The 72,089-nt window shown below is 28.3% G+C and overlaps 6 protein-coding genes across 7 annotated transcripts in view; 3 read left to right on the top strand and 3 right to left on the bottom strand.

Moving 5' to 3' along the window:
• Positions 1 to 18,855: 18,855 nt before the first annotated feature.
• Positions 18,856 to 22,122, bottom strand: LOC127262743 (benzoate carboxyl methyltransferase-like). 2 transcript variants are annotated; one of them, XM_051291549.1, is made up of 5 exons: positions 22,038 to 22,122; positions 20,698 to 20,789; positions 20,242 to 20,619; positions 19,587 to 19,844; positions 18,856 to 19,502 (listed from the first exon to the last, which is right to left on the bottom strand). In XM_051291549.1, exons 2-5 carry the CDS (start codon positions 20,767 to 20,769, stop codon positions 19,131 to 19,133), a joined length of 1,080 nt encoding a protein of 359 aa, XP_051147506.1. In that variant the 5' UTR covers positions 20,770 to 20,789; positions 22,038 to 22,122; the 3' UTR covers positions 18,856 to 19,130. The 2 variants fall into 2 exon arrangements, with proteins under 2 accessions (XP_051147506.1, XP_051147511.1); XM_051291554.1 differs by lacking the exon at positions 22,038 to 22,122 and adding an exon at positions 20,932 to 20,975.
• Positions 22,123 to 26,519: 4,397 nt separating this feature from the next.
• On the bottom strand, positions 26,520 to 32,409 carry LOC127260544 (benzoate carboxyl methyltransferase-like). The gene is made up of 6 exons (XM_051288307.1): positions 32,306 to 32,409; positions 28,892 to 28,982; positions 28,260 to 28,637; positions 27,596 to 27,853; positions 27,228 to 27,454; positions 26,520 to 26,583 (listed from the first exon to the last, which is right to left on the bottom strand). Exons 1-6 carry the CDS (start codon positions 32,407 to 32,409, stop codon positions 26,520 to 26,522), a joined length of 1,122 nt encoding a protein of 373 aa, XP_051144264.1.
• Positions 32,410 to 36,737: 4,328 nt separating this feature from the next.
• Positions 36,738 to 38,267, bottom strand: LOC127262877 (benzoate carboxyl methyltransferase-like). Its single transcript, XM_051291726.1, has 4 exons — positions 38,179 to 38,267; positions 37,697 to 38,074; positions 37,351 to 37,608; positions 36,738 to 37,286 (listed from the first exon to the last, which is right to left on the bottom strand). The coding sequence occupies exons 1-4, from the start codon at positions 38,248 to 38,250 to the stop codon at positions 36,915 to 36,917; spliced, it is 1,080 nt and encodes a 359-aa protein (XP_051147683.1). The 5' UTR covers positions 38,251 to 38,267; the 3' UTR covers positions 36,738 to 36,914.
• Positions 38,268 to 51,689: 13,422 nt separating this feature from the next.
• LOC127262789 (benzoate carboxyl methyltransferase-like) lies at positions 51,690 to 54,128 on the top strand. Its single transcript, XM_051291615.1, has 4 exons — positions 51,690 to 51,869; positions 52,446 to 52,823; positions 53,297 to 53,557; positions 53,652 to 54,128. The coding sequence occupies exons 1-4, from the start codon at positions 51,699 to 51,701 to the stop codon at positions 54,027 to 54,029; spliced, it is 1,188 nt and encodes a 395-aa protein (XP_051147572.1). The 5' UTR covers positions 51,690 to 51,698; the 3' UTR covers positions 54,030 to 54,128.
• Positions 54,129 to 64,689: 10,561 nt separating this feature from the next.
• On the top strand, positions 64,690 to 67,482 carry LOC127262796 (benzoate carboxyl methyltransferase-like). Its single transcript, XM_051291627.1, has 4 exons — positions 64,690 to 64,842; positions 65,762 to 66,139; positions 66,558 to 66,818; positions 66,926 to 67,482. Exons 1-4 carry the CDS (start codon positions 64,765 to 64,767, stop codon positions 67,301 to 67,303), a joined length of 1,095 nt encoding a protein of 364 aa, XP_051147584.1. The 5' UTR covers positions 64,690 to 64,764; the 3' UTR covers positions 67,304 to 67,482.
• Positions 67,483 to 71,832: 4,350 nt separating this feature from the next.
• The window catches only part of LOC127260537 (benzoate carboxyl methyltransferase-like), a 2,220-nt gene continuing 1,963 nt past the window's right edge, over positions 71,833 to 72,089 (top strand). The window contains exon 1 of the mRNA XM_051288296.1: positions 71,833 to 71,907. Coding sequence (XP_051144253.1) covers positions 71,833 to 71,907 — 75 coding nt within the window. The remainder of the gene's footprint in view (positions 71,908 to 72,089) is intronic.

The following is a 72,089-nucleotide window of genomic DNA, read 5'->3' as shown; positions in this document are numbered from 1 at the left end:
TGTGAAAAAAAAATAAAAAATAAAAAATATAGAATTTAAATAGTAGAATTTTAAAAAAGATTAACAAAAGAAAAACACTTTATTTCATTATGCTATTTTCTAGTATCTAATTACAAAGTATAAAATCTAGTATTTATTTACATTAATACTATCAACTTACACTTATGGCATCAAGGCTATTTTAGACTCCAACTTGTTTTTAGTTTTTCACTATAAAATTATATTTTCAATAAATAATAACCCTCCGACTAATTTCTATTGTATTAGAGTATATTTGTACGATTTTTTTAGATAATTGTCTTTTTGTTATGAATTGACAAATTTGCCCTTAATTGTATGGTAGAGATTAAAAGTAATAAATGAATGAAGGGTAAAAATGTAAATTTTGTGTTTAAAAAAAGAAATATGACAATAGTTGTTGAACGTCCCAAGTAGAAAAGTAGGACATTAGTTTGTGGATGGAGGGAGTACTTTATTCGTCCCACTTAAAATATTTATTTTTATTTAATTTTTGTTCATCTTATGTAATTTATTGATTTGTTTTTTTTGAAAAAATGATTATACATTGTAATTACATTTTAAATTTTATAATTTATAATTTTTTTAATCTTAATTAAATTATTTTAATCTTAATTTATAGAAATTATTTGTATTATAAAATAATTATATTTATTGATACATTTTTTAATTATTTAGTAATAATATATATTTTTTAAAATTCTCATATCTATATTAACTTGGACAATTTTACTGAAATGGAATGAATATAAAAATAAAATATAAAGTGGACACGGTTTTAGATTGTATTTGTTTTGCGAAAGAATTTGAAGTGATATTTTTTATATGAGGTACAAAGAATTGTGTAGATAATATAAAAATTATAAATATTTCTAATATATTTAATTTTTTTGAAAAAAACATTTTTTTGAAAAAAGAAAACACGCGTTTTTGCTAAAACAATACCATTAATTATTACTATCTCCGTCCCACATATTTTTCATTTTCGTCCGTCTCACATTTCATATCACTTTCATTTTATGGAAAAAATATTTTACTTTTTAATCATATTTTAATCTTATAATATTTATTTTTTATTTTTATCAGACTAATTAGGTTATCATAATTTATAATTATTTGTATTATATTTTAATTAATATGTTTTTAATTTTTTTTTTTTTTTAGTTGTATCCCTTCTAAATAATATAATGAAAGTTGAGAGAATTGTAAGTTCGACTTAATAAAGTTCCAATAATGGTTGAAATTTATTTTTATTTTTATTTTTATTTTCTTTAATTATGGCATAACCATATAATGTATAATGTGGGTCAACCTCAAACCAATTGATTTTTGAACTTTCCCGAGCAATATCATTAAATTGGTGGCCACCAAATCCTTGAAATAAAACCTAATCATCACAATATATTTTTGAGAGTTCAAAAATTTTTTAAAATAATAAAAAATTAATATTTGATGTAAATTTTTTAAAAAATTATATTAAAAAAAATTAAATAGTACCAAAATCTTTAAAAGTGTTGTGTAAAGTAAAATATATATACTTCGTCTGTCCCATAAATATAGTCTTAATTGGGTTGGATACAGGATTTAAGAAATATTGATATTATATTGGTAGTTGTTAAAAAATATGGATAAAAGACTTTTTTGCCATTGTGAGTGTATTAGTGTAAAAAGTAGTGACAATTATGTAATAAAAATGAAAAAGTATGGGTAGTTTTATGTTGATATGATTATTTATGGAAATAAAACTATTGTTTTGGAACAGACAAAAATGATAAACAAGACTATTGTATTGTGACAGAGGGAATATTTTTCATTTCATAAAAACACTAATTCAACTAGTATTATTTAGATTGAAAATTAAAGTTTAAATACAAAATAACAAATCTTAAATATTTTAATCCCCACTTATTTATTAATGATTTACAAAAGAATTGCTCCCTCCGTCTCATTTACTATATTCATATTGTCGTTTCTGTCCGTCCCACGTATTATGTCACTTTCATTTTTTTTAAAATGATTATTCATTTTAATTTTCTTTTAAATTTTTAAATTTTACTTTTTTTAAAAAATTTTAATTAAACTAATTAGTTATCTTTTATTTTATTATAATAATTTATATTATAAATTAATTATTTTTACTAATACATTTTTTATTTTATTATAATAATTTATATTATAAATTAATTATTTTTACTAATATATTTTTAATTATCTATTAATTATAATTATCGTAAATTTCCTCGTCTACAGTGACCAAGATATCTATTGCGGACCTTTGACCTAATTATTACTTCACCTAGCTAGATCTTGAAAGAGGAAATTAAATGATGACTAACAAGTGGGTTGTTAAATTTATTTATTTATTATTTCTAATCAGAACACACACATATTTCTATCTTTTGATTAATCAGTGGAAGCAAATGACAAAATTATGTTGTCAACCAATAGCAAACAACATTCATCTTCAAGTTGTGATTATTTAAATATTTACTGTGTTTTTTGTTTTATTTGCTAAATTTTTCTAAATTTTATTATTTTGGATTTTGGAATTGTTTATGAATTTTTTTTTTCATAAAATATTTCATTAAATAATATTTTAATATAAAAAATCAAATTAATTTTTTCCAAATTCACCCATAAAAAAAACATATTTTAATTTATTTTTAATAATATATAGCATATTTTTTGTTTTAAAAAAATTCATTATATTATTTTTTATTTAAAAGATTATAGTAAAAATTTATTTTATATAACAATTTGTGTCTGTGAGTAATAGAATTCTCTACAAATATTATAAAAAATATAATATAGATACATATTAACATAATACATACTTCTTTTGTCCCGAATACATATATCAAATTACTTTAGATAAAAAAATTTAGGAGAAGTATAGTTAATAAACAAATAAGAATATATTAGTATATTACTTACAATATAATATAGATTAAAATTAATTTAACTAATTAAAATTATAAATTATAAAATTTAAAGTGTATTATTATTATTTTTTAAAAACAATTACATGAGATATGAGAGGAACTAAAATAAAAACTATGACATAATATATGAGATAGAGTAAAATATTAATTTTTATATTACTGACACAATTCTTTTAAAACTTTCGAACTTTTAAATAGTTTGTTTGGATATATATAAGTTTGAGAGTTAGATCTGCTGTTGAAATATTAAATATTTGAATTAGAATATAATTTTTTTAATGTTTTATTTAAAATAAATAAATATTGATATAATATTTAAATATAAATTAATTTTAAATATAATATAAAAATAAAAAAATAAGTAATCGATTGATATTTTTTAAAAAAACTAATAAGAATATGGTTAAAATTTCAAAAACCAAAATTTTCCTTAGTTCCGTCACAAATATCTTTTTTCTTAGTCTATCCTCCCACGAGGACCCATTTTTTATTTTGGTAAATGTAACAATTTTAAATATGCTTAATAAATATAAATCAACAAGATTCATTCAAAACCATTTTAATTCTATCTCTTCCATAAATAAATATATATTTTTTTTTATCTATATTTAAAACTCATCAGTAATTTATAAAATTAATTTATATTAATTATAGATAAATAAATATATAAAATTTTATTTCTTTGTATTATATAAAAGTATATACTTACAAAATGATATTCATATTGTATATATTATTATTGAGATATGGTGAGCATAAATTTCGATGATGCATATAATATACTCCCTCCGTCCACACATAAACTATACAATTACTTTTGGAGCGGTGTTTAAGAAATAATAGTATTTTAATTATAGTGAATAGTTAAAAGTAGTGTAATGACATTTTTGTCCTTGCTTTTTGGTGTAAAAGTAATGATGTGATGTAAAGTAGGAGTATTTGTGGAAAAAAGTAAGGTATTTAATGAAATGTTTACTTTGTAATTGGACGTCCCAAAATTAGAAAAAAAGTAAGGTATTTAATGAAATGCTGTTTTTTGTACGGAGTTTTAGAAATATTAGTATTATATTGGGGTGTGATATTCATAAAATATAAATGACTAAAATAACCTTATTAGTATTATGTGATATAAAAGTAATGACATTTGTGTAATATATTGTGACATTTGCTTTTTTTGGGACGGATAAAAATATATTTTTGTTATTAAAAATATCACAAATGTCATCCTACTAACATTTGCTTTTTTTGGGACGGACAAATGGGACTTAGTTTGCTTAAATATCACAAATATCACAAAATGATATTACATTTGTTATTAAAAATATCATAAAATATAAATGACTAAAATAACCCTCCGTCCCATTAGAAGGATGATATTTGCTTTTTTTGGGACGGACAAAAATAGAAAATGATAACATTTCAATGGGACAGAGGGAGTATTAGTAGAATGTACCGTTACTAAAAAAAAAATTGAATATTTTGTTATAAGACAGACCAAAATAAAAAAATAGATAGATTGTTAGGAGACGGATGAAAGGAATATAAATGTGCGATGAGTCTAATGGTATGTTTCTTTTGCCCAAAACTCCAAGTTTTTACTATTTAAATTTTTCTTTTATTGAAAAAAATATATTTTTTTATTTTAAAAAATATTTCATTATACATTATTTTAATACCAAACTCAAACTAATTTTTTTTGAACCTATCTAAAAAATCATATCCTAAGTAACCTTGACAGACTCAGAGAGACTACTGAGTGTGAGTGTCCTAAAACCCCCCAAAATTTGCGGGCAGCACTTCACTGCCCAATTGAAAGCTGCTTTTTCGTACGTATCAAAGTTATATATATATATATATATATATTCTTAATTTATAATTATTTATATTTAAAATAATTATTTTTATTAATATATTTTTAATTATCTACTAATTACACACCTTCTAAAATATTGTGTCTACAGTCTATCAGGACACACTTTTCTAAAATACTGTGTCTACAGTGTGTTTGATAGACTGTAGACACAGTATTTTAAGAGGGATGTAATAAGTAGATAATTAAGAATGTATTAGTAAAAATAATTATCCTATAATATAAATAATTATAAATTAAGATTAAGATAACTAATTAGTTTAATTAAAATTAAAAAAAATTAAAAAATTTAAAAAGAGATTAAAGTGTGTAATTATTTTTCAAAAAAGAAAAATAATATGGTATATGAGACGGACAGAAACGACAATATAGACATGATACTTAGGACGGAGGGAGTAATATCTAACATAAAATCACAATTACTGACAAAACCTTACCAAAAACATTTGAATACTGACACTACTCTGCTCTACTCTACTCTACTCTACAACAAGGATTCATGAATCAATCAAACCTATTTATTTAATTTGGTATTTTCTTTTCTAGGATTAATAAAATAAAAGATTATGCATTTATTTAGGATATATTTTTTTTTTGCCTAAAATACCAAATTTTTACTATTTAGATTCTGTATTTTTTGAAAAAAATATTTCATCCATTTCATATAATTTGTCCATATTTTCTATTTTCGTCCGTCTCACATAATTTGTCATTTCTATTTTTGGAAATATAATTATGCACTTTAATCGCATTTTAAATTTTAAAATTTACAATTTTCTTAATTTTAATTAAACTATTTACTTATCTTAATCTTAATTTATAATTATTTTTACTAAATAATAATTATTTTCATTAATACACTTCTTAATTATTTACTAATTATACTTTACTTAAATTTCCGTATCTACAGTAATAGTCCCATATTTTCTGGGACGGAGGAAATATATTTTTTTCTCTCACAAAATATCTCATCATACATTATTTTAATGTCAAATTGAAACCAAATTTTTTTCAAACCCATCTAAAGAAACATAAAATAGAGGGTTTTTATTTTTTATTTTAATTTTATTTTATGTGATCATCGATAATGTGTATATCTGGTTTCACTAAAGAAGATCTATCTACATATATATCACTACAAAAAAATATATATATTTGTAACGAAATTCTGTTTTTAGAGCTAGCATGGTTAAACCTAATTCCATCCTTAATTTTATCTTTAATATCATTACTAACGGAAATAATAAATTTAGGGACGAAAAAATCTCATTATAAAAATATACTCCCTCAGTCCCAAAACTATAGTTTGGATTGTGTTTGACATAAGATTTAAGGAATATTGATATTATATTAGTAGTGGGTAAAAAGTACGGGTAAAAAATATTTTTGCCCTTGTGAATGTATTAGTGTAAAAAGTAGTGACAATTGTGTAATAATAATAAAAAAATAAGAATAGTTTTATAGTGATATGATTATTTATAAAAATGAGACTATTATTTTAAGACGAATAAATACAGTAAATAACACTATTGAGTATTTTTTTCTTATATACATATAGCAGTAGTGGTCATGGTCATGGTCATGGTCATCATCCATCATTTCAATTATCTACATCAGATTTCTCTATCATCACCTGCACCACCTCACTGCCTTACCTTAAATATGTCTATATATATATATATATATATATAGATATACATACTAGCAGTACTTTACAGTACTACATTTAAGGGTGTGTTTGTTTGAGGGATTGGATTTTTTTTTACTATTTATCCAATTTTTTTCTCCCAAAAATATCAAATCAAACACCTATTTTTTATTTTTTATATTATATTAAAAATCAATTTTACATTCAAAAAATCGCATCAACACCTATTTATATCACATCATACAACTATTCAAATTCAATATTTTTACTATTCAAATCCCAACTCAAAATCTAATCCTCCAACCAAACACACCCAATTATTTTATTTTCAATTAGGGTTTTGAGCCAATCCACTCTTTGCTCACTTATTTATTAAGAGAAAGAATTTCTTTTTGATTATGTTATATGCACACATGGAATCGAGATTCAGTGACTATATATGTATATACATATAACTTGTTTTTTTTTTTTTTTTTTATTTTAATGCAACTTTTTATTATTTAGATTTTTTTTTTCTCAAAAAATATTAAATTAAATAATTTTTTTATACTCCATCTGTACTATAACAAGTTATCCATTTTTTTATTTAAATCCGTCCCATAACAAATTATCAATTTCCTTTTTCAGTAACTGTACTATCTGCCTAATATTACAAATACCCTTACAACTTATAATATATTACACGAATGCCATTACCTTTATATCACACAATACTAATAATGTTATTTTAGTCATTTTTACTTTATTCTTACTGCATCCCAATATAATACTAATATTTTTAAAACTACATGTAAAAAACAAATGGATACCTAGTTATGGGACGGAGAGAGTATTATAATATAAACTTATTTTACATTCAAAACATCACATAACACCTATTTATATTACTTCAGAATACTATTCAAATTTAATGTTTTATTATTCATAAATCCAAACCCAAAATCCCAAACCTAGAAACAAACACACACATATTGTCTCCCGTAAAATATGTAGATTTGATTGGATACAAAAATTAAAAAATAATATTTCATTTGTCAATTCACAAAGTATATATATTTTTATTTTTGATTATTTAATTACAAAGTAAATATTTAAAAAATATATTTTTTTATAAATAAATCTATTTTGCCATCACAAAATTAGTTTTACACAAAAAAGGGCAAAATTATCCTTGCACTAATATTAATTACATACTACCACTAAAATACTATAATTTTTTAAATCACGCGTAAAAAATAAATGTATAATTTCAAATCGGATAGAAGTAGTAATATTTTAATATTAAAATGAAGTAAGTTAAAAATAAAATAGAAGTATTATAAAAAAATATATGTTAAATAATAACAAATTACTATAAAAAGTAGCAACAAATTGATTATTATTTATTAAAATTATTAGTGGATAAAATTGTTTATTATAAATGAATTGTGAATAAATTTAACAAATAATAAAGTAATTAGATACATAATTTTAGCGGACCTTGAGAATATTATTTTACTATAAAAATTTCATATTTATAATTTAGGGTGTGTTTGTTTGAAAATTTTGATTTGAATAAGAAAATTTTGAATTTGAATAATTGTGTAATATAAATATTATTAAGAATTGATAAAATATTTTAAATATAAAATTAAATATAATGTAATTTTAAAAATATTACCTCCAAACATAGTTACATAACAATATAGTTTTTTTTTTTTTTTTTTGGGTGGGATGTGTATTTCTATCTTCGTCTCCATTTAAATATATTTGGAAAAAAGAAAAAAAAGTAAATGTATAATATCAACTTGAACTTCAACTGCAAATCAAAGGTAACCAAATTTATAGCAATTGGTTTTAAGTTGGAAGTCCAGATATGATGATATTATGTTAGATGATGTAAATGACTATCTCACCTAAAACTTTAAACGATTAGAATACACATAATTTATTTACAGACGGGAATCAACCAACAAGATAGGCAAACTTGTATATAATTAAAAACATCCGACTCAACGGCCGTGAATTTTTACGTTATAAATAAAAATTTACTCAAATTTAGAATTCATGTCCAAAAATCATATATTATCCAAACTTTGTGGTTATTGTGTCGATTTGGTCAAATCAACAATCAACAAATGTTTATAAAAAAGTAACAAATATTAATATAATATATAACAATACGATATATATTATTTGTCTTATGATGAAATATTAATTGGTTCAAATTAATGTGCTATTAAATAATATACTTTCTGTGTTACGATGAATTGCTAATTATTTTATTTTGATTTACTAATAGGATCAAATCAACACTGTGTTAATTTGATCTGATCAACACTCTAACTGTCGCCTTACATGCCCCCTGCTGTATATTCTTTCTGTTTTAATTCAAAATACACTGTTTACCATTTTTCATTTATCCAATTTCAAAGTATTAATTTTATATTTATAGAAAAAGTAATCATACACTAATACCAAAATGTCATTAACTTTTACTTAAATTATAAACATACTATTTATACAAAAAAGTCAAAGGATAAAAATGTCAAAATCTTTTACTAATAAAATACTATTATTTTTTAATCTATTACAAAATTCGATCGGAATATAATATATACATTGTGTGTGGGATGGGGTTTCTTTTGTTTGTGTGTTTTGGTTTGATTATTTAATTATGGTGGGAATATTATATGTAGTGGTTAGTTAGCTAGTGGGTTTAGTAACTTTAGACTTTGTTCTCGTGGTGTTTTCTTTTTCAACATTTTTAATTTTTGTCCTTTTCTAATATGATTCACAAATAATTAACTTAAAATGAAAGTTTGTAATATTACAAAATTTAAGGGTTTTACACGAAAAATATAGTGTTGATTTGGCTAAATCAGTATTCTAACATAAGGTAGTAAAGTGTTGATTTGGTTAAATCCGTATTCTAAGCTAAAGTATTAAGTGTTCCAATAGACAATATAGTGTTATCACATATAAAAGTATGAAATCAATAATGTATTGTGCAATGCAAAATTATATTGCGTGCTGCCAAAATATGTATTATAATTAGATTATCATATACTGTCAAATATATGCTTGGCCGTTTTAAAAATATATTGACTTGATCAAATAAGCTTATGTTGATGTTGTTTTGACTTACTCAACATGAAAACCGATCAAATGTATATATTTCATGTTATATAATATTAATCTTGTAGGATTAGTATTATATAGACCCGTAACAACAAATGATGGTATATAAGGGGATTTATTCAAAATTTAACGTCATTTTATAAGATTAATATTACATAGATCCGTAAAGGCTGAATGTAGTGTATAAGAGATTTATTCAAACTTTGGCCGCGATTTATAAGATTACTATACGTAGACCCTAAACGGTAGAGGGTGGTATATGTAGGAGATTTATTCGAACTTTGACGATGTTTTATTGATCGAATTTGTCATGTATCACTTATCTAGTATCACATAACTAAATAAATTGTATATATATCTTGTATTTTCTTTTAAATAGAAGAAACAAATCATTTTATTTATTTAATTTTTTCTATAAATATTTCATTCAAACATATTTTATTCAAAAGATTATATTTAATAATTATTTCATTAAAACAATAATAAAGAAAAAAGAAACTTAAGTTATAGTTAGAAAAAATCTTCTCAAGACTTGCCCTAAATTTTCTGGTTAATCAACTCCGCGATAATTAGTCTCGTACAGACTAGTTTTAATAAACAAATGGTAATAATACAAATATCACACATTATATTGATTTCAATACAAAATTATATATTACTAATATTGACAACACGTGATAATATTTTTTTCTGTAAATATTACAATTGATTTCAGCTCATGCTATATATTAATATAACACGATAGTTGAAAGTACACATTTATAATCTATAGAACACATGTTGTTTTCTAGTTGAGGCAATGTATTACCCTTTTCATTCTAATTGTGATTAAATATTTATGGTTCACTTCATTTTCTAATAAATTAACAGAACACGTGTATGTTTCTTTAAGCTTAATTCGGAAAAATTTGATTTAGATTTTATATTAAAATAATATGTGATGAGATTATTTGTAAAACAAAAATATTAATTTTTTAAAAAAATGCATAGTCTAAAAGTTTTGTATTAAAAATATACCTATATGTTAGTTACAAAAGTAAATTAAGCTAGACAGGTGTTTTAAATTGAGGTTATCATTATTATATTTTTAGAGCATGTTTACTACAAAGGATTAAATTATCAAGCCTATAGTAAGCACTCATATCTCAAGTTTTTTATTTTTTTATTTATAAAATAATTGACTTGAACCAATCATTTCAAAATTATTTTATTACTATTCCACCCCAATCACAAGAAAAAATAAATTATAAAATAAAAATAATAATATAACAAGGGGTTACTTTAATATCACTTAATTAAATTCAAGTCAAATATCCAATACACACTTGACTAGTATATCAATAGTAACTTAAAAATAAGTTAAATGTCATCAAGAAGTTGCTAAGTTCAATATTTAATTCAGAAAAATTTCATATAAAAATAAGGAGGTAACTTCACCCAAATTAAATTAATATATTCAGAAGAAAAGATTGAAATAATTAAACTATATATATATATATATATATGAGTGATGTAACATTCCAACAAATTTGAATGATTGCTATACATGATCAATAACAGATATTTATTAGTTGAAAATAGTTTTGTTTATCTTTAAGAAACATAATTGAAAAATTTTACATGATCATTGTAGTTCCAAAGTAGATCAGCTGATGATTATATTAATTAATTTATTAAAGTGATGATTGAATTTAGAATTTTAAAAAATTAGTCATATATAAATATTCAATATGTTGTATATATAACCACATTTAGTATATGGATATATGAATGTTCTAAATAAAAAGTAGTTTACACAATAGTAATATGTTGATATTATGAATATAATACTCCTCCCGTCCCATAAGTAAGTATCCATTTACTTTTTGCACGTAGTTTTAGAAATATTAGTATTATATTAGAATATAGTAGGAATAAAGTAGAAATGATATAAAAATACCTTATTAGTACGCGTGATATAAATGTAATGACATTTGTGTAATATATTATAAGTTGTAAGAGTATTTGTAATGTTAGGTAAATAGTACAATTACTAAAAAAAGAAATGAATATTTTGTTATGAGACGAACTAAAATGAAAAAATGAATACTTTGTTATGAGACGGATGTAGTAATATATGGGGCATCATAAGAATAAGAAGATATGTTTAAAAAGGAGAAACAACACACAAACTAACTTTTATTATTTAACAATATTTGAGAAGTGCTGATTAATTAATAAATTAACTATCTTAATTATATGAATAATATAATTAAATGAGATAAATCAATATAATGTGTATCAAAACACTTGATCCATGGCCTTTTGAATTTGTGTAGTAATAGTTTGTAAAATATTTATCGTCCACTCATAAAATATACATATTTCTATTTTGGTTTGTCTAATTACAAATTAATCAATTCAAAAACACCGTACTTTCTTTTTCTACAAATACCCATACTTGAACATCGTATCATTACATTTATACAAAAGAAAATAAGATAAAATTATCTTTATACTACTTTTAATTGTCCACTGTATTATTATTTATTAAACTTCATGCTATAAGTAAATATATATTTTAGCTGGGCGGATGAAGATAAAAACGGCATTCTAAATTACTGAACAACACATAATATGTATGCTCTCATTATATGTAATAGAATAAAATAATATTCATTTTGTCCGCTAAATTTATTTTTTCTTTCTAATCCGTTCGTCAAATTGAAAACATTATTAATTTTGGCAAAAGTCAAATTTTCAATATTTAACTAGTACCCTCAATTCAATGAGAAAATTGCAAAAAATATCATACATATATAGTCAATTATCCGTTTTGTCATATACAATTTTTATTTGATAAAATATATCTTACCCGTTACAAGTTTCTATTTATATCTATATCTATTTTTTTTATTAAATATGTTATTGTTACATATAATATTTATATTATAATAAAATTAAATTATTATTATTATTTTTTAAAAAAATCTTACTCTAAAATGATCAAATTAAATACTTAATTTTTATTTTTAATATTACACTAAAATTTAATAAATTTCAGTTTTAGTATCATAAATAATTTAATAATTTTTTTACTAGTGAGTTTTGTTGATGAGTCTTTCTTATTTAAAAAATTTACTTTGATTTTTTGTTTGAATAGTAATTTAAATATAATGTTTTATGACATGAAATAAGGACAAACATATTTTCTTAATTCAACTAATTAAAGATAATATGGTTAAGTTAGGTGTGAATCTATGGTTATACTAATTGCCAATTTTTATCAATATTCACACCCACGTAGTAAGAGAATATATATATATATATATATATAAATATATATATATATTTATTTATATTTTAATTAAAGCATATACATGTGTGATGTTGTGTTTTCAAAACAACACTTGTAGCTAAGGTTGTCGTGTTGTGCAATGTTTTTGTCATAATTAAACTAACATTGTTTGTTGATAATCTCAACGCAAAAGTCGCCGTCGGCCAATCAGAATGCGTCCACGGACTCTAATAAAGCTATTAACTTTCACTAATACTGTACTTCAAATCCGAATTAATTGTCCCCACCATGTTTTTTAACCTACTTTATCGCGCGCGGCATCTCAAGGCTACTCGGTAACCTAGATGCACCGTTATTAGGATCGAAAAACTCAAATTTATTATGAAAAATAACAAGTTAATATATATTACTTGCGTTTTAATATAAATAAATATATACTATATGTTAATTTAATTAAATAATACACCCGTGTATTAGTAAAAAATAAAAGATAAACTCTATTTTGTTGATAAAAATGAATTATATAATAGTACTTTATATATGTATGTTAGTAAAGATATATATATATATATATATATAAATCAATATAACTAAATTTTTTTAGATAGTAATAAAAAGGGATATTGCATGACCTAAACGAATCAATTATTATTTCTTAGGGCACTTTTGGAAAATTTGGTTACATGTTTCTTGATTTTTTCTTTTCAAAGATTTGCATTTTGGTAGAAAATAGTTTGATCTGTGTTTTTGATTGTTATTTAAGGTAATATAATATGGTTTATTCACTTAGTATTTTTGAATGACACAATACTTGTATTTTATTTTTTTAAAAATACAATATATATATATATATAAATTAATACAATATATTTATACAATCTATAACAAATTTTCTCAAGTCCTATACAAATGTAATTCAATGAATTATTGTAATAGATTAATAAATAATATTATTTTACTTGTAGTAAAAATGTAAGATAATTTAGACATTTTGGTTGTGCTTTATGTATATTTATAATGATATATTTCTATATTAGTATGCAATTATTTTTATTATAATTGAAAATAAATACTTTTGGACATAAAAAAATTATAAAAAAATACTTTGAATTGAGAAAAATAAATAATATATTAAACAATAAGACCGTGTTTTGTTGGTTTGAGTTTTGAATTTGAATTTTGAAAATTTAAGATTTAATTTAAACACTTGTCTGATATAATCCAAAAAGTATTAATGATATATTTTGAATAAAAAAATTGTTTTTTGTTTAAGTAATATGAAATAAAAAAATAAATATTTAGTTTAATATTTTTAGAGATTTATTTATTTTCAAAAACAAACAGTAAAAAAATATAATTAAAGTTTTTTATGTTTATTTACTTATTATTATTTTTATTATTGTTAGATTATTTAAATAACCGTCTCACTTAAAAATTTAAGCTGTTAAGATACGATATTATTTATTTATTTATCTACAAACCGGAGTCCACTAAACGTGAGACTCGAACTCGAAACCTAAGGCTCTGATACTATTTTAGATAATGTAAATGACTTTTAGGTGCGACGATCATTATACATCATCTAACAATTATTAACTTTTTGTGTGTTTGTGTTTTAACTTTTGATTGAAATGAGAATTAGGGTATAGTCTCGTTGCGAAGCCCTCGATTTTCCAATTCTTAGGTCGGGGATTCGATTTTTATTATTCTAATTTTTTTTATTGAAATAATTGTTAAATATAATATGCTTTTGTAAAATATTAATATTATTTTTATTTCAATTTACTTGCTAATTTTTGTTGCACCATGACTTTTTAAATGATATAATTTTGATAATTTTTTGACAAATAAATCTTTTTTTTTTTTTGCAATAAGAGTAAAAGAGAAAAAGCTGAATATAAATATAGGCTATGGTTATTGTATTGATTAAAAAAAAATTCACTACAATATCCATAATCAGAAGGTATTTCAATACATTCTGAAAATGTCAAAATATATACCACTATCATACAAAAAAAAAAATTCAATATTATATTATGCGGAAATTATCAATATACCAAAATTTTAATATGTTTAATATGATATACATGGTATTTCAATAATTCAATATTTTTTCCCACACTTATGTATACAAAATTTATGAACAACATTTAATTTGTCCTGTAAGGGATGACCAGCTGGTGTGTGGGGAGTAAACTTATGACCGTGAGGTCATGAGTATCCAGACATGATTCGCCTAGTGTGACTTGTCTTGTCGAGCCCCGACGCGTTAAGATTCACCTACCACACCTGATTCGCCTAATGTGATTTGTCTTGTCGAGCCTCCTTTGCAAGGTATTAGGTTCGGCCGAAGGTCAGTCGCTGCAGATTCCCATATTATCAGAAAAAAAAAAAAAAAAGTAAAGTTAATATGAAAAAAAAAAAACATTTTTTTAATTTGTTCATAGCATTTGTTGGTACAAGCTTGGGTGAGATTATCCCAACTCCCACTTTGATTAGGGCATATTTTTAGGTATTGATTCTACCAACTTTTATGCTGATTTTAAGGTTGTGTCTTTTTTAATTATGGCAATATTTATATATATATTATATATATAATTATTACATCAATTAGTTGGCTGTGTCCCTACACACACTATATATATATATATATATATATTTATTTATTTATTTATTCAAATTATTCATCACTAAACCCCATCCACTCAATTATTTATATATTGTCCTTAAAATAATGACCTTTAACTATATTTGCAGCCATTTTTAAATTCTGGTCTCAGATTTTAAACATGAAAGGAGAGGCTGAGAAATTGAGAATGCTTTGCCAATTATTCCTTATTAATTAATAGATTAAATTAGGGAACAGGATAAAAATAATTTATAATAATATTGGGTGTGTTTCTTTTGTAGATTGGAAGAATGATATCCATAAAATAATAAAAAAAATATATTTTATTTATATAAATGAATATAAGTATATATTATGTGGATGTATTATAGAGTATATTTTTTAATAATATTAATTGCAAATGGTGTAAAAAAACTTACTAGATTGTATTTTTTATAAAATAATATATATTTTTCAATAAAATTAAAGGAAAATTGCAAACAAATTTCAAAAGGCCATTTGATGCAGTCGAAATCATAAGATAATAAGCACACTTAAACATTCAAAATAAAAGTTTACAGACAATTTATACTATTTGTAATTTTTTTTGTTGATGCAACAACCTTTGAGACTTTATAAAATTTTCAAATTTATGAGCTTTACACATAATTTTCCGATGTTACAGCATACCATCTTTGACATATATAGTCTTCTTGCTTGTCGATACTTAGAAATATTTAGGGTTTGTTTCTTTTGCCTCAAAATCTTAAATTTCTGCTATTTGAATTTTTTCGGAAAAAAATACACTTTTTTTTTAAAGTAGAAATATTTAGAGTTTGTTTCTTTTGCCTCAAAATCTCAAATTTCTGCTATATGAATTTTGTCGGAAAAAAAAATACATTTTTTTTCTCTAAAAAAAAATAAAAATCCAATCATATATTATTTTAATACCAATTTCGAATCAATTTTTTCCAAACCCATAAAAAAAAGCATACCCTCAATGCTTCATTGATCTCCAAAGAATCTTCTAATAGAGTTTATATTTTCTTTTTCAAAGTCTTCTATTTCATCTTGCAACCTCATATTTCCAATCTCTAATTTCTCCAGTTCAGATGTAATAATTTGATATCATCCTTCAGTTTTTATATTTTCTTATCCAAAACATTGTCTTTGATTTCCAACTTGTTGACTAACCCAATCAATTTGTCCTTCTTGATAAGGGATTTGGTTTTTGTTCAACCATAAGTTCCTCGTAAGCTTTAACTAGTTCATTAATGTCCACTTTCATTGGTTTTTTTTTTGTAGAAATAAATCATTAGTGATTTCATTTTCTTCTACAACTTCAGCTTTGTCAGATTTGTGAACCATGAAGAAAATATCATATCATCATCATCATCATCATTTTTTTTTTTTTTTTTTTTTCACTTGGACTACTTAATTTGATCAGAATTGTCTTGTTGTCCTCTAATAGTTCCGACTTTATTCTATTTTACTTTCCAAACTTGTTTTGCTTCAGCTGTTTCTCTCATTTTTCTTGAAGCATCCTTGATAGTTTCTTCACCAATAGAGACATATCTTCGCCATTTTCAATAGCTTGAAGTTCCTTTATAGAAAGAGCAAGTCCTTTTGATGAATCCTTTTAAGGATTGTTTATCTAATACATCAGTAAAATACTATTGAGAGACTCCAATATCATAATGTGAATTTTATCCATCTCCTCGAGAACTCGCAACTTTTGGACCAAAAATCTTTGACACAATTGTTAGTATTTTTCTCACGAGTTTCCTTTCATCGTAGTGAATACCAAGAGTGTAGACTTGATTCACAATATCCTTAAACCGACTGTAATATTAAGTTATGCTTTCATCTTCAGCCATCTTCAAACCATTGAACATAATTTCCACTTGTTATAGCTTTGTAGCTTTGAACTTCAACTATACCTCCCGATAAATTTTATTTTATTTTATTTTCTTGCAATTACACATGATTTTGAAATGAACTTCATCAACTGCTACAAAAAACATTAGTAGCTTTGGCACTTCCAAAAGATCCAGCTTTCTCATTTGGTGTCCATTCAACTTTTGGCTTGAAGATTATCTTTTGTGCTTCACCTTCTACTCCAAGTTTTATTTTTGTTGCATGGGTTCAAGCATCTATTTCAAGTGAAATAATGAAGGCTTCCATTATTGTTTTCAAATATTGGTAGTTCTATCCATCAAATAATAGTGGACGACTTGTAGAACATCCTTCTCCACTTATGATGACCAAAAATATATCAAGTGGTATGGAATATATAAGTTCATGATGTCGAGTCTTGTGTGCGCACGGAATGTTAACCATAAGGGATTATAAGACAAGTTTTATGCGCAATTATGCCATGGTTGTAACATACATATGATTTGTAATTTACCCAGTTTAATTTAATCATCAACCTATATATATTTGGTGAATTCCAATATAGGAATATACTCTAAAAATGCTTCTCATAAACAATATAAGATCAAATCTATCTAAATCTAAATCTTGTCTCTAGTCTTTTTTTTTTCTATGACGATTGTTTCTAATAGTCTTTCTAATTACAACAATCTATTGTATATGTTATTCTAATGCAGTAACAACCACAATAGACATTCTATTCTAACCAAGAATTTTTCTAAGTTATTGGATATGTCATGGATAATTCTCCAACTTTCAATATATGTTCTTGATGGAGGATAGATTTAAAGAAACCAATGAAGACGACGAGTTTTTGAAGAGATTGGAAGTTCTCAATCTTCCATGCACTCATCTCACACTTAAATACTCATCAAACTTATTTTATAACACACCAAAGACAATTTTGGTAGGAGGGCATGTTTGACCTAATCGATGCAAAATAGATTATATAGGTCTTGTTCTAGATGAAGTGCAATATATAAGTCCTATCATGCATGCTTACCCAATCAGAAAAAAAATTAAATACATTGATTAACAGATTACACAACATGCCAAAAAGAACAGCTTGCAATCTCCCGGTCTGTGTTGTCGCTATAATTATTGTTGCAACGTGGACGATATTGAATGCCAAAGTAGCAAAGAGTCTAATCTTTTTTGCCAAAATCTATATGGGAGGCCAATTTGAATATAAAATGTTTTTTCTGAAATTGAATAGCTCCTTATATTTCACCCAAAACAAACTTGATCTACATTATGTTACTCAATTAATATTTTCTTATATTGCTGGTAATACAAATTTCCGCAAGTATGTTCAATAGCTGTAGTTGTTCTTGTTACAATGTGCAGCTAACATGACTTGAATTTGTCTGTGAATTTTAACCCAAAACAATGAAAAACCACAAAAAGACACACCCGTGTTCACTATATATATATATATATATATATATGGAAAAATTATAAAAAAATATTTCACCGTATACCCCATTGTCAATTTTATCGTATCACGATGACAAAATATATCATATATGTTTGCACGTGTGGCCAAATGATAGAAATAACGAATTTTGCAAACATGTATAATATTTAGCAAGCATGTATGATATATTTTGTCAACGAGATAAATACAAGACAAAAGTGATAATGAAGTATAAATGCGGATATATTTTTAAATTTTTTTTTTTTCTCTCTCTATATATATGGATATAGAGAAATCAAATTCTATTCAAAGAAATAAGCAAGGTAAAGTATGATGGCATCTCCTCAACAATATAGTCTCTCAATTTTTGTGCGTACCTTTCAAATAGGATATTCATATCGATCTTTGCATTGCTAAAGTGATTAGAAAGCAATGGCTCGAAGGCGGCGCGGACATGACTTGCTATTATTTCTCTGCTTCTATAGTTGTCGACTGTCTTACCATAATCATCATCCTCATAGGTGTTGGTGTCCCATGGAACCTTGAATGCCTCCAACTCCTTGATATTGAAGGACCCTTCTTGCTCGATGATTGCCTCGACTTCCTCTCGACATGGAAAGTATATTGGGATATTGAATGAATGCAGATCTTCTTCATTGATGAGGCCCTGTAAGGTAATATATATATATCAGCTTAGGAGTCTACGTTAAAGATAATGCATGCTGTTATAAACTTATAAATCCTAATCAACCTCGGCGACCATGTCGACAAGTGCCTCTGCAAGCAGCCTCAAGCTTTCATAGGAATCATCAGAAGAGAAGTCGACAGAATTTCTACCGACGAATGCCAACACCGTATACCCTCCAATAATCATCTCCTCCCCCCTCTTCGATAAGAAAGTTGAGAAATCTCTTCGGAATTGTTGTTCATATGCTTCAAATACCTCTACAGGACTCGTCTTTATAGGAATGAAATTTTCCTTATTACTCTTCTCAACCCCTTCAGGAATCTGACGATAAAAGCCCATCACAACCACACACATATGGGCAAAACAGTTCATAACTCCATATGATTTCGAAAATCAGCGTAAATCTCTATTGTACTTAAAAAATTTTATGGTGTCTTTTATGCTTTAAAAAATATTGCTTGAAACTCCTTTTTACATTTTTTATATAATGAGCCTATCTATAATTTTACATGATCGGATTTCATGCAACATTTTTTAAAATATAAGGAGGCGTCTTGTAATTTTTAAGTGAAATAAAGAGTTATGCTGAATTGCGAAACTACATGGCAATTATGAATAATTTTGCCCACACATATATACATCTTCTACGCCCCAAATTAGCTAGAAAATACGTACATATATATATATATATACACAAATATGTATGTGTATAATTAACCTGTGATAACCATTGAAGACAATAGTTTGAGTAGGCAAAGTGAAGACTGTTGCTTGGGAGTAATCTTTCGTAAAAGGATCCCGGAAGACCGAATACGAAGCAATTTTTCCAGCCTTGATGAAAACTAGGCAACATCTTGAACAAATTGTTGAAATCATTGGCAGGAAGATCATTCAAGTAAACCTCGAATTCAGGCAATTGGTCACATTTGCAAAGAGTTTTAATTGTATCCATTATATGGGAGATAACAACTAAAGTGTTTGGACCTGATGCACAGCCTAGATCGATCATCTTGAAGCCACTTTTGAACCCGGTTTTATCGAACATGTCTTTAAGGGTTTTATCTAGCACAGGCCATGTTTTTGATATCACCACTCTCTGCAGAAAACCCATATTTGTTTTAAGGAATTTCAAATTTCTTTCTTGTTAGAGAGAGAGAGAGAGAGAGAGATTTACTTGAAAACTAGAATTGTTGGCGTAGCTAAGTGCATCATCCCCACCATTCATATGCACCACAAAGTCTTCCATTATTGGATCTGTTAAGAGATCTGCACTCCAGAGGAACAAATAGAGTTAATATCATTTGAACAACAAAGAAGAAATGCATATTTAATAAAACACCATATATTAGAGTTATTGCAATAATATCATTTGGAAGAAAAAAGAAGAAATGTATATTTAATAAAATACCGTATATTACAATAATATCATTTGACACGGAATGATTATTATACTATAACAATAAAGTTATCTTCTAAAACTAGATATAGTAATGATCTATTTGATGTGCATAGGTGGAGTAGAAGGATAAGACAGCTCACACTATACACATGTTAAAAATATTGGTGCACATGGATATTGACTACTATTTAAAATAAGCTGGGATTAGACGATGAATTATAAAGTTCAGCATAATCCTGGTTTAATATTAATTATTAGATTACATTTTTTAATTCATGGGATGCCTAACACTCTTCCAACAAAATTAATGGATGAAATTGATAGAGACGAGCAAAATTAATTATTTATTATTAAAAAACGATTCGAATTAAATACAATATTTTGGTAGTCAGCATTTCATCTTCCATTATTCAACATTTCATCTTCTATAAATTAACATCTTGATACAATGTACACAACATCTTATAAGCATCTCGTTAGTTGTTTTCATATAATGGATTGTAACAATACTGCAACATTAGGTGTTTTCGTAAGATTTAATAATCAGCGCCAAATATCTATATTTGTGGCAACGTTGTTGTATGAAGAAACACAAGATTCATTGAAGTGGGTTTTCAATATCTTTTTGAAATGCAAGGGTGGTTGTGCACCAAAATTATTTTTTACGAATTAAGATTTGGTTATGACTCTAGCACTAAGGGAAACAATGCCAACAGAATATCAGTCTTTGTGCACATTATTTAATTGCAAAATATTATGAGCATAGTATAATAAACATTTACATATACTAAACTAAGCATTTTACTGAATAACAATAAATATTTAGCATGTTACTGTATTATCAAATATTATGAATGTTATCCAGAAAATGCCAAAAAAAATAAAAAATTCTAAGCATACTTTCCAAAACCTAATAACAAAAATAGAAAAAAAACACTCTAAACATGTTTAGCATGTTTAGTATTTACATATTCCGTATTGTATTTAGCATGTTCCTGTACTATTAAACATTATGAGTATTATCCATAAATTGCCACAAAAAAATATCTAAACATGTTTTTATATACAATACTGATTTAAACTAATATCCAAACAGAAAAAAAGCATCAAAATACCATATTAGAAAATGCCGAAATAAACTTGGGTTCGCGGTGGGTCAATTGGGCGAAGGTGGCGGTTCGCGGCGGGTCTTGGGTTGGCGGAAGAACGGCAGTTTTCGGGCAGAGATCTGGGCAACTGTTGGTCAACTGTTTGGAGGAAAAAGAAGAGAGTGAGGAAGAAATAGATACATAAGAAAAAGAAGAAGAAGATGATGAGGAGAAGGAAGAAGAAGATGGCGGCGATTGCTAGGGCTGCGGAGGCGCTGCCGCTGCTGGGCAGTGGCGATTGTCGGCGCCATTAGGTCGATCGGGAGAGAGAAAGGGGAAGGGAAAAGACAAAGAAGGATTAGAGAGAAAAAGAGATTTGCATACATACAAACCCACCCTTTAAGTTTTTTTTAAACTTAAAATGACAATTCTATCATTTTTCAATGTAAACTATTCAAATTTATCTATTGTGATGGACGTCCATATTTTGGTGCTGATAGAACCCATCAGCACCGGATCTACCTCTATTTAAAATACTCCCTTAGTTCGCTTACAAAATTTACCTTTTTTATTTTGGGTTGTCTAAATACAAAGTTTATATTTTCTTTTTTTAGTAAGTATAGAGACCCCACCCCATATTACACGTACACTTACTTTTACACTTATTTACATAAATATTATTACATTTATTATACAACTATTTTTAAATAAACACAATTATTAAAATTAAAACAAAAAAATTAAAACAAAAACACAATTATTAGTGTATTTAGTTTATATATTATATTAATACATGTAATACCAATTTATGCATTTATAGTTTTCTTTTTTTGTGTTAAGCTGGTATGGTTCGAATTGAGACGAGTCTAGTTTCGTTCAAATATATTAGGTCCAAAATGACCGACTTAATGAACTAAGATTAGGGGGTGTTTGGAAACAACCTTTTGAAGAGCTTTTAGCTTATTGAACAGTTTTGAGCTGTTTGACCGGTCAAAATGCTAATTTAGGTGTTTGGTAAATAAGCTTTTTGAAAGAGCTTTTTGGACCCAAAAAGCTAATTTCTGAAAAAACTCATCTATCCAGCGTTTTGAAAGAGCTTTTTCATTTTAATTTTGGTTATTCCTTGTTTACCCTTAAAACTTAATTATTTATTTTTTACATATAAATATATTTTTATAGCAGTATTTATTAATTATTTTTAATATATTTAATTTATTAAATTATATTTTTATTTTTTTTTTGTAAATTTAAAATAATTACTATTATTAATTATTAGATATAAATTATTTTATTTGTAAAATATATAATTAAAACTAAATCAAATAAAAAAAAACAAAGGTTATTAATTTATTTATATATATTAAAATAATAATTAACATAATAAAAATATATATACGAAAGATTTATTATTTTATATTTTACATAATTTCAATAAAAAATTATTATTTTTTAGTAAAAATAATTTTCTCGGATCTAAATAATAAAAATAAAAATAAATATTTTATAATATTTTTATAATTTTCAATAATTAATAACAAAAATTCTCATAAATTTCAAACCAAAATGAACAAAATTAAATATTTTAAAAAATAACATATCAATGTCCTTAATAGTCATTTTATATATAAAGAGCTAATGTCAAACAATTATTTTACCAAACACTTTAATACAAACCACTAATTGAATTAGCTAGTTAAACCAACTAATTGAATCAGCTAACAGTTAAAAGTTATTAGCTAATTGCCAAACGCACCCTAGATGTAAGATTGCATTTCTTTTAATTGGTCTGGATCCTAGGGCGAGTTGGAATGGGCCGGTCCAGTCCAACCCGGGGCCAGGTTGGTCCAGCCTGGCCCAGGCCGGACCGGTCCACTAGACAATTTGAAAAATATAAACATGTGGTGTGCAATTTTTATATTGTACTATGGTATATATATATATATATTTAGTGTGCTGAAAATTAATAATATATTGTCTTTGTATATTGTATTATTATATATTTAAATATATAATGTATATTATATTATCATGTATTATAATTTATGTGTGATTATTTTATATAAATATATATAAATGTAATTAAACAAGGAAACCAAACCATAAAATAGAACTAAATGTTCACTGAGAAAGAAAGAAAGAATCGGGAAAAGAAAAAAGAAAGAAGAAAAAAAATTTAGCATCATGATTTCAATTATGACTTTAATACTGTGTTTTTTAGTTTTTACTATAAGTAAAATTTAATTATGATTTTAAATATACATTTAGACATAAATACATTAGATTAGTAATTCTTCAGAAATTTAAAATTATTTATTAAGCTATTTAATCCCTGCAAGTGTTTAACTAACAGTTTTTCGTAGCTCTATAATTATATTTGAGAATTTCATATCAATTCAATTTGGATTAAAAAATGGAATTGTGTTGCACCTATATGTTGGTTCATAAATCGAATGATTTTTATTTATTTATTGGTTGATATAAATATTATCAGGTATATTGATTTTATAAGTAGGATATAAGTTATATTATATGAAAAAGTTTGAAAATCAAACGAGTAATTAGAAAAATTAGTTTATGAATAAACATATAGCTCACATTAATAAACATATAGTACATCTTATTGGAGTAAATGATAAATTATTGTAATTAAGAAAATTTGATGAGTTATCTAGAATTAATTAGACAAAATACAAAGCAACTATATATTTTTGCATAGTGGGATAAATATAGTTGAGCGTGCTTAAGTGTTGAATTCTAAACAAAATGAATAAATTTTCAATGAAAAGTAAATGGAAAAGAATTAAATATAATTTTAAAAAATTAGATACGCATATTCATATGTTTATAATTATAGAAAATTATTGTGATACTATATATTGGATATTTTAGTCGGTGCATTTATATATACATGTGTATGAGCGCATGCATTTGTCAGTCTTCGTATTTTTCGCTATTTGATCTATACTTGATTGTATTAGTGGATTTCTAAAAATGAGAATACGCGAGTTATCTAATTGGCCTTTTTCGGTTAACTCATATATTTTACATGCTAGACACATAATGAAAGGTTTTATCATATATTTTTTTTATAGGTATATTATTTTGTTTCTATGTGCCGAGTGATAAGTGATAACGTTATCTAAGGATATGATATACAACCCTGACGTGCTATAATATTATGATATATCTTGTGGTTAATGGTGATAATATCGGCTACCCATGTATTATTTAGAGTCGTATGACGGGTATATGAAAGTGACCAAATGACTGTTATATTCCTATAAGTTTATCAAGTTATCTATTTTTTATTCGAGGGTTTGCCGGCTAGCTATTTGTTAATGATTGTCTAGTAGGTCCATTGTTATAGGGCCTAGGTTATTCTAGCTGCTCATTTAGACAAATATATATTATGTGTTTGCATAGTCATTCGGAGTTGACTGCTATATTGTATTGTTTTACTATTTATATATCATGGTTTTTATTTTGTGGATGACGAGAGGGTATATTTTGTTTTATTTCCTATCATATTTTATTTGTATTAAATATTTGTGTTTGCATATTTATTATTAACTCTGAGGATGATAATTTATTAGATTTAATAATTTTCTTTTTCAGTGCACAAATTAATTTGTGCAGTAAATTCATGTTTGTTCATGAGCAGATATACTTTATCTCAATCAAATTACACTAAAATTATCCAATACATGTGAGTTGGTGATAATTTATCATAATATATATTATTATAAAATAAAAAATTCTCACGCTACTTACACGTCATACAAGTCCATTGTTTTCTACGGCTCCGGTAGATGTATGCAAGAAGATGCTTCATGTTAGTTCATAATTTATATATATGTATATTCATTTAGTTTATAATAATTTTATGCCACATTGTATTGTAGTATTAACCATTTCATTCTCATGCTATGTTATTTTATTTCATTTTGAATCTTGTGATACTAAGATTATAGAGATCATTCGTTCTAATTTGGGGAGAAATAAAAATTGAGACAAATAAATCAAATATTTATTCCTCTTAGATACTGAAAATATATATATATATATATATAGATAAATAGATACATTTGGCCAACAATTTTGAAACACTTTTTTGTCATTACCCATCCTAAATTGTGAGGTTTTGAATCCTACATTGCAGTCCTAATCCATCTGTTATTGATTCTAAAAACTGTTGTCTTTGCTCACATACACCACATATTGATGTTGTATAAGATTTATCTCATTTCCAGCACAGCACATATAAATTACACCATGCAATAATAGATGATACATGATTTATATTAAGCGTAATATATACAATAAATAGATTGAGAATATATGACAATTGTCCATATACAACATATCACCATTAATGTGTCAACTCACGATCTCATACAACACATTTTAGTTATTCTTTCCGTCCGGCTCTAAGGGTCTCGTTTTTTTTTTTTGTCATTTTACCACTTGTAATGGGTCGGATGGTTCCTCCTCGAACACCTTCCCATCGGCCTAGCGATTCTTCGACTCCCTCGAGAACTCGCTAGTGCAGCCTCTTACACGATTCCAATACTTGCTAAAAATAAGAACACTATAAGATGTACTCGGCAAAGAAGAGTGTTTTATTGATTCAAAACTGGAGTGAAGTACAAGTGAGGACTCCTCCCCTTTATATAGGTACTCTATCATGGATATGCTAAATCTTAGCAAGATATGGATATGCCATATCTTATCACTTGGATTTGCTATATCTTATCAACCTACGGATATAGATATCTAAAGAGATACAGATAATGATATCTAAGAGATATAAATCTAGTGGATAAATATTGACTCGGAACATTAAAAATATCCTTATATTTGTATAATATTTTGCACAAATGTCATTATAATAATATTATAAGACACTGATAAAAGTATTTTTGTCATTTTTCTTTGATTTGTACTATGTTTTCATATAATAATTAATATTCTATGAGACCGTTAGATCAGATAGTATATAATATTTTAATTGAAATAATTCGTTATCTGTGTATTTCATTTCTTATTTTTGATTAGGATAAATCATAACCAACATCTTGTTGTTTGGGGTAAGTCAACAGTGTAATCTCTCCCGGTACAATTCATTCATATAGAAATCAAATTCTATTCAAAGAAATAAGCAAGGTAAGGTATGATGGCATCTCCTCAACAATATAGTCTCTCACTTTTTGTGCGTGCCTTTCAAATAGGATATTCATATCGATCTTTGCATTGCTAAAGTGATTAGAAATCAATGGCTCGAACCCGGCACGAACATGACTTGCTATTATTTCTCCGCTTCTATAGTTGTCGAATGTCTTACCATAATCATCATCCTCATAGTTGTTGGTGTCCCATGGAACCTTGAATGACTCAAACTCCTTGACATTGAAGGACCCTTCTTGCTCGATGATTGCCTCGACTTCCTGTCGACATGGAAAGCACATTGGGATATTGAATGAATGCAGATCTTCTTCATTGATGAGGCCCTGTAAGGTAATATATATATATATCAGCTTAGGAGTCTACGTTAAAGATAATGCATGTTGTTAGAAACCCTAATCAACCTCGGCGACCATGTCGACAAGTGCCTCTGCAAGAAGCCTCAAGCTTCCACATGAATCATCAGAAGAGAAGTCGATAGAATTTCTACCAATGAATGCTAACACCATATGCCCTCCAATAATCATCTCCTCTCCCCTCTTCGATAAGAAAGTCGAGAAATCTCTTCGGAATTGTTGTTCATATGCTTTGAATACCTCTACAGGACTCGTCTTTATAGGAATGAAATTTTCCTTATTACTCTTCTCAACCCCTTCGGGAATCTGATGATAAAATCCCATCACAACCACACATATATAGATAAAATTGCCCATAATTCCCATGTGGTTTCGGAACTCAACGTAAATCTCTCTTATACTGTAAAAATTGCACGACGTTCTCTTCTATTTTAAAAAATATTACATAAAATCTATTTTTACATTTTTATATGATGAGAAAATATTTCCTATCTATAATTTTACATGGCACGGTTTCATGCAATATTTTTTAAAGTATAAAGAGCGTCTTTTCAATTTTTAAGTATAAAAAAAATTGATACAATTGCAAAACCACAGAAAAATTATGGATAATTTTGCCCACATATATATATATACATCTTCTACGCCCCAATGAGCTAGAAAATACATATATACATATATATATATACACACAAATATGTATGTGTATAACCTGTGATAACCATTGAAGACAATAGTTTGAGTAGGCAAAGTGAAGACTGCTGCTTGGCAGTAATCTTTCGTAAAAGGATCCTGGAAGACCGAAGATGAAGCAATTTTTCCATGCTTGATGGAAACTAGGCAACATCTTGAACAAATTGTTGAAATCATTGGCAGGAAGATCATTCAAGTAAACCTCGATTTCGGGCAATTCGTCACACGTGCAAAGAGTTTTAATAGTATCTATTATATGGGAGATAACAAGTAAAGTGTTTGGACCTGATGCACAGCCTAGATCGATCATCTTGAAGCCACGTTTGAACCCGGTTTTATCGAACATTTCTTTAAGGGTTTTATCTAGCACAGGCCATGTTTTTGATATCACGAATCTCTGCAGAAAAGCCATATTGTTTTAAGAAAATTCAATTATTTTATTTTATTTTATAACGTGGGAATTCGCAATCGCTTCTCAACGAGTGCGCTCTGGGTAAACCCCGGCCAAACATAATACCCTACAAATTAGGTCGGACAAGACAACTCATATTAGACGAATCATGTGTGGCAGTGGATTGGGAGGCGTCGGGATTCTTGTTATATATTTATATATATATATATATATAGAGAGAGAGAGAGAGAGAGATTTACTTGAAAACCGGAATTGTTGGCGTAACTAAGTGCATCATCCCCACCATTCATATGCATCACAAACTTTTCCATTCTTGAAATTGTTGGAGGTCTGCACTCCAGAGGAACAAATAGATGGAAGAACAAAAAAGAAATGTATATTTAATAAAACACCATATTTGATAATCAACATGGATAGGCAGCACCATGCTGAATGCCTAAAGTCTAATTATGTATAATTATATTAATTAAATAATTTAATGATATAAATTAACATAATTATTTTTTAGTTATTGAACTATGTGCTGAAATTATATTTTCATCATTTGATCCCTTCCCTTTAATAATATCATTTTTTACATGGGAATGATTATTATACCATAATAATAATAAAGTCGACCTAGGACTGCATTTTTTAATTTGTTGTTAATGCATTTATAGTTGTTTATACATTTTTATTACTATATTTATTTTGTATATATTATCAATACATTTAACACCGGGATTAGGCCTAGGACTGCAAATTTTTTAATTTGTCCCAATCCTAGGCCGAGTTGGAATGGGCCCGTCCGATCCAAGCCGGGGCAATGTTGGAACAAGCTAGTATGGTTTAGGCTCAGGCCGGTCCGGCCCACTAGACAATTTGAAAATATAAACATATAGTGTGCAATTTTTATATTGTACTATGATGTATAAGTATGTTTAATGTACTGAAAATCAATGATATATTGTCTTTTATATTGTATTATCATATGTTTATATATAGAACTTATACTTCCTCCGTCCCAAAAGATTTGTCTTGTTTTTCCATTTTCGTCCGTCTCAAAACAATTGTCTTGTTTAATTGTCTTGTTTCCTTATTTAGTAGCCATGGTCTCCACTTTATAACAAAATTATTCAAACTTTTCTATATTACCTTTAATTATTACTCTAACATACTCTTTAAAATCCTTCAAAAAAGTAAGGGCATTTTAGTCATTTACGTTCTACTTTATACATACTTTCAATTAAATACTATTATTCCTTAATTCCCGTGTCAACTCTTAATAAGACACTTCTTTTGGGACGGAGGGAGTATTATATTATCATGTACTATTATTTATGTGTAATTGTTTTATATAAATATATATAAATGTAATGAAACAAGGAAACCAAATGTCAAGTAAGAAAGAAATAAAGGGAAAATAAAGAAGAAGAAAAATTTAGCATCTTGATTTCAATGCTGATTTTAATATCGTGTTTTTTTTACTGTAAGTAAAATTCAATTATGATTTTAAATATGAATTTAGATATTAATACATTAGATTAGTAATTATTCAGAAATTTATAATTATTTATTTAGCTATTTAATCCATATAATTGTTTAGCTAATAGTCTTATTGCAGCCATATCGTTATATTTGAGAATTTCACATCTATTCAATTTGGATTAAAAATGGAACTGTGTTGCACCTATATATTGATTCATAGATTGAAAGATAAATATTATCAGTATAATGATTTTATGAGAAGGATATAGTATTATACTACATAAAAAAGTTTAAAAGCCAACAGACTGACTAGACAAATTTGTTTTATAGCTCACATGATTAAACATGTAGCATATCTGATTGGAGTAAACATGTAGCATATCTGATTTTATAGCTCACATGATTAAAGATGTAGCATATCCATTTGGCTAACAATTTAATTTGAAACACTTTTTTTTGTCACTATCCATCCTAAATAGTAAGGTTTTGAACCCTACATTGAAGTCCTAAAACACCTGATATTGATTCTAAAAACTGTTGTCTTTGCTCACATACACCACATATCAATGTTGTATAAGATTTATCTCATTACCGGCACACCACAAGTCAAATACACCATACAATAACAGATAATACACGATTTATATCAACGTAATACAAATAAAGTAAATATGCCAATTGTCCATATACAACATATTACCACTAATACATACGAGCTCATACAACATATTTTAATTATGTAATGTTTTAATTGAAATAATTCGTTATCTGCCTATTTCATTTCTTATGTACTAACTAGGATAAATCAAAACCATTATCGTGTTGTTTTGAGTAAGTCAACACTGTAATCTCTCCCGGTAGGAATGATATATATATTGATCGATGTCATGTAAAGAAAGAAAGCCAAGATAGCTAGCTAGCTTGAACACTCCGAATGATATGTATCACTAAAAAAAAAAATAAAAATAAGTGGTTGGTTTGCAATAAAAAAATTCTCTTAAAAATCAAATTATTTCTCCTCCTAATTGAGTTAGCGCAGTGAATTGCGAATGAATAAAATCTATCACTATACACGTGCTCGCTATTTGGATCCAAGGAAAAAAATTTTTACAAAAACAACGAGGAATTTTTCCGGGGGACTATTATGTCGGACATTTTTGTGAGGGAATAGTCCTTCACAAAATTCAATTTAATATATAATTCCACTTTTCCGAGGAAACGAATTCACTCAAAAAAATGTGTTTTCTGTTGATACAAATTGCCTAACAATTATTCATTTTGAAGTTCTACATCTGTCCTAAACAATTACAAATTTAAAATATAGCTTCATTTCAAATTCTCAAACCTGTCCCAAACAATTACAAATTAACGATATATAAATTCTTTCCAACAACAATCAAAACATTAAACATTGTGTAATACAATATAAAACCCGTCCTCAGTACCATACGATAACATAAAATAGACCAACAATTCCATAAATTCAAGAAATGTCAAAAGTAAACAAAATATATTTCAAACATACATCATGCAATCGGGGGAGGAGCACCGGCACCACCATCCAGCTCACGACGGTCTAACTAAACCTGAATCCTCGCCAGCTGTTCCATGATGGTCATATTTTGTTTCCTAAAAAAACCACTACTCATGCTCCATGTTCATCATGCGTTCCCTATCTGTAGGATCAGTTGTAGGTGTTCGACCATCGGTATAGAACGATGTTCAGTAGGCACCGTACACGCCAACAACCTGAACACAAAGATATATTTTTCTTATCACGACAGTCTAAGCCCAAAAATGCCTCGTCCCGGTGGTTCCCGAGTTAGGATATCCCTTTCTTGTATATGCTTCACCCCATCTTGAAAATACAAATATATTCATGAACTGTATTTAATATTTTTAAATTGTGCTTAATAATATATAGTTTTCATATGCTATCTAAGTAGTCTTCGTGTTGATCCATGATTTTTATTTTTTTCTTGTGCTTATTGACCCCACTTGTACGTTATTCATTTCTCAAAATTATTAATATCGAACATCAAACTAAAAGAATAGACACTTATTAATTTATACAAGTAGAAATTAATACTAGCCAACTTCTTTGTTGTCTCCATAAAAAGCATGATACCTCGGTATGCTTATCTGTCAAATTGCCCCAGCACATTTTACTTTTGGTAGTCTCTGACCTTTTCTTTGCATTGTTGGAGCTCGAGCACCTAGGGGGATGGGGGAAATGACCCGTTCCCTGGTGGAGGTTGTATCCCGTGCACGCCAAAGATTGATCATTCATTTGTTTTAGACTTCTTGTCCCCTAATATTAATCTCCTTTAGGACCCGTTCCTCGTGAGCCAAGTCCCACCTAATGTCCTTTTGCATTGATTAGAATACACAATACAAAAATGTTGAAAAATTTTAATCCAAATTAGTATGTTAAAAATTTACAAAATTAATTGACGTAATTTCATCTCAGTTGGATACCACCGGTGTGTCTTTGCCATCTCTTTCGGTACAGAGAGCCACTTGTTTCCCTTATCCATGTGTTTCAATTTGAAAACAATTAAGAAATGCTTTGATGCGTCATGTGGCCGAAGATGTTGCAAGTATTATGCAGTTTAGACTAATATTATAATACCAATCTGAATGCTTACATAAGGATACTTGACGGAAATGTACCTCTCATCTATCTTGACTCTCAGTTCCGTACGTGGGTTATCTCTAAAGTGGTATCTAATTAAGAATCTCCAACATTAGTTGAAATATGAATTTCATATAATCTAAGTAAAACTTTAACGGTAGGATTCTCTTAAAAGTTACTTACTTGATGTCGTAGTTTGTGTACTCCCAATTGACACAACTTCTACGGACGTACTTGCGTAATAAATAATTGTAAATTTTATTTATATTTGCAAAACTTAAAAAGATATTGGAATTGTTATTCCTTCCTTAGATGACCCTTCCCAAAATTGGGTTTTAGAATTCGGCTCATGTCGCTTTTCTTGCATTTCCGTCTGTCACAACAATATTTGTGACCTTTCTAAATTGCAGATGTTCTGATTTTGTTTTACTTGGTCAGATCCTGCGACATATGCAATTGAAAGTACATTACGAGAAATATAAATAAAATTTAATTCTATAAAAAATAATAACTTAATCGTAAGGTACATCATCATCCGAACTCAATGAGTAAAATTAATTATCATCAAAACTAGAGGTCTCAAGAAAGATTTTTTCCTCCATATTAGAGTATTCAGACATTTGCAAGGGTATACCAACTCTGCCACCCATTGATGCCAAATTTATGTCTTCCTCGCTTCTTACGGATTCAATCCTACATGTCCCAACAATTGGATCCTAGTAACGTCTCAGTTTTTCGTTGAGTGACACTTTTCCATCGACCAATTCAATCCAACCTCAAGATTTCACCCAACAAACAACCAACTAATCATCTTTGTCATTTCTCAAACTTGGGAATAAAATATAACTAACTTGTGTAGCTTGCATTCCAAGTATAAAAGGTTCATAACTGTGTAATTTTTTTGGCTTGTTTTATCTCAATCAAATTGTAACTTTCGTGCTTCTTTGTTCCAACACCACTAGTTGGATCGAACAAATTACAACTAAAGAACATGCATCTTTTAATGGGTACCGCATGAAATTCTACCTCCATAATTTCTTGAATATTTTACCATAATACTCTAATCCTCTAGCATCTCTGCAAATTCTGCAATTATAAGTCGACTTCCTTGATCCGTATGATTTTGTCTGGAAATGATAATTGTTGATGAAACAGATTGGATATGTGATAAGCTCGACCAATGGGCCATAAACAAATCCCAAAATTTTTTGTCCAATGTGTGTTGCTTCATCGCGGAACATATATATGTAGATAATTATACCATAAATAAAGTAGCTATATGTCAACATCAAAATGAGAATGGACCATTTAATTTGATTGCGGAAGACTCGGGTTGGCTTTGAAAAAAAATCAAACTTGACAATTGACAAGCTGCCAACATATAAAAAATAGTAATAACAATAACAATTCATTTTTTTCAGCTTTTGTTCAAATTTACTAAGACCAGATCCGATCCACTGCACAAATGCATTTAGTTGGCTTGAATATGCAAGGTTGGGCTACAATCTAATTCCAATTTTTACTCAGATTGCTTTATTTTTAGAGTTACACGGTAGTTCAATTCCATTTTTTCGAGTTGGATACTCTAAAATTTTGTTATGTTTTGGGTGTGATATGTAATTTTTTTTTTTTTAAAAAGTGATGTAATTTTGATGTTTTTAAAATAATTGTTTGTAATTTTTTTCACATATATATTTTTGAATTATATATTTTTAGGTTATAAAGTAAAAAATACTAAAATTGAGTGTAATTTATAAATATAAACATAGAATATGTAGGAATGATATATTTTCAGAGTGAAAAATTGAACTTTTTGATTGAATTAAAATTATTACTCCCTCGTCCCATGTAATATGGGTGTATTATCGTAGACACTGGAATTTAGGTAAAGTATAATTATTAAGTAATTAAGAAGTGTATTAGTAAAAATAATTATTATTTAGTAAAAATAATTATAGATTAAGATTAAGATAAGTAAATAGTTTAATTAAAATTAAGAAAATTATAAAATTTAAAATTTAAAATGCGATTAAAGTGCATAATTATATTTCCAAAAATAGAAAGAACAAGTTATGTGGACGGACGAAAATAGAAAATAGGGACAAATTATGTGGGACGGAGGGAGTATAAATCAATTACGACTAAAGTTACTGTAATTTTTTAAGTGAAGGATTGAAAATTAAATTATTATAAATCAATTAAATTTTTACTACAGTTGCTGTATTCTTTTTAAGTGAAGGATTGAAGATGATAAATTTGTATGCATTCAAGACGTTTTGGATGAGCTGGTCTTCATTAAATGTATCTAGAATCCAGAATGGGATCGTCGGCTTCATCAGCCCCACACACATGTATAAAGTGCTTTATACATACATAATTGTGTTTGCATTTGTACACTTTGTCGACATTAATGAATTTTGAAGTGCAGTATTCTTCGAGGGATAAAATCATTCGATTATGAACTCACAGGAGATATTAGTGACTTTTGTGTAGGGAAAGCTTGCGAGTGATTTTAATTCTAGTTTAACAAAGGACAAGATTTTTTTTTTTTTTTTGCTTCGGCTTACCATAGCAAGGTTGAAAGGGTTGCGAGCCATTAATTACCTCGCAAAATTTATAAACCTCGACCCGTAATATCCTTTAAATATGCAAGGGATTACATATGACTTGCAAATTCCTATCGCAACATATATATGTATATATATGACCGCAGTTAGGGTATTGATTTGGTTAAGTCGATAAGTACAGTGCCGATTTGACCAACTTAGCACACTAACTTAAACCAATTAACAATTTCACCATAAGATAAATAGCATATCATGTGTTATATAGAAGAATATGTTGCGGGACTTATAAATTGTAGTATACTGTATAATCCGCTTATTGTACTAAAATCACAATATATATATTATGTTACATAGAATTATACAATATGCTTTCAAAATATACCTCCAGGCGTCAATCCGTCGCGATAAATTATCGCAGTGATATCTCAAATCATGATCGAGATACTAATTTCTCTTAAAATAAGGTTCCGTGGCACAAAATTGTCGACGTTTTTTTTTAGACAATTTTCTGAGATAAATTAGTAGTTTTGTGGTAGTGATATATTGTATTAACATATTTTTTTCGGCATATGTGCTACTTTATTTATAAATATATCTTGATAATTGAGCTCAATTAGCACATTAAGCAAAGTTATATATATATATATATATCTAGTACAAATAAAGCCATCACTTAGTTAATTTGTCAACTATGAATTAAATAGGTGGTCTACAACTTTTGTACTGTTGTGACTTTTGAGGATAATATCATTAATTGATTAGGGGTGTGTTTGTTTGGGAGATTTGATTGGATTTACACTGTTCATCCAAATTTTTCCCTCCAAAAATATCAAATCAAACACCTATTTTTCATTTTTTTTATTATACTAAAATCCAATTTTACATTCAAAACATCACATCAACACCTACTTATATCACATCATACAACTATTCAAATTCAAATTTTTTACTATTCAAATCCCAACTCAAAATCCAAATCCCCAAACAAACACACCCTAGATGTATGAGAGACTCGATTCGTTGGAAAAATGTGTGGCTGAGGCTTTATGTAGTTGTGATGTATTCTTATATTGTTTGTATATAAAATATTAAATATAGTATTATTATATATTGTTAATTCCATATTATATATGCAGTGTAGATTTATATTTAATATATTCACTACAAGACAAAATTATTATTGTAACAAAATTATTTTTGTAACAAATTTTTTTTTTCTAAATCTACTTTTTCCGTTATTAATGACATTAGAGACGGAATTAGGAATAAAATTACGTTAGCTACGTGAACTTTAGGGATGGAATTCCGTTACAAATAAATTATTTTTTTTTGTAGTGATTGCGCTATCAACACAATATTGATTATATTTAATCAACATCGTAACCGTCGGACTTGCACACATAGTTGCAATTATTGTACACTCACACATTTTTGGTTTATTAGCCCCTAGTTAATTTATACATTACAAGAGTGGGGTTTTTTCACCAAAACATAATCCAAAACGATCAAATTAAATATACCCGGCATTTGTAAACACACAAGAAAAAGCACATCCAATATCCTAAACTATATACCGTGAAAGAGAGAGAGATCTTACATTCTAATTAAAGAAATAAGCAAGGTAAGGTATGACGGCATCTCCTCGTCGATATAATCTCCCAATTTTTGTGCGTGCTTTTCGAATAGGTTATTCATGTCAATAGTTGCATTCCCAAAGTGATTAGAAAGCAATGGCTCCATGATTGCACGAATATAACTCGCAATTATTATTCCGCTTCTATACTTGTCGAATACCTTTTCATAATCATCATCCTCATAGAGGTTAGGGTCCCATGGAACCTCGAAAGAATCCAAGATTTTGACATTGAAAGACCCTTCATGCTTGATAATTGCCTCGACTTCCTCTAGACATGGAAGGTACATTGGGATATTGAACAAATGCAGATCTTCTTCATTGATGAGGCCCTGTAAGGTATTATACATTAGCTTCAAAGTCTAAGTTAAATATAAGGCAGGCTGTTACAACAACCTCGGCAACCATGTCGACAAGTGCCTCTGCAAGAAGCCTAAAGCTTGCACAAGCATCTTCTGAAGAGAAGTCGATAGAACTTCTGCCGATGAATGACAACACCATATGCCCTCCAATCATCATCTCTTCTCCCCTATTCATTAAGAAACTCGAGAAATCTCTTTGGAATTGCCGTTCGTAAGATTTGAATACCTCTACAGGACTCGTCTTTGTAGCAAAGAAATTTTCCTTATTAATCTTCTCAACCCCTTCAGGAATCTGATGATGATGACGAAGAACTATCACAAGACTCACAACCACACACAAATACATACATACATATATTTATATATACATATATATGTACCTGTGATAACCATTGAAGACAATAGTTTGAGTAGGCAAAGTGAAGACTATTTCTTGGCAACAATCTTTCGCAAAAGGATCCCGGAAGGCCGAATACGAAGCAATTTTTCCAGCCTCGACGAAAACTAGGCAACATCTTGAACAAATTGTTGAAATCATTGGCAGGAAGATCATTCAAGTAAACCTCAATTTCAGGCAATTGGTCACATTTGCAAAGACTTTTGATGGTATCTATTATATGGGAGATAACAATTAAAGTGTTTGGTCCTGATGCACAGCCTAGATCGATCATCCTGAAGCCACTTTTGAACTCGGTTTTATCGAACATTTCTTTAAGGGTTTTATCTAGCACGGGCCATGTTTTTGATATCACAAATCTCTGCAGAAAAGACATTATCATGTGAGAAATTAATCGATTAAATTATGTTTTGAGTTTGTACTGAATTGTTTTAAGAGATTTCAATGAGAGAGAGAGAGATTTACTTGAAAACCAGAATTTCTAGCGTAGCTATGTGCATCATCCCCACTGTTCATATGCATCACAAAGTTCTCCATTATTGAAATTACCTGTTCTTGTTTTAGGGTTTTGAACACATACAGAAACCTAATTAGTCTCTTTATACAGTTCAATAAAATATGGCTATGGGAATGGGACCAATGCGTCTTCTACAGGTCCTTGCACGGAATAGCAGAAAATTCAAACGCTCATCCATTTAGGGTTTTAATTAAATGACATTCTATTTACGGGGGCCTTTTAATATTTATGCAAATTTTATGAAACTATACATATTTAGTTGTTTATTTTCCTATTATTTTTTTAATTGTTAATAAAAATATGGTGTGTTTATTTGTAAGATTATAGTTTTTCGTTTTAGTTTTGAATAGTAAAAATTTTGAATTGAAATAGTTGATTGATGTGATATAAATATATATTGACGTGATATTTTCAATGTCAAATTAGATTTTAGTTTAATAAAATAAATAAATAATATGTATTTGACTATATATTTTGAAAGAAAAAAAAATTAAAATAATAAAATCAAGAATAGAATCTCACAAGCAAACAAAACTTATATTTGATCTTTGATTGACAAACTATCTTTGTTGTCGAGAGGTGAAGCAAGCGGAGAACCTCTTTGTGACTGGGGAGCAAGCGGAGAACCCTCCCCGCACCATCACACACATAGCTATCTTTGGCATCGGAGAATTAAAATTGTGAAAATTTTTTACTTGTAAGATTAGTTTGCAGCAACTTTCAATTAAGAGATTAAAATGATAAAATAATCAGTATACCAGAGTAATAAATATTACTCCATCCTGCCAAATAAAAGTCTCCTATTTAATAATATTGTATGTTTTCTAAAAAATATCAGATTTTTTTATTACAGTGAAAATAATTATATATTAATACAAAATATATTTTAATTTTTATTTTTACATAAATTACAGTTAGACGTACAATTAATTTATACATAAAATACGATGGACAAAAATATCAAAATCTTTTTTACTTATGTACTTCTACTAATCAATAAAATATTATTATTTTTTAATTTATAATAAAAATTCAAAAACATCCATTGAAGTGAAACTAAAAGAGTAATACTTCATCCGTACAAGAGTAAATTTTCTATTTTACCATTATAGTATACGCAAATAAAAACTTTTCATTTTTTTTTTTTACTTTTTAAAGTAACTTTCATCAAATTCCAAAATATTTTATTTTTTATTTTTTATATTAGTTTTATTTTAATGTTAATGGTAAAATAAATATTACATTACTTTATTACACTATATATCTATAAAATAATATTATCCATGTGCAAAAATCAAATACAACTGAATAACTTACTTTTGAATGAAAGAAATTTACATGTATATATATATATAACTATATATTAATAATTAATAAATACTAAATATATGATATTGTTGTAAATGTAGAATACTCATCTACACTTACTTCTCATTGTATAAATGCCTTGTTGGCTATTTTCATCCATATAATATACTTGTATTTAATTTGTACTATAAATAATTGTGATAGCACTCACTCAAATATACTCTTTCCGTCCCTTATCTATTCGTTTGCTTTTTTATACAGAATTTTAAAAATATTAGTATTATATTGAAAAATAGTATGAATAAAATAGAAAATACTAAGATAATCTTATTAGTATGTGTGATATAAATGTAATAATATTTGTGTAATATATTATAAGTTATAAGGGTATTTTTGATGTTTAGTAAAATACAATTACTAACAAAACAAAATATTTTATTATGAAACGGACCAAAATGGAAAAATAAATAGATTGGTGACATTCAATTCCAATCTTATCAATCTCTCTCCTCTTCTAACTCTTTCTCTATCTCTTTCCTTCTCTGTCGCCATTAATTAGACTAGTACAAATATATCTTATTCATTATATATATACTTTTTTTCGTCCGTTAAAAAAGTATACATACTTTTATTTTGGATTATTTAATTACAAAATAATTATTTAATTAAATATTTCAATTTTTTTTCCACAAAAATTTCTATTTTACTATCACATAATTGCTTTTACACAAAAAAGAATGACAAAATTATCTTTACACTATTTTTAACTCTCCACTATAATTAAAATACTATTATTTTTTAAATTTTGTGCCAAAAGTAAATATATACCATATATCCGGACAGAGGAAATATATATCAATAAACATACGCACAACATACATTTATACACATATATGCATATATTATCTCAGTCCTAATTCAAAATACCATTTTTACTATGTTCGTCCTACTCAAAAGTACCTATTTTTATTTTTAGTAAAAGTAATCGTACACTACTACTAAAATATTATTAATTTTTATCTAAATTATAAATATACCATTACACATACAATTACTTTATACAAAAAAGTCAAATGACAGAAATGTCAAAATATCTTACACACTTCGATAAAATACTATTATTTTTCAATATACTACAAAATCCCAATGGACCCTTTCAAAAGAACGAATGGAGTATTATATTTATATATATCCAAAATATTAGTTAACGGTAGAGATAATTAATATTTATTTGGTATCTTTATAATAATAATAATAATAATAATAATAATAATAATAATAATAATAATAATTTCTGAATATCCTTTATGGTGACCGACATCAACACTAAAAAGTCAGGACTTTATGTCCATTTCCTGTAATTTATTTATAATATTTGCAAATAGCTCTCGTCTCCTGATTTCCAAGGATATCGATCGAAGATTCTGGGGTCTCCTTAATGAATTAATCTGAACATCTGTGTCGCGTGCATGCAACATTGCTTGCTTGAAAGCTTATATTCTTAGAAACCCTAACTCCCTAATATAATTAAACTATTGCAATTCGTCAATGCTTTGCTATAACAATAAAAATTTATAGCACAAACCACGTGTTTCATGCTATAGAGATACACTCATGTCGATTGCACACGAATTGAGATACCTAGATAATGATAGTTCTTTAGATATATATATATATATATATATACATTAACGAGTGAATTGTGTTAGATTTTTTGATCCAATTAAATCTACCCTAATATAAGATACACACACCCACTATGCAGCCCATTTTAGACCTGGCCCTGACCCACAACCCGCACCCGCCACCAGAGCTGCCTGGACCCGCAACCCGAACCCGAACCTGAACCCGCGACCCATGACCCGTTCCGTCTTGGATCCGCGTCTTTTTCTCTAGTCTTGATCTTGGCCGTCTGATTGTGGATCTTGATCTGGTCCGTCCGTTGCTTAATTGAGATGAATATATATACTGAGAGAGAGGGGTTTCTCTTATATTCCACTCACTCACGTTTCTCTCTCTATATAACTTTTCCTCTCTAGCTCTCCCCTCTCTCTACCTCTCGACCCTTCTGTTTGCCCTCCCGGTGACTGTTTCGGGAGATTTCACGGCGGTTCTCGGTGGCGCCTCCCTCCTGTAACTTGTGGAGGTTCTTTGGCGTGGTGTTTCACCCCCTGGTTGTTGTTCGTAGCCGCAAAGGGCTCGTTCGACTTGTAGGCGTCTGTATTTTTTGTTGTTTCGCCTTGTATGTGATAGTGGGGGTTGTATTTGTGCTTGAGTTGTGTGTTTCGGGCCGGTTTAAAGTGTGTAGTCGCTAGTGGGTGCATTTTGTGTGTCGATTTATTGTTTTGAGTGGTTAGGGGCTGAGCCTAACAAAAAATAGTATAATATTTGTGTTTTCACTTGATTTTCGTTAATAAAATTCTCGATCTATTCCGCATTTGACATAACAAGTGGTATCAGAGCTTTTGGTGAAGATTTTCTTTACAAAATTATCATTACTTTTGATTTTTTGTAAAGATCTGGTTAAATCTTTAAGATCTAAAAGGATCCGGTTGAATCGGCCTATTTTTGAAGTGCCTGATTTTTTTCATGTTTAGATCTTTGTCAAAATCGGCCATTGAGTTTTTCGATTTGTGCTAATATAGCCGCGGTCGAACTGTTAATGTTGGGTTTGGACTTAATCGCTACTGTTTTCTGTAGATCGGTTAAGTTCGAGTCCATTTCGGTTAGAACGGTTCAAAATCGTTTCGATTTGGTGAAAACTGATTTTGTCTGTTGTTATTTTGAGAAAATAAACCGTAAAACTTGTTGTTCCGCCTTATTTTCGTGTAGATATATGCTTGTTGGGTTAAAATCCAAAAGTTTTTCAAGAATCTTTAAAACCAAAAATTACTTTTGAAAGATCTTGTTAAAACTGTTTCTGTTAAAAAATTGTTTATGTGGCCTAGTGTCTGTTTTTTGTGAGTTTCGGTGACTCTAACTTTGTTTAGAGGAGAAACATTGTTTTGTTTATGGTTTTGTTGTTATTAGTTGGCTAACCTCTATTCTTAAAAAAGAATAGGTCATTTGTATATACCCTTGTACTGCTGTAGGGAATATATTGTTGCTGTGCTCCGAGGGTAAACTCTTTAACCATAACTATTTTATTACTGTTATTTTACTTTAGTTTAATATCCGCATTTAAATTCCGCCCAATCGATTGTAAAGGCTATTGTGATACCAAGGTTGCAAAATTCCGATCCTCACTCTTGTGAGTGATTCTCGAGTACCTTAGATGGAATAGTCACGAGTGAATGTTGTAATAGATAGGCTTTTTATTTATGATTTGCCTGTGATTGCAATATTCTGTGATATATTTGTTGCTGTGTTTGATTCTTGTGTTTGTTTTCTGTGAATTGCCATTGATGTGCTGTGATTTGGGTGTTTGTTTGGTTCTCAATTTGTTTTAAAAATAATCTGTATTTTTTATAAACTGTTTTCACAATAAACTGCTTTTTTTAAAACAAACAGTTTTTGCCAAACAAATTGTGTTTTCGGAAATTTTCTCTTTCTTTCGAAAACTGTTGATCATGGCTGGGCAAACCTTTTTAAATATCCAACCGTTTGATGGAAAAATTGATTTTGCTATTTGGAAACAAAAAACGAGAAGTATACTTGTTACTCAAAGATTAATAAAAGCTATGGAGCCGGATCAAGCAACCACAGTCCTTCTTGAAAAGAGGGCTGAGTTGGATGAAATGGCTTTTTCTTGTATAATTCTAAATTTAGCTGATCATGTAACTCGTAAGGTTGGTAGACAAGAATCTGTTGTGGCATTGTGGAATAAATTGGATGAATTATATACTCATACTTCTTTACCGAGTAGGCTTTATTTGTTAGAAAAGTTCTTTAGTTTTAAACTTGATCAACTTAAAACTATTGATGAAAATCTTGATATTTTTCAAAAATTAATTCAAGATATTAAGCTTACTGGTGATAAGAATATAGATGATTATAGTGCTATAATTCTTTTGAATGCTATTCCAAGTGCTTTTTCTGATGTAAAATCGGCAATTAAATATGGGCGTGATTTTGTGACTTTAGATGTGGTTATTAATGGTTTGAAAAGTAAAGAATTAGATTTGAATGTAAATAAATCTAATAAATCTGGTGTTGTTATTTTATTAGGGGTAGGTCTCCTTTTAGATCTAATAGGAATAATAATTCTGGAAATTCTGATAATAAAATAAAAAATCAGAATAATAATAATAGAAGTCGAAATAGATCTAAAACTCCTAATAAAGGATGAAAGAGATGTTATAATTGTGGTGATCCTTCACACTTTGTTAGATATTGCCCTAAGAAACATAATAATAATAATAATGGTAATAATAGTAATGCAGCAAGTGAGTTAGTCAATATGACTGTTATTGATAATGATTTAGGAAACGTGTTTGTTGTTTGTCCAGATTTAAATTCAAATATTTTGAGTGCTAATGAATGGATAGTTGATTCTGCTTGCACGTTTCATATGACACATTTGAAAAATATTTTTTCTGAGTTTAAGACTTTAACACATTGTTATGTGACTATGGCTGATAAACGTATGTGTAAAGTTGAGGGTATTGGTGTTATTAATCTGAAATTTAAATATGGAAATATACTGAAATTGCATGATGTGAGATATGTGCCTGATTTGTCTAATAATATGTTGTCATGTGTTAGATTATCTACTTTAGGTTTAGAAGGAAAGTGGGGTTTAAATTGCATGAAAATAACAAAATGGTCTTTGGTGATTTTTAGGGCAGAATTAAAAAATGACTTATATGTAACTTCTGCTGTGAATGTATGTTCTGATATTGATAATTCTAAAATTGATAATTCTGAATTATGGCATAAGAGATTAGGTCATATTAACAATAATGGCTTGAAAATTCTGCATGAATCTGATTATTTGGAAAATGAAAAATTTTCTGTTGTTCCTTTTGTAATATATGCAAACATGGAAAATTAAATAAAGTTCAATTTTCGTTAAAAACCCCTGAAAATTATATTTTTTCAAAACAGATTTTGGAATATATACATATTGATTTATGTGAACCTTCTTGTTGGGATATGAAGCCTGATTATATCCTAAAATCTAGGGATATGATTTGGATATTATATTTTAGATTTTAGAGATATGATTTGGATATTATTGTCAAAGGCTTAGGCTATAAATATCCATGTATTCTCACTTTAACAGGTGTTTATGTACTTTATAGTAAAATTCGTGGCTTGGCAGCGCCCCTAGACGTAGATCTTTGTGATCGAACTGGGTTACCAAATTCTTGTGTTCTTTTGTCTTTGTTATTTCATCTTGATTTCCTGGGAATTTCCGTAACAAGTGGTATCAGAGCCTAGTTCGTTGATAGGGTGGATTGAGAGGAATCGGACGTTGGATCGTTGTGGGAATCCCTTGTGACCTGCGGAGGTGCCTTGTGTCGAAAGTCTCCTGGCGGTGTTGGGTTGGTCCCGACTGGTAGGTCAGGCAGCGAGTCCCTTTGTGATAGGCGGTGCAAGGTTGGTAGGGAAGGATAAGGGTTTCGGCAAACGCAGCGGAATATCCGATGTGCTCTCATATCAAGTGAACCTTAGGTTTGTTTGTGGGAGTCAAGATGGGTGATCGTCATGTTGTCAAGGTATTCGATGGTATGAACTTCGGTTTCTAAAATATGCATATAGAAGATTACATGAATGGTAAAGATCTAGATGCGGTATTGAAGGAGAAATCCGAAGACATGGATGAAGTCGAATACAAGAAGATCAACAGGAAGACGATGAGTGCGGTTCGACTAACCCTTTGGGAGAATGTCTCGACTGAATTTAGATTTGAGGCAAAAGGAAAGTGTGAAGATCAAGAATGGTCAAAGTTGAAGCCGAAGAATAAGGACAAAGAAGATGCAAGTCAGGTGGTTTGTTGGAACTGCAAGGGGCACTTGAAACGACAGTGTAGGGCGCCGGAGAAGGATCAGGGTTCAGCAAACGCAACGGAGGAGATATCCGATGAGCTGATTCTGAGCGTCAGCAGTCCAATGGAGTCATGGATTTTGGTCGAGCGTCATTCCACTCATGCAGTGATTCGAGAATCATGGAATCCTATACCACAGGTAATTTTGGTGTTGTCTATCTTGGAGATGATGAGACACTGAAAATTGTAGGTAAAGGAATGATTCGAATCAGAACACCGAATGGTGGGGAGTGGAGATTGGATGAGGTATGTTGAAGTGGAAGATGAAATCAGTCTTCAAGTGGGAGATTGTTGGGATATGAAGCCTGATTATATCCTAAAATCTAGGGATATGATTTGAATATTATATTTTAGATTTTAGAGATATGATTTGGATATTATTGTCAAAGGCTTAGGCTATAAATATCCATGTATTTTCACTTTAATATGTGTCTGCGTACTTTATAGTAAAATTCCTGGCTTGGCAGCGCCCCCAGACGTAGATCTTCGTGATCGAACTGGGTTATCAAATTCTTGTGTTCTTTTTTGTCTTTATTATCTCATCTTGATTTCCTGAAAATTTTCGTAACAAGTGGTATCAGAGCCTGGTTCGTTGGTAAGGTGGACTGGGAGGCATCGGATATTGATTGTGGCTGTGGGAATCCTTGTGACCTGCGGAGGTGCCTTGTGTCGAAAGTCTCCTGGCGGTGTTGGGTCGGTCCCGAATGGTAGGTCAGGCAGCGAGTCCCTTTGTGATAGGTGGTGCAAGGTTGGCAGGGAAGGATAAGGGTTTCGGAAAACGCAGCGGAGGAGATATCCGATGTGCTCTCATATCAAGTGAACCTTGGTTTGTTTGTGGGAGTCAAGATGGGTGATCGTCATGTTGTCAAGGTATTCGATGGTATGAACTTCGATTTCTGAAATATGCAGATAGAAGATTACATGTATGGTAAAGATCTAGATGCGGTATTGAAGGAGAAATTCGAAGACATGGATGAAGCCGAATACAAGAAGATCGACAGGAAGACGATGAGTGCGGTTCGACTAACTCTTTGAGAGAATGTCTCGACTGAATTTAGATTTGAGGCAAAAGGAAAGGGTGAAGATCAAGAATGGTCAAAGTTGAAGCCGAAGAATAAGGACAATGAAGATGCAAGTCAGGTGGTATATTGGAACTGCAAGGGGCACTTGAAACGACAGTGTAGGGCGCCGGAGAAGGATCAGGGTTCAGCAAACGCAACGGAGGAGATATCCGATGCGCTGATTCTGAGCGTCAGCAGTCCAATGGAGTCATGGATTTTGGTCGAGCGTCATTCCACTCATGCAGTGATTCGAGAATCATGGAATCCTATACCACATGTAATTTTTGTGTTGTCTATCTTGGAGATGATGAGACACTGAAAATTGTAGGATTAGAGATATGATTTGGATAATATTGTCAAAGGCTTAGGCTATAAATATCCATGTATTTTCACTTTAACATGTGCCTGCGTACTTTATAGTAAAATTCCTGGCTTGGCAGCGCCCCCAGACGTAGATCTTTGTGATCGAACTGGGTTACCAAATTCTTGTGTTCTTTTGTCTTTGTTATTTCATCTTGATTTCCTGGGAATTTCCGTAACACTTCTAATGAACGCACCTATGGTGGGAGTAGATATATCTTAACTGTTGTTGACGATTTTTCTAGAAAAATTTGGATTTTCTTATTGAAAAACAAATTGGATTTGTTTAAAATTTTCAAGAATTGGAAAATTCAAATTGAAGTTGAAACTGGTAGAAAAATTAAATATGTTAAAGCTGATAATAGTTTAAATTTTTGTAACACCTTGTTTAGTAATTTTTGTGTGCAAAAATATATCAATTTTGAATCTGTCCCCAAGGCATCCCAATTTAGCGGGGTTGCTGAGAGGTTAAATCATACTCTTTTGGAAAGAGTTGGATGTCTTTTGACATCGTCTTGTTTACCTAGAAAATTTTGGGCTGAGGCTGCTGTAACAGCAGCTTATCTTTAAAATCAAACACCTTCTATCCCCCTTAATGGTGAAATTCCTGAAAGTAAGTGGTTGGGTAGATTAGTCGACATATCTAATGTTCGGGTGTTTGGGTGTCATGCTGTGATACATATTTGCATTGATGAATCTAAGATAAAAACTGAAAATTGTGTTTTCTTGGGATATGGTGTTACGGGATATAGATTGTGGTTAAGTTCTAGACCTGGTTTGAAAACTGTTATTAGTAATAATGTGACATTTAATGAATATTGTATGCCATGTTTGAATATTGGAGAATCTGGATTTGTTGATTATGAAAATAGTGATATTGATACAGATGTTTCTAGTATAGGAAATAAGGTGGAGCATAATTTTATTGATATAGAAAACAGAGAAATTAAAGCTGTAAAATCTGATTTTCATTTTGAATCTACTGATATTCAATATGTTTTTTGTGAATCCAAAAATGTGCAATTTGTTGACATTGAAATTGCAGGGATTGATTCTGAAACTAAATATAATGTTGCTGAAAGTGTATCTGTTCTGAGAAATGAAAATGCAGAGGTTGAGGAAGTGAGAGATTATGTTTTTAATTGTGAAGATGTTGATTCTGTTTCTGATTGTGTTCAATCTGCTGAAATTGTGCAAATTGACGTTGAAATTGATAATATCAAATTTGAGGGAGAGATTATTGCTGTTTTTGATAGTGTTCAAAATGAGGTGGAGTTTGCTTTATACAGTGAAACTGATATTTTTGTTGGTGATTTTCGAATCTTATCTAGTGCTGGCCAGCCTACTGTGAATAAATCTGAAAATACAGTTTCTGAAATTAAAAGCAATGTTGGAATTGTCTCAAATAATAGTAATGAGATTGAAAATTACCTATTTGTTAGAGATGAGGCTAGGAATAATCCTAAAGTGTTCTCTATGTTTGGTAATTTTGATTCATCTTCTTTATCTAGAAGTATGTTTGAGAGCTTAGATGTGGACGAACCTATGAGTGATAGGAAATTGCTTAATTCCGAAAGTAAGTCTCAATGTTTAGTGGTAAAAGAAAATAAGAGCTCATTAGTCGATAATAAGTGTTTGAAATCAGTTCCTAGGTTTTGTCATTGGTTTTTTGGCATTGTGTTATCATTGGTTGTGAGTGATATGAAACTTGTGAAGTTTGCTACTGTATTTGTTTGTATATTGTGTGCTACATGTTTTGGTTGTAGGACACATTTGCAATGTATTGTAGTTCTATTGAAGTTTGGATTTGAATGTATTCCTACTGTTGTCGATACAATATTCTTGAAACTTGATAGATTTGTATCTTGTTTGAAATTTATATGTTTTGATACATTTGATTAGCGGTGTTCTACACATGTGTAGATGGTAGGCTAAATTAATGTATTGTTTGTCTAACTTGGTTATCTTTTTTCTTTGTGCAGGTAAATAATCCAAAATTATTGGGAGATGATGAACCCCTATATCACTCAGACAAAAAATAAGGGGGAGGATTTGTTAGATTTTTTGATCCAATTAAATCTACCACAATATAAGATACATACACCCACTATGCAGCCCATTTTAGACCTGGCTCTAACCCACGACCCGCACCCGCCACCAGAGCCGCCTGGACCCGCAACCCGAACTTGAACCCGTGACCCATGACCCGATCCGTCTTGGATCCGCGTCTTTTTCCCTAGCCTTGATCTTGGCCGTCTGATTGTGGATCTTGATCTAGTCCGTCCGTTGCTTAATTGTGATGAATATATATATATATACTGAGAGAGAGCGGTTTCTCTTATATTCCACTCACTCACGTTTCTCTCTCTATATAATTTTCCCTCTCTAGCTCTCCCCTCTCTCTACCTCTCGACCCTTCTGTTTGCCCTTCCGGTGACTATTTCCGGCAATTTCACGGCGGTTCTCGGTGGCGCCTCCCTCCTGTAACTTGTGGAGGTTCTTTGGCGTGGTGTTTCACCCCCTGGTTGTTGTTCGTAGCCGCAAAGGGCTCGTTCGACTTGTAGGCGTCTGTATTTTTTGTTGTTTCGCCTTGTATGTGATAGTGGGGGTTGTATTTGTGCTTGAGTTGTGTGTTTCGGGCCGGTTTAAAGTGTGTAGTCGCTAGTGGGTGCATTTTGTGTGTCGATTTACTATTTTGAGTGGTTAGGGGCTGAGCCTAACCGAAACTAGTATAATATTTGTGTTTTCACTTGATTTTCATTAATAAAATTCTCGATCTATTCCGCATTTGACATAACAAATGGAAATATATATATACATTAACAAGTGAATGGAACTGTCGCGACGGATTATGACGAGTGATCGAATAACAAACAAAACGTAAAGAAGAGATAGATATACGTGGTTAACTAACAACGTGTTGACTATGTCCACCGGCAGAAACGGAAAACAGATTTATTAAAACCGACTAGGTTACAAATTACAGATTTTATATATCTAAGTCTATTTAAATAAATTAAGAGAATACATCAGACGTGTTAAGAAGAGACGTGTTAAGAATACATCAGACGTGTTAAAGGGTGGAGTGGCATTCACCCTTATATACTAGGAGAGTTCCCACACATTTAGCAATATTGGACAATATTCAACAAGACGGGCTCAACCCAATACTACGAAGATAACTCAGCGAAGTGACAAATTAGATTCAAAGCACATCAACAGGAACTGAGTTGGGACGTTCAATCTGTATAAACCATGAAAAATGAGAGAGTATTATGTATAAAATGACCGCACATTATGTGATGGTCTGATCATGAGATAGAATCTAAACTACATAATAAATCTCTACTAAGCTGAGTACCTGCTATGCAATACAAATAGACAAAAGCTATAAATCCTAACTATTTAAAGAAGTGCCGAAAAGGTCACGAGAATAGAAAACTCAAAAGTCTATTAGCATCAATCCGAACAATACCATGGAGATAACCTTCGGTTTAGGATGGAGTGTAAGTCTTTGAGGCTCCCGGCTGATATGTCTGGTTTGCGGCCAATAGATCTACTTGATTGCCCTTGCAGTAGATGTGAGAAATTCTCCATAAAATGTTGCGAAGACGACATGTGATTTTGGAGATCATGTGATAGTGTCCAATGTCCCTTGGAAGATAACATCAAATGGATACCCGACCCAATGTCATTCCTACTCCCGCCAAAAACTCTACTCACACACTTTACATTATTGGAAGTTGTCGTGCACAATGTGTGTCCAATTCGGATCTCGGATCCAATAATGTGTATTCAGGTCAGGTCTCGAGTCTGGCTTAAACCTAAATGGGAGGGGATGCGAAAAATACCTCATGCCATTGCTCCCCTAAATGGGAGGGGATGAAATCTCCAACACCAATTATGTTGGATAAACTCAACAAAACTTATCTCCATTGTGATCACAATTAGACTCACCAAAATAGTTTGAAGTTTAGAAAATAATAGTCGACTTTTTCTCTTTGGAAAAACATGTATCCATTATGACCATATTTAAATTGGCTAAAATAGTTCCAACCTGAAGAGTAGCGGACTCGTGATGGTAATGTCATGGTCCATGAGTTAAACTCCCGATGTCTTCAGGTATTTGTCGCATGTTGTTCACCTAGTGTGATCGGCTTTATAGGACCTAGTTTGCAAATTATGAGGTTCGGACGGAGATCTATCCATGCACACAACATAGCATTGCTCCTTGGTAAAACGTGTGTCACCATATTTAGACTTGCCAAAATAGTTCGAAGATGGCCTATGTGACAATATTTCTAACATAATCATTCATTATACAAAATTACCAACCAAACCTAAATACTAGCTTTCTTTGTCTCACTTATCATGACTTGTGCATGGTAGATACAAAATTTTAAATGTGAAAAAATTAATAAATAATTAAAAAGAACATACAAAAGTGGCTTGATTTCGACAAATTTGACTTCATTTACGTAATTGTGTTTTCTTTTAAAACCTTTGAATGGGTATGTATTAAACACGTATAAATTTTTGTGAGTTGAAAAAATTAAACGTTTAAAACATTGCTAGTTATGGTTGCAATACTATTCTTCTAACTCGACTATCCGCTAGAGATTAGGAGAAGGACACTTTTAATTCATTATAAACGTGATAATTGTTTCGATTAGAAGAGACACATGTACATATATATATATATATATATATATAGATATATGGTCTCCAATAATGTTGTCCTTGTCTGTGGATGAATCTCTATAAAAGGATATGTAAGAATGTGTGGACTGAGAAATTCATCACTCAAGATAAGAAAATAAAACAGCTCCGATCATTTAAACTTGCAATGGCGAAAAGCTTTGTTCTTCGAATGAATGGCGGAGATGATTCACTCAGCTACGCCAACAACTCTTGCCTTCAGGTAATTATTTTTTTAGATAAAAAATAATTATTGAATGTAAATATTAATATAGAAAATAAATATATTTTATGAATAAATGTAGGGTTTATTGTTCACCCAACAATTTTTATTACCGTAATTTTTGATAAATATTAATAAAATATATATATATATATATATACAGATTTATATAATTATACAAATAGTCAATAATTCAACACAAATTATTATTTTTTATATTATAGACATATTAAAAAAAAGACCTAAAAAATTGGACAAATAGCTCTTTTGCAATAATAATAATAATAAATTATTCGATATAGTTTATGTTACATGTAAGATCACTAAAGGATTTTATTTATGGGCATCCATCTAATTTACTAGGCAATAATTTTGACTTTTTTCTTATTATTTGATTCTTATAATTATTTTATAAGATATATATATATATATATTTCTAATAAAACATCGCAATTACCAAACTGCTATTAAAACAAAAAAAAAGTCACTAGCTAATTAAACACTTATTTACCATATTGAAGCATTTTGTGTTTCATTGTCGTGTCAATTTTATTATTAATTATAACTTTTTTTCAGAAATTTGCGATGTCAAAATTGCGGCACGTGCTAGATGAAACCATCAAAGAAATGATGGTTAAAAATGGACCGATCGAAACATTGAAGATTGTAGACTTAGGCTGTTCATCGGGGCCAAATACTTTGATAGCAATGTCTCGTATAATAAAAACCCTAAAAAGTCTACATAGAGATGAGAACTATCCTCAATATGAGATTTATTTGAATGATCTTCCAAGCAATGACTACAACAATTTATTCAAAATGTTGCCCGATTTCCATCCTGGGAGGAAAAATTGCTTCGTATTCGCCCTTCCGGGATCCTTTTATGGACGACTGCTACCTAGCAATAGCCTTCAATTTGGCTACTCATGTTACTGTCTTCAATGGCTCTCGCAGGTTAGTTACGCACACCTACAATTATATGTTCGATTTTTCTACTGTCTGGGTCAAATCAACGTGACACAAATTAAAAAAGCGGACGACAATATTTGATTGCATATGATAACAACACATATTCTGATGGCACATAATATTATTTTATATAGGACATTATATTGTTAATTTCAGCATAGATAAATATATATACAATACAGTATAATATATAAACTACACATTATATGTTTCTATATGACACAAGTATTATGATATGTATATATGCATGCATTGTCCGCCTTGCTAATTTATACTGGCAGAGCTAAATCGACATCATACTATATTAGCAGGCTAGCGGTCGTCATATATATATATAAATGTATATTATTCAACATTTAATTTGGCTATTATTCCGTCTACAAATGATATTATTGATTATGCACCTTTGAAATTGTTTACTACTTCTCAAAATGAAAATATTATGTTTTCATTGTTAGATTCCTGAAGGGCTAGGGATGAGTAACAAAGAGAACATATGCATTGTAAGAACAAGTCCTCAAAAGGCATTCGAAGCATACGCAAAGCAATATGAAAGAGATTTCTCGACGTTTCTAAAGTGCCGAGGGGAGGAAATGATTCCTAATGGGCGTATGGTTTTGGCATTTGTTGGTAGAAAAAATGTAGATCACCGTTCTGAAGAAGATGTGTCGGGAACTCTTAGATTACTTGGAGAGACACTTTCCGACATGGTGGATGAGGTTAGGGCTCCAGAAATCGTAAATTACTTCTAAATAAAAGTATAATTTTTTTCTTGCCTAATCTAAATTAATTATCTATTTTCATACTTAAAAGGGTCTCATTAGTAAGGAAGATTTGAATTCCTTCAACATGCCAATGTACTTTCCAAGCCAAAATGAAGTTAAGACAATAATTGAGCAAGAAGGATCCTTCGACATGGATAAGATGGAAGCTTTTGAGGTTCCATGGGATGCTAATGGCTACAAGAACAATGATAATGAGGTTTTTGATGCACACAAGAGTGGAAAATCATCCGTACAATGTGTTCGTGCTTTTATAGAGCCGATGCTTGGATATCATTTCAGAAACACTTCCGTGGATATCGATTATGTATTCGATAGGTATGAACAAAATGTGGTGGAGCATATACATGTCTCTATGGCGACACCTTCGTATCACACCTTGTTATTGTCTTTGAAAAGAAAATTTTAGAGAAGACAATATTTTATTATAGTATGAATTGTTTTTTTTATTGAGTTTCAACTTATGTATGGTTAATGAATGTAGGAAATGAAAACGATATTTCGTGTATATTATGTAATATATATCATATATTGTCGTGTCATATTTATATTAATATATAGTTAATTTTATATTAATGTTCGAAACTGTATGCTATGTTTGCTTGTGGATTTTCACCAAATTTGTACCGTTTATTAAAAAATAAAAATTGAAAATATTAAATAAATGCTTATTTTTTATTTTTTAAATTATATTTAAAAATTATTTTCATATTCAAAATTTTACGATAATACATATTTATATTATATCAAATAATTATTTCAATTTAAATTACTATTCAAAACATAAAATCCAAGTCTCATACTAACAATAAATACACCTGTAAAATTTGATTTTAAAAAATCCTCCAAATCCACAATTAGTGTTTTATTATTATTATTATTATTATTATTATTATTATATGAATTTTGAATAATAAAATTTTGAATTGAAATAATTATTTGATCTAATATAAATAAATATAAATATAGTGTAAAATTAATTTTTATGTAATATAAAAATAAATAAAATAGTAAAAATCCTTAAAATCCCCCACAAACAAAAAAATCCATTCGTTTACTCCGTATCAATAATTTAATTTTTTCCACTTCCAATATAAAACTCCCCAAAACAAAGACAAATTATTTATAGATATATATACATATTGAGAAATAAATAAAAAAAGATATTGATATAGAACTACAATAAAATTCTAAGAAAATATAATATGAGAAATATGAATTAATAATCAAGGAGAAAAAGGAATCAAAATGATTTTATTTATTATTTTAAATAATAAGTAAGAGAATTTTATAATTTAAAGGAAAAACTATAATACAAAGTATATTGTAATATCTTGGTATCAGAACCATTACAAGCATATATATATATATATATCTATCATTATATGCAAATAAGAGCAAGGTAAACTATGTCACTAAATCTCGTAATTTATTCAAAATGCACTACCATAATATTTAAGAATGCTCTGAAATCAATGACAAAAAAATTAGAAAATTTCGAATCCTTTAGGTGGTCAGTGCTTTGACACTCGAAAATTTCCAACTTCTATTATATATAATGTTAGGATTAATTGAATAAACTTTATTTTTTAAATTACAATTAGGGTACAATATTATATATATACAAGAGATATATTAGGCAGAATATATATATATATCTAAATATATACAATATATATCAACATCCCCTCAAACTCAAGGTGGAACGGGTGGAACTCAATTTGAGTTTGTTCAAGAATGACTGAAAAACGGCCGGGAAGATGAGGCTTGGTGAAACCGTCGGCAGTCTGATCAGCAGAGGGAATGGAAGACAAAGAAATGTTGTCATGAGCAACGTGATGACGTACAAGATGACAATCGATCTCAATGTGCTTCGTACGCTCGTGAAAGACATCATTCGTCGAAATTTTCATGACGCTGACTGTCGTAATGAATAATAGTGGCAGAGGACTGAAACACTCCGAGATCAGCCAGTAGCCAGCGAAGCCATAGAAGCTCGGCAGTGGTGTCGGCAAGAGCTCTATATTCGGACTCTGCATTAGACTGGGAGACAAACATCTGTTTTTTGTTGTGCCACGAAATAAGCGAGTCGCCAAGGAAGAAGCAAAGAGAGATATATATACAAAAAATAAATTTAAAGAGCTCAGAATTTAGAAAATTTCGAATCCTTTAGGTGGCCAGTGCTTTGAAACTCGAAAATTTTCAAACCCTATTATATATAATATATCATTTTTAAATTTAGAGAGCTCAGAAAATTTCGAGTCCAATAAAATAGAGGAACAAATTATTTTGTAATTTGATTCCGAAGATCCGAAGCTTTTTAGGTCAAATATTTATATAGGTTCGAAAAGTCCGATTCAAAATGTTAAATTATTTCCGTTTGCTTTGAGATTCCTTAAACGATCATTCCTATACCATTTCAGTTAGAATTTCCGTGCAATATTTATAGAGGTAGAAAGATTTTACTCCCTCCGTCCTATAAATACAATTTTAGTTGGGTTGAGCACGAAATTTAAGGAATTTTGATATTATATTGGTAGTTGGTAAAAAGTATTGATAAAAAACTTGTTTGCCCTTGTAAGTGTATTAGTGTAAAAAGTAGTGACAATTGTGTAATAAAAATAAAAAAACAGGGGTAGTATTATGGTGATATGATTATTTATGTAGATAAGACTATTGTTTTAGGACAGACAAAAATGGTAAACAAAACTATTGTATTGAGACGGAGAGAGTATAATTTATTTGCACCACACAATCTATATGCTCTATTCGTCAACCAAATGTGTGCTCAAATGTCTTAAAAATAAATTATTTTTCACATTTTTTATTTAAAATTATCACTTTAATTTTATGTATATCAAATTCAATAATTATTTTAATTTAAAATAAACATACAAAAAATATCAAACAAATTATAATATAATATATTATAATATCTCATTTATCCGCCAAAATTATGTTATTGTTTCTTTTTTCTGTTGTTAGTTAAACTTATATAAAATCTATTTATTGTAAATAATATTATCCTCATATAATTTTATTATCCTTATTTTAAAAACAAAGAGTAACCAAATTGTCATTATTGTTTTACTTACTCCACTATTTTATTATTATCATTTTTGATAAATTTATCTTATTATTATCATTTTGATAAATTTATCATAATACACTTACTTTATTTTTTATATACATCACTTTAATATTAAAATATAATTATTTTTTTAGTCTAAATGTCCAAACAAACCACCATTTTAGTGGACGAAAGAAATATATAGTTAATGATAGAGACTGAATTTTTTTAAAAAGATCCGAATATTTTTCTTTGAAGTGGAACCAGCAACTTCATATTCATTTTGAATATATAATTTAATGATAGACCCCAAATATTTAAAAAGATCCATTTTCTTTTTCTTTTGAAGTGGAACCAGCCACTTCATCTTTATTTTGAGACTTCCACAGTATCAAGGTAAAATATCATAAATAATAAATAATAATAAAATAATATATATGAAATTCAATCAAGATTATAAATTAGATTTCACCTATTAATTACACATTTTTAATAAGGTGGCCAATCATAGATCCTAAGCAAACATATTACAAAAAGTTGTATTTAATTAAAATTAGAAGTCACAAAATATTATCCAATTTTTAGAATTGTGTGATGGAAATGATTATTTTTATTTTTTCTTTTTTAGATTTGAGCAAATGCAATCAAATAAATTAAAAGATAACTGTATTGAAAAAAAAAAAAAAAACTACTAATAAACAACAGTGAAATATATGCTTTTAGAACACTTTTTCATATTTCATATCTAAAAACTAATTACTAATTTTGTGCTATCAAATCCCAAATAATTGAGAAATTTAATCACACATTTAAAATATGATCATTGTAACAAATCACCATTAGTGTTGGATTATATTATTTGAGAAAATGCAGAGTTTGACCTAATAATAATTTTTTTTGGAGATTTATTTTAAAAAGTATAACTATGTTCCTCTACAATTTTTTTTTCCCTTCAAGATGATTTGGTAAATATTGTTTTCACTATCTTTAGTATTTAAAATGATTTTTAAAAAATGATCGTGTGAAAATACGGTAATTAGAAGAGAAATTGAAGAATAAAAAGATGAGAGTAATTTTGTATTTTTACATATAATAAGGGTAATAATAAGAAAATAGAAATGGGGAGTTACTTGCAAATATTATACAAAATTAAGATGTGCAATCTACTTTTATTTGCAATGGGGACGGAATGATAATGTTTTTTATCGCAGGGGTAATTTTCTTCGATTTGTCGTAAAAAATAATCTAGCCGTTTTTCCCCATCTCCCCTCCTCCACTTTTTTCTTTTATTTTTATTTTTATTATTATTATTTTAAATGGTGGGATCGTATCAAAAAATTAAAGGGTAAACTGTTTTTTTAATCCCGTAACTGAATCCCCTTATCATTTTAGTCCCGTAAGTGGAGCATGTCGCAAACTAGTCCCATACGTGAAAATTTTTGCTGTTTTAGTCCTCCGGCTCCAGAGACGCCTGCGTGGCTTACCGGAGGTGACGTGTCCGCCAGGTGTCTCGCCAGGTCAGCGACACCTGGTGGACACGTGGATTTATTTTTTTTTATTTTTTTAATTGAACCAAATAAAAAAATAAAAAATTGCAAATAAAATTAAAAATAAATTAATAATAAGTTTTTATAAAAATGAAATAAAAAATAAAAAATCCACGTGTCCGCCAGGTGTCGCTGACCTGGCGGGACACCTGGCGGACATGTCACCTCCGGCGAGCCACGCTGGCGTCTCCGGCCCCAGAGGACTAAAACAACGAAAATTTTTCACTTATGGAACTAGTTTGCGACAGGCTCCAATTACGAAACTAAAATGATAAGGGAGTCCAGTTATGGGACTAAAAAAACAGTTTACCTAAAATTAAACTAAAAATGGATTTTTATTTTTGTTTTAAAAGTGGCTTGTTCTCGAAAGCTATTGTTATAGCATGCAATGACAATTATTTATGCCTATTCAGTCCACAGTCATCAAACAGTAAGTAAATAATAAAGGAGACATTTTTTCAAGACATATTTACAACATACATATATACATGTACATACATGTACGTATATATATTAATATATATGAAATTGTATATACAATATTTATAAATAATTTTTATGAATAGATATTATTTAAATATATATTCACATTTATATTTGATTAACATTTATAAAAAATACTTACATATAAATTTAAATATATATTTGCAATATTTATATTTACATATATATTTATATTTGACATGAGAAATAACGTTGTTTTGTAAAGGATTATTTTCGAAATTTTAGAATATGTACTCTTTGTTGAATTATACGTATGTTTGCATCCAAATTCGATTACAAAATCCAAAAAACTTGACTTTAATATTGAAGTACAAATTTGTTCTAATACAGGTACAAGACTAGCGAGTGTAAAGTGCAACTTGATTTTAAGTAAGTACAATTCTAAGCTTTGTATAGATAATATTGTCCTCTATTGTAGGTGCAACTGTCTTTCAAAGTTACTGTTTCTTGCAGAAATAGAGTGTGTTTCCGCGACCTCGTGGAAACATAGTATGTATGTGCAAGAAAAATTCATCTCAAGTAAAAAGTACCTATTTTAAGCGGAAACCAGGAATGTTTCTGCGACATTCCTAGGTTCCGCTATAAATATGTATTTTTTGCGTGAAATGTAATGACTTTGGATTGCATGGTTTCTGTATTCTTTTATAGGAATTACAATGATCTTTTTGTCGTCATTCTTTTATACATTGCTATATTATAATAAAAATATATTAACAATATATTAGAATACATAAACCTTAAAAATTTTATAAACAACAAATAAATAGTATAAAATATACCAATAATTTACAATTTTAACTTAAGAAAATATCCGATTGATGAGAGAAAAGCCGAGTTCGATTTTTCAGGGAATAATTTTTTAATGTTTATTCAAATTTTGAATTCTAACGGCATATAAGTCTTTTAACGTAATAGTAATATTTAAGCCTTTTCAATAAAAATAAGAGTTGAAATGGATAAGTAATTTAGAACGGGAATTATTAGAAAAAAAAGAAAAAGAAAAATTAATAATGGGAAGTTATAAAAAAAATTCACTTGGTTAAAAAGATTTATATGGAAGTGTTCCACTTTTCAATAATTAATAATAAAATTTTAAAAATCCTATTTATCAAAAGAATGCAACTAACCATTTTAAAAATAAAATATAAAATAGTCTTAATTGTCATATTTTACGTATAAACAACTAATATTAAACAATTATTTTACCAAATATTTTAGCACAAGTAGCTAATATGTTCGGCTAGTTAAACCGGCTAGTAAAACCAGCTATCAACTCGCAACTAATTGTCAAACACATCAACGTATATATTTTTTTTAACTTTTTAATTAAATTTGACATAATATTATTAATCCACATATTATGCCAAACTCAAAATACAAAATTAAAATTTTACAAATAAACAAATCATTTATACAACAATAAATTATATTTATAACGTTAAATATAAATATATAATTTCATAGACTAAATTGCACAAAAGCTATCTTTTTATAAAATTGTGTCAAATCTCCTATATTTCTAAAATTGCGTCAAACTTTCTCGTGATATTATAAACTCTGCGTTCTCACCTCCGTGGCAGTCCTTATTTAACGGTTTTTTGACCTAAATGTGCCCAAATTAGAATAAATTTTAAAATCTCAATTTTTAAACTCTTAAAATTACAAATATATTCATATTTCTTATATTTAGCCTCAAACAATAGTAAATATACTAAAAAATAATTATTTTTCTCGGGTTTTAAGAGTTTTTTCTACTGTTTTTTTAGGCTAAATATAAGAAAAATAAATATATTTATAATTTTAGGACTTTAGAAATTGAGATTCTAAAATTTATTCTCACTTTAAGCGCATTTAGGTCAAATGTCATTAAATAAGGATCACCGATGTGATTAGACGCAGAGTTTATATAATCACGAGGAAATTTGATGCAGTTTTAGAAGTATAAAAATTTGACGCAATTTCGTAAAACTAAATATAAATTTTGTGCAATTTAATCCAATTAAATATATATAATAAATAATAAAAATAATCTAGCCGCCTTTCTCATATTTCTTTCTTTTTTTTTTTTATTATTATTTAAATGGTGGAGTCTATATCAAAAATAATATAAAAAATAAAAAGGCAACGTGATCAATTCAATTTATATAAATATACAATTAAATGTATATATTAAATAATAATAACCTAGCCGATTTTCTCATCTTTTCTTCTCATTTTTTTTTATTATTATTTTAAATGGTGAAGTCTATATCAATAATTTTATAAAAAAAAATAAAAAAGACTACGTGATTAATCCAATTTGAATTTAAATATATATATATATATGATATGATAAATCAGAGAAATAGAGAGAGAGATAGAAATCTTTACAAATTATTATTAATAACCTGATAAATATTTTTTTAATTTATAATATATTATACAAAATGTATACTTAGTATTTATTATTAATAATATATATATATATATACTCTTTCTGTTTAAAAGTAAATTTTTATTTGATTTTTGTTGTTAATAATGTAAATTAGTATTTTACAGATATATAGTATACTATTTATTTTACACTTAATATTAAAGTAAAAAATAATGTCATATATAAAAAAATGACAATTTTGGTATTTAGGTGAAAATTACTTGCTCTAAAGAAATGAGACATTTTGATTCGAACATACTAAAATTGTAAAATAAAATTTTACTCTTGAATGGGATGAAATATTACTCTTTTAGTTTCACTTCAATGGGCCTCTTTGGATTTTTATTACTCCCCATGTCCCATTGTAAAGTTATCATTTTCTATTTTCGTCCATCATAATTTAGTAATTGTACTATCTACTTAACATACTAAATATCTTTTTAATTTACAATATATTACACAAAATGCCATTATTTTTATATTACACCATACTAATAGGATATATTTTCTTTTTTACTATAATCTAATATAATACTATGTTAAGAAATCTAAGTGCAAAAAGCAAATATCACAATTTCAATGGGACGAGAGGGAGTTTAATTAATAAAATAATACTTTATGCGCCGCCTCTAGAGTTACATTTATCTTTTGCATTATTGTATTTAACAATAAAAAGATTCTTATATTTGTATAACTTTTTTTTGGGGTACAAATGTCCTTCTATTAGTATTATAACACACTAATAAAAGTATTTTTATATTTTTCTCTTGATTTGTATGCGTTTTGATATAATATTCTCGCCATTCTAGTAAGGATGACCTATTTGGTTAGGAATACAGAGGTAATGTAGACTACTACATTATTAATAATAAATTATGATATTATTTTATTTTTTTTTACCTGAGTTGTGTTGTTTATACTTTAAATATTTTTAAAATTATATCTCAATAAAATATATACATAAATATCTTTTTGTACTCCCTTCGTTCCATTTAGTTTGTCGGCACTTTATATTTCCATCAATCACACATAATTTGTTCTTTATTTTTTAGAAATTTAATTATACACTTTAATCATATTTTAAAATTCATAATTTATAAATTTTTATTTTAATTAAATTATTTAGTCATATTAATCTTAATCTATAATTGTTTTAATTAAATTATAATTATTTACTAATTATATAATACATAAAATTTTGTTTCTAAGCTAAAAGAGATAACTTTAACTGGGATGGAATGAGTAAATAATAAAATTGTATATAATACAAATAAATAAAAAAAAATATTTATTTATTAACTCAAAACTAATTTTTATAAAAAATAAAAAATTTAAATATACTTAAAAAAAAGTAAAAATTTTTAAAATAAATAAATTTATTAAAAAAAATACCTTTTATGGGACAAAATATAAAGGAAAAAATATACTATGTGGCGAACAGAGTATGTATGTATGTATGTATGTATTATTATTATTATTATTATTATTATTATTATTTATAACTCAAAATATTTATTATTATTAATATAATATCATATAAATATATCTATTTAGAGTTATTTAATTGTATAAATTCACGGATATTTATTTCTAATTATAGTAATTTAAAATTTAATTATAAATTTTAATTTTGCATTTCGCCTTTAAGGTATCATTTATTTTTTTGTGTTGATATTTGAATATTAATTATTATATCAAAATCTAGTATAAATTAAAAAAAATTGCAAAAAATACTTTTATTAGTGTCTTATAATTCTAATAGAAGGAGATTTTGTAAAAAAAAAAAAAAAAATTATACAAATATAAAAATAATTTTAATATTAAGTATAATTATGCAAAAGATAAATGAGACCTTAGAAAGTTTGGATGGATCGAGTATATATATATATAATATATATCTAATCAAGAAAGTAAAAGAGATGTATTACCAGTAATGAAACATCCAACCTGTCTTCCCTGCACCATCACACATGTATAGATACACATGTGTGAATCTTCATGTGATGTGCAGGATGGAGGAGATGACAGAAGATCTCGTGCCTAGGGATGGCAGTCGAGCCGCGCATTTAGTTAGTGTCGGATCCAATTATTCGGGGATTGGATCCGGATTTGCGTCGGGTATTGTGTACCCTTGTCGGAGTCGAATTGGATTGGGTCGAGTCGGGTCTCAGGTCCAATGGTAGACCCTATTCGGATCTGAATCCGAACCCGATCCCACTCGATTCATATATTCATTATATACATTTGAGAAAAATAATTTTTAATAATATAAATTATATAACAATATGTTTTAGTTTAATTTTTTATAATTTTATTATAATATTTTTGAATTATAAAAATATTCGAGTATGTCGGATCCATCAAGTCTTGTCCGATATTGTTCGGATCAGGTCCAGTATAGTCGAATCTAGGTATAGTAGGGTCTAATTCGAATCTTGGGTCGAACCATGTGTATTCGGGTCGGGTCTCGGGTTTGGCTGGACCCAACCCATTGAAATCCCTACTCTGCACCAATATCCACCCTACGTTTCCGCACCATCACATATATGTATATAAAGTCATCTTCAACTCACAAATTTTATTTATTTATGTAATTTTAACTTCAAAAATACATTCGGTATAATATTTTTACTCTAATTCATAACTTTATTTATAGGACTGCAGCGTAAAAAATACAGCTCATTTGGAGATGTCCTAAATCCGAATATATGAAAGTGGCTTGATTTCGACAAATTTGACTTCATTTGCGTGATTGTGTTTTCTTTTAAAACCTTTGAATTTGTATGTATTAAACAAGTTATAAATTTCCCCATCTTAAAGACTTATAAGGCATATGAATTTGTCTGAGTTGAAAAAATTAAACGTGTAAAATGTTGCTAGTTATGGCTGCAATATTATTTTTCTAACTCAACTTGCACTTTAATTAAATATAAACGTGATACTTTCTCTCCGTAATTCAAATTTATTTATTTATTTATTTTTATTATCTAAATTTATTTATTTTTACTAAAAAAATAATATATATATTTTTTTTACTTTGTTTAAACCTTATGTTGAGAATTCTGTTTGTAGATAAATAATTAATGGTTGCGTTCCTTAACAGATTTTTAAGTGAGACGGTCATTCTACATCCGACATGGTATTAAAGTTAAGAGTAGGTTTCAAATTCGAGTCTCATCGTCCCCATTTGCGTGTTCAGAACTTTTATTTACGAATTGTTGAGGACTCCCGTTTGCGGGATATGTAACTAATGTCTTAGTTTCCCTAATAAGTTCGAGCTTTTAGGTGAGACGGTCATTAGTTTCCGACATGGTATCAGAGCCTAGGTTAGGTCTCGAGTTCGAGTCCCGCCCGTCCCTATTTTGTGGCATATGCATGTGCAAGTTTCAATAAATTCGAGCTTTTAGGTGAGACGGTCATTAGTTTCCGACACGAATAAATAATTAATAACTGTGATTCTCTAATATATATATATACATACATATATATTATATATATGGTCCCCAATAACGTTGTCCTAGTCTGTGGATGACTCTATAAAAGGGTATGTAATAATGTGTGGACTCTGCAGTTCATCACTCAAGATAAGAACATAAAATTTAAACTTGCAATGGCGAAAAGCAGCTTTGTTCTTCGAATGAATGGTGGAGACGATTCACTCAGCTACGCCAGCAACTCTGGCCTTCAGGTATGTAATAACATTATTATTATTATTATTTTTATTTAGATAAAATAATTATTAGGGTGTGTTTGTTTGGGGGTTTAGATTTTGAGTTGGGATTTGAATAGTAAAAATTTTGAATTTGAATAGTTGTATAATGTGATATAAATAGGTGTTGATGTGATGTTTTGAATGTAAAATTAATTTTTAGTATAATATAAAAAATAAAAAATAGGCGTTTGATTTGATTTTTTTGGGGGAAAAAAATTGGAATGAATAGTAAGATTTTGCAAAAATCTTACCAACGAACACACTCTAAATATAAATATGTAATGTATTAATATAGAAAATAAATAAATTTTTATGAAAAAATGTAGGGTTTATTCTTCATCCAACAAGTTTTGTTACTATAATTTATGATAAATATTAATAAAAATATGTAATATATTTATTTATATAATATAAATAATATATCTACTTATTCTTTTATAAAGAGTTCATAATTTAACATAAAATATTATTTTTTTATATTATCAACACATAAAAAAACCTAAAAAATTGGACAAATCGCTCTTTTGCAATAATAAACTCCCTCTTGCTATTATTATTATTATTATTATTAATCATTTGATATAGTTTATGTTACATGCACTATCACTACAAATTTAGCTGAATCCGCAACCCGCTGCATACGAAATTCGATTTTAGTGTGCATACACTTAATTACTAGGCAATTATTTTGACTTTTTCTTGTTATTTAATTCTAATAACTTTCTCTAAATATATATATATATATATATATTTCCTAATAAAACATCACAACCAAACTACTATTAAAACAAAAAAAAAATTCACTAACTAGACACTTATTTACCATATTATTGAAACGTTTTGTATTACATTATCATATCAATTTTATTATTAATTATAACATTTTCTTTTTCAGAAATTTGCGATGTCAAAATTGCGGCATGTGCTAGATGAAACTATCGAAGAAATGATGGTTAAAAATGGATCGATCGAAACATTCAGGATTGTAGACTTAGGCTGTTCATCGGGGCCAAACACTTTTATAGCAATGTCTCTTATAATAAAAACCCTAAAAAGCCTACATAGAGACGAGAGCTATCCTCAATATGAGATTTATTTGAACGATCTTCCAAGCAATGACTACAACAATTTATTCAAAATGTTGCCCGATTTCCATCGTGGGAGGAAGGATTGCTTCGTATTCGCTCTTCCGGGATCCTTTTATGGACGATTGCTACCTAGCAATAGCCTTCAATTTGGATATTCGTGTTACTGTCTTCATTGGCTCTCACAGGTTAGTTATACACACCAATATATAAGTTTGATTTCCAAACTGAGTAGGCTAGATCGGCATGACACAAATCAGTAAAACGGACAATATATATTTGACCATAAATGATAATACAATATACAACGCATATTATAATAGCACATAATATTATTTCATATAATATATTATATTATTGATTTCAACATAATAATTATATGTACAACAATAGTACAATATATAAACTGCACAACATATGCTTTTATATGACATAAGATTATGTTATATTATATATATATATATGAATGCACTGTCTGCCTTGCTAATTTGAACTCACTTGATCAAATTAATGTTTGTTATATATATGTATATATATGTTTATTGTTCAACATTTCACTATTATTGTTTACTACTCAAAATGATAATATTATGTTATTCTTATTAGATTCCTGAAGGGCTGGGGATGAGTAACAAAGAAAACATTTGCATTGTAAGAACAAGTCCTCTAAAGGCATTCGAAGCATACGCAAAGCAATATGAAAGAGATTTCTCGACGTTTTTAAAATGCCGAGGAGAGGAAATGATGCCTAATGGGCGTATGGTTTTGGCATTTGTCGGTAGAAAAAATGTAGATCACCGTTCTGAAGAAGATGTGTCAGGAACTCTTAGATTACTTGTAGAGACACTTTCTGACATGGTGAATGAGGTTAGGGTTCCAAAAATCATAAATTACCTCTGAGTAAAAGTATTCTTTGTAAAAGTATTCTTTTTCTCGCCTAATTTAAATTAATTTTCTACTTTCATACTTAACAGGGTCTCATTAGTAAGGAAGATTTGGATTCCTTCAACATGCCAATATACTATCCAAGCCAAAATGAAGTTAAGACAATAATTGAGCAAGAAGGGTCCTTCAACATGGATAAGATGGAGGCTTTCGAGGTTCCATGGGATGCTAATGGCTACAAGAACAATGATAATGAGGCTTTTGATGCGCACAAGAGTGGAAAATCAACTGTAGAATGTGTTCGTGCTTTTATAGAGCCAATGCTTACATATCATTTCAGAAACACTTCCATGGATATCGATTACGTATTCGATAGGTATGAACAAAATGTGGTGGAACATATACATGTCTCTATGGGGACACCTTCCTATCACACCTTGTTATTGTCTTTGAAAAGAAAATTTTAGAGGAAACAATATAGTATTATAGTATCAATTTCTCTTAATTGAGTTTCAACCTATCTATGGTTAATGAATGTGGGAAATGAAAACGATAGTTCATCTCCTATTATGTAATACTCTCTCCGTCCACTTACTATATATATATATATGTTTTGTTGTCCAAATATAAATATTTACTTTTTTAATTTGTATGAACTTCATTATATATTACAAATACTCTCATATTTATTCTTATTTACATTAATATCTTTATATTAACTTTATACCTCATAAGAATAAAATAGTCTTTAAATATTAAAACTATCATCAACGATCATTAACATATCATATTTATGAGAAACTTATATATAAATAATAAATATTTTCTCAATGGATGAAGAAAGTATATTAGTATATATACCAGTATTGTCATGTTATACTCCCTCCGTCCCAATTTAATGGAACTTTTTAGGGTTTTATATTATATTAAGAAACAATAGTATTTTATTGGTTAGTGGAAATGTGTAAGAGTTTTTAACATTTTTACCTTTTTAACTTTATGTACGAAGTAATTGTATGCATAATAATATATTTCTAATTTAAATAAAAGTTAAGGGTATTTTTGTAATAGTGGATTATTATTTTTTCTAAAATATAAAAGAAATACATTGAATTGAGACCGACGAAAATAATAAAAATTCTACTTTGAATTGAGATGGAGGAAGTACTATTATATTATAATACACTAAATAATATATAATTAATTTTATATTAGTGTTTGGGAACTATCGTTTACTCTCTATCAATAATTTAATTTTTTTTCACTCCCCAAAGCAAAGAAAAATTACATATTATATATATATATACATACTCAGAAATAAATAAAATACTGCTATAGAAATACAATAAAGGAGAGAAAAAATTAAAATGATTTTATTTATTTTTTAGGATTAACTAAAAGAATTTTATCTTTAAAGTAAAAAGTATAATACAAAAAGCCTATCATAATATCTTTGTATGAGGGCCATAACAAGATCTTGATCAGGACCATAAAACTTATGTATTTTATTAATATATAGTAAACACATAATTAAATTGAATAAATAATCTTATTTACTCTAATCATTTAAAGTAAATATACTTGTATATTATTACTATCTAATAATTATTTTTTATTTTTTTGTATTAAATTGGCCCGGACCTATTTAAAATTGAATGAGCCTGGTCTGGTTCTAAGATATTAAATCCAGAAGTAGCCCACCTAATGACCCGTTTTGTAATATATTTTCTTCGATTTATGTTTTTGTTTTTCTATATTTATATGAACAAATATTGGGTCCTAAATATAGAGATATATCTCTAAACAATGGGAAGTCATACCTAAACCAAAAGCCTAACAATCATGTATATGTATATACATGTATTTATCCGTTATTTATGATCGATAAGAAGAACAAAGAAGAATAAAGAAGTAGAAAGCATGAAACTAAAAAGAGAAAACATTAGTAAAATTATTGTAAATCAACATTAGTGTGTTGTTATGATACAAATTTAGAAGATTTATATTTATATATTACACTATATATGTATAAGAAGATAATGAAAATATAATAAAAATAATTTTATCGAATCATCCCTTATATACCAAAAAAAAGGGAAAAGCAAAACTGCCATTTCGAACATTAACATATAACTATATATTGATACGATATGATAAGAAATGCCCAATATAACCATACATGCATTCAAGTTTACCAAGATATTTCGAAAAATTGCATAGCTTAATCACCATATCTATGCTTTTCTTTCAAACGGCCTCACTAATTAGGAAGATTTGCATTCATTCAATGTGCCGGCGTATGCTCCAAACCGAGAGGAAGTCAAGAAAATCATTGAGCAAGAAGGGTCCTTCAAAATTGACAAAAAAGAGGATTTTGAAGTTCCATGGGATGCCAATGGGCACAAGCATGACAATACTAAGATTGTCAAATAGCTACATGAGTGGAAAACTAATAGCAAAAGGAATGTGTGCTTTGATTGAGCCAATGCTAGTTGATCACTTTAGAAACAGCACCATTATTATCGATGACCTATTCAACAAATACACACAAAAGTTGGCTAACCGTATAAGTTTCGTTGGAGAGACACCATCGAACGATAACTTGCTATTATCTTTGCATCGAAAATAATACACATAATTGATTCACTTGTATTATCTTTAACTGTTTGTATGTTTGTTTGTGTTTTGAAACAAAGTAGATGTCCTTTTAGAGGATTTTACCAAATTTATACTACTTTCATATAGTTCTCAGGGTCATATTACTATTTATGTGTTTCATCTTTAAATATTATTTATTATATCAAAATATTGTACAAATTAAAGAAAAATTACGAAAATATTTTAATTAGTGTCTTCTAATACTAATATAATGACATTTGTACAAAAAATTATAGAAATATAAAAAAAAAATTCCAATGTTAAGTACAATGATCCCAAAACGTATATGTAATCGTTAGAGGCTGATAGAGGAAGTATTATTTACTAAATTTTTTTCCACCCAAAATATTAAATCAAACATCTTATATTTTTTAAAATATTACACTAAAAATTAGTTTTATATTCAAAATAAATACATGTTTATATCACATTATACAATTATTCTAATTTTAAATTAATTTATAATATTCAAATATCAAACCCAAAATCTAAACACGCTAAAGAGTAAAACTCAGCAAAATTTTTGCGGCTTAATTTAAGGTTAATTAAAGAAATTAATTTTCAATTGAGTGTAGCAATTAATTCCATATTAAGAGTTAGATTGATGTTCTCTTCGTGGCTTAATTTGGCACCATTCTTTTTTTCTTTTTCCTTTTTTTAATTTTTTATTGTATAATTTTCACAATTTTATATAAAAATATACATCCTCCGTCCACGGGTAAATTTCTTTATTTGTCATTTTAGTCTGTCCAAATCAAAACTTCTCATTTTGGTTAAGGAAAAAAAAAGTAACTCTCAACTAAATAAGAAATTATCAATTTTGTAATGAGATTTTTTCGTTCTTAAATTCAGTTTTTATGTTACTAATGATATTAGAGATGGAACTACGTTAGCTACGTAAACTTTAGGAACGAGATTCCGTTACAAATATACTATTTTTTTTTTAGTGATAATCTGACTTTTTACTTTTTCACATTACTTTTCAAAAATAAAATGGACATTATATTACTTTATTATACTACATATTTATAAAATACTAATTTACCGTATGTAAAATTCAAATAGAAAAACTAGTAGTGGACGAAGAGAGTATTTTTTTTAATATTTTATTCAATCACTATTTAAGCCAAAAATTAAAATCAAAATACAATTAATAATAAAAATAAAAATAAAACTAATAATTTAAATCTTAACCAATTCCAACTCTTAAGATAATGTGAGACCAACATTACTGTTGGATTTGGCTCGAAAAGAATTTGAGGAATGAACTTGTATAAAGATTTTGTAAGCTTTATTAGCTAGCTAGGTCTTGGAGAACTGCCCCATGGTCTAACAAATTTATTTGAAAGAATATGAAGTAATTATCGATAAATCGAAGTGAGATATACCAAGAGATGGAGGGCCAATTAATGAATTACGGAATTTTATTTGACCGAAGGGCGTTAGATATATATTTGAAAGATACATGTTTACACTATCATTATTTGAAATATTTTTTTAGGATCTTACACTTATTTAAATAGTTTTTATCTTAATATAAATATGTACGATTCTTTATGAGTGACAATAAAAATTTAGTTTACAAAATAGTATAATTTAATATCATATCATTGATTAAGGCCATGTTTTTCGACCCAACATTGCCGTGTTTTGATCATGTCAAATGCTACATCAAATTTCATAACTACTACATCAAAAAACTTCATTAAAATTGTAACGGGGGAGTCTTTTCCGAAAAGACTTTGTTATACTAGAACTAATTTTGAGTATGATTTTAAAATAGAACCAATTATAAGTAAGATTAGGTCTAGCCAAATTCGACGAATTGAACGTTTTCTTTTTTAATCAAGCCCATACTCGCCAAGATTTAGCCAAACTTAAAATTTTAAAACCCTAAACTCGTCTTGATGTAATATTTTGAATTCAAATACGTCTCATTACCATCCTAACTTAATTTGACCAAATTAACTTTCGCCGCTAGGCTCGACGGCCTAAACACCAAGGTTTAAAGTTTTGAACTCAACTTATTGCACCTAATAATTCTAGATTACACAAATTAATGATTGTTAATACCTGTGGACTTATATCCTCCAAATATATATAATTAGATCTTGTCAAGATTCTAAAATTAATAATGTTTAATGCATATACGTGGACGATAATTCCTCCAACGAGAGAGAGATCCACGTGGGTAAATTAATTAAACAAATTTTAAATACAAGTAAATTGCACGTGCGCAAAAACAGTGTCTCGATGATTTTATTAATTATAAGAATGTGTGTGCAGTTCATCTCAGTTCAGTAGAGATAGAAAATAAAAGCTCCATTAAACCCTAACAATGGAGAAAAGCTTTGTCCTTCGAGTGAATGGTGGAGATGATGCATTCAGCTATGCCAACAATTCTGCCCTTCAGGTATGCATAAAAAATACTCTCTCCGTCGTTCAAATCTATGCTCACTTTTTTTTGTTTTGATTGTCATAAAAAAGTATTCTCGTTCTCTTTTAAAGTTAAAAATCATTACAATTTTGTATTTTTTACTATAAAAATAAAAAGTAATAATTATTACTTACTTTTATTAAAATTCGTATCCGATC

The sequence above is a fragment of the Andrographis paniculata genome, unplaced genomic scaffold (assembly GCF_009805555.1).
Source record: "Andrographis paniculata isolate CXL003 unplaced genomic scaffold, ASM980555v1 Contig15END, whole genome shotgun sequence".
In the NCBI taxonomy this organism is placed as follows: Eukaryota; Viridiplantae; Streptophyta; class Magnoliopsida; order Lamiales; family Acanthaceae; genus Andrographis; species Andrographis paniculata.
The sequence above is the reverse complement of the archived record's forward strand: the minus strand, read 5'-3'. Positions and strand labels throughout refer to the sequence as shown.

Excerpts from the sequence above, each read along its gene's own strand:
- LOC127262796 (XM_051291627.1), top strand. The coding sequence starts at position 64,765 with ATGGCGAAAAGCAGCTTTGTTCTTCGAATGAATGGTGGAGACGATTCA. Across the intron at positions 64,843-65,761 it reads CCAGCAACTCTGGCCTTCAG|AAATTTGCGATGTCAAAATT; the intron begins GTATGTAATAAC and ends TTTCTTTTTCAG. Across the intron at positions 66,819-66,925 it reads TTTCTGACATGGTGAATGAG|GGTCTCATTAGTAAGGAAGA; the intron begins GTTAGGGTTCCA and ends CATACTTAACAG.
- LOC127262877 (XM_051291726.1), bottom strand. The coding sequence starts at position 38,250 with ATGGAGAACTTTGTGATGCATATGAACAGTGGGGATGATGCACATAGC. Across the intron at positions 38,075-38,178 it reads CTAGAAATTCTGGTTTTCAA|AGATTTGTGATATCAAAAAC; the intron begins GTAAATCTCTCT and ends TCTTTTCTGCAG. Across the intron at positions 37,609-37,696 it reads GTCTTCAATGGTTATCACAG|ATTCCTGAAGGGGTTGAGAA; the intron begins GTACATATATAT and ends CATCATCATCAG.
- LOC127260544 (XM_051288307.1), bottom strand. The coding sequence starts at position 32,409 with ATGAATGATCAATCTTTGGCGTGCACGGGATACAACCTCCACCAGGGA. Across the intron at positions 28,983-32,305 it reads TCCAACAATGCAAAGAAAAG|ACCTCCAACAATTTCAAGAA; the intron begins GTCAGAGACTAC and ends TCTGGAGTGCAG. Across the intron at positions 27,455-27,595 it reads TTGTCGACATGGTCGCCGAG|GAAGTCGAGGCAATCATCGA; the intron begins GTTGATTAGGGT and ends CCATGTCGACAG.
- LOC127262743 (XM_051291549.1), bottom strand. The coding sequence starts at position 20,769 with ATGGAAGACTTTGTGGTGCATATGAATGGTGGGGATGATGCACTTAGC. Across the intron at positions 20,620-20,697 it reads CCAACAATTCTAGTTTTCAA|AGAGTGGTGATATCAAAAAC; the intron begins GTAAATCTCTCT and ends GGTTTTCTGCAG. Across the intron at positions 19,503-19,586 it reads TTGTCGACATGGTCGCCGAG|GGCCTCATCAATGAAGAAGA; the intron begins GTTGATTAGGAT and ends ATTACCTTACAG.
- LOC127262789 (XM_051291615.1), top strand. The coding sequence starts at position 51,699 with ATGAATCTCTATAAAAGGATATGTAAGAATGTGTGGACTGAGAAATTC. Across the intron at positions 51,870-52,445 it reads CCAACAACTCTTGCCTTCAG|AAATTTGCGATGTCAAAATT; the intron begins GTAATTATTTTT and ends ACTTTTTTTCAG. Across the intron at positions 53,558-53,651 it reads TTTCCGACATGGTGGATGAG|GGTCTCATTAGTAAGGAAGA; the intron begins GTTAGGGCTCCA and ends CATACTTAAAAG.